Source organism: Suncus etruscus, chromosome 7 (genome assembly GCF_024139225.1).
Source record: "Suncus etruscus isolate mSunEtr1 chromosome 7, mSunEtr1.pri.cur, whole genome shotgun sequence".
In the NCBI taxonomy this organism is placed as follows: Eukaryota; Metazoa; Chordata; class Mammalia; order Eulipotyphla; family Soricidae; genus Suncus; species Suncus etruscus.
In genome coordinates this window covers 93,954,322-94,026,410 of record NC_064854.1, presented here as the reverse complement: position 1 = coordinate 94,026,410, position 72,089 = coordinate 93,954,322, and the positions used below count along the sequence as shown (strand labels likewise).

The window sequence follows — 72,089 nt, the reverse complement described above, 5'->3', positions numbered from 1 at the left end:
ACATGTTTTAGTGAAATCTTCTTTTTTTTTGGGGGGGGGGGCCACACCCGGCGATGCTCAGGGCTTATTCCTGGCTGTCTGCTCAGAAATAGCTCCTGGCAGGCTTGGGGGACCATATGGGACACCGGGATTCGAACCAACCACCTTAGGTCCTGGATCGGCTGCTTGCAAGGCAAACACCGCTGTGCTATCTCTCCGGGCCTGTGAAATCTTAACAGGTTTTTTCCTATGGATAATAATTTTATGTTTTTATTTTTGAGATATGTTATTTAAACATGTTCCTGGCATTACAAAAATATTATTAGAAAAAGTATAGTTCAAACACTTAAAGTTTAGAAAAAGCTAATTTTTTTTACTTAGGGCAAGACTAAAATTTACAAATTATCATTTGTTTTCTAGTATAAAATACTCCTATATTAATGACACCAGAGCAAATATTCTAATGCTGAAACCCAAGAGCAGCCAAGACTTACAAAGTGTATTTCGTCCCATTTAAGAAACACAGAATTACAAGTATCAACACTTTGCTCTCTTTTTATATACCAAGCATCCAATTTTAATATTTTGTGGTTTTAAGAATGGTGGTTGGAATGTCAAGGGCTTTCGTCTACCCAGGCATCATTCCAATTTAGAAATGTTTGTAACTGCCCCCTAAATAGCTGAGTCACCTATAATTTTAGTAATTTCCATTTATGTCTCTAGAGAGTCTTGTCATAAACACCTCACCTGGCACTTTTGGTTCCCGTGTTCATGCTGTAAATAGCTGAGGTGGGGTCTGATTTTAGTTTATAATTTTTGTTTTGAACTGAACACAAGGATGAAATCCTTTCCTTTGTAGACTGACACAAAGCACACATGAGGAGGTAGAGTGCTGCTAGCATTGTTGCTTAGGAATTCCTTTTAAGCCTCCACTTTGCCAATTTGTCCTTTTAAACTGTACCCAGAAGGGGCCGGAGTGGTGGCACAGAGTGGTAAGATGTTTACCTTGCCGGCGCTAGCCTAGGACGGACCGCGGTTCAATCCCCCAGAATCCCATATGGTCCCCCAAGCCAGGAGTGATTTCTGAGCGCATAGGCAGGAGTAACCCCTGAGCACATAGGCAGGAGTAACCCCTGAGCGTCATCGGGTGTGTCCCCAAAAACAACAACAACAACAACAAAAACTGTACCCAGAAGCCTTTGGATGTAATTGACAAGATCTGATTCCTATGTAAAATGCTGATATTTTTCTGTCTCAGTGTTATTTTCCTTTCTCCCTGAAAGGAAAAGGTTAACTTTAAAGTGAAATAACATCTCTGGGCTTAGTTTAAAGTCTCATCATTGATATAGAAGTCCTGCATTCATTATGACATGTTTCTCTAGTCTTCTCTCTCCCACAAATGTTATTCTAAGTTTGAGAAAGTTGCTTTTTATGAAAACCTATTTATTTACTGATAACAAATAAGTATCAGAATGTATCTTTTTACTTGCAACAAATAAATGGTGATTTTCACATTGTACTTCCAGATTACTGATATGTGATATAAGGACACTCTAGACATTTCATAAGTGAAATGAGACCAGGCAAACTTAGGAAAATAGCTAGAACTACATATGAGACCAAGATTCAAACTTTTTAAACAGGGGGCCAGTTCACTGTCCCTCAGACCGTTGAAGGACTGGACTATAGTGAAAATAAAAACTATGAACAAATTCCTATGCACACTGCATATATCTTATTTTGAAGTGAAGAAACAAAACGGGAACAAATACAATATGTGGCCCGCGGGCCATAGTTTGAAGACCCCTGTGTCAAGACCATCACAGTATTATTGCAACACCTTAAAATTAAGGCGCTAATGTGGCAACCAAATTCCCGTTTTCAGAGTAGATCTATATTTCTCAGGAATTTGAAGGAAAATAATCATAACTTGGGGTCGGAGCGGTGGCACAAGCAGTAGGGCATTTGCCTTGCAAGCACTAACCTAGGATGGACCGCAGTTCGATCCCCGGTGTCCCATATGGTCCCCCAAGCCAGAAGTAATTTCTGAGCACATAGCCAAGAGTAACCCCTGAGCGTCACTGGGTGTGGCCCAAAAACAAAAAAAAATCATAACTATAAGTATTAATATCTTCATGAATCTTTCCTCATATCTTCAACATGGGTTGAATTTCTATTACAGGAACAGTATAACACTGTCCATTCCAAGCCTACCCTTGAATTAATATATTTTAATTTAATCACTGTGAGATATACAGTTACAAAACTTCATTTTTGAGTTTCAGTTATACAATATCCCAACACTCATTTCTTCACCGTTTCTTTCTACCAATGTTCTCAGTTTTCCTCCCCCCACTTTTCCATGGCAGACTTTTTTCCTTCTCCTTTTTAGTTACTATGGTTTGCAATTTGTTACTGTAGGGATATCATGCATATCACTTTACCTCCTTTTAGCACTCTCCTCTTATCCAGAGTGATTATTTCCAACTATCACTGTTAGAGTTGTTCCTTCTCTAACTTAATTTCACTTCCTTCTCTTTGTGACAAGCTTCATATCTGACTCTCATCTCTACTATCATTAGGTATTATTACAATAGTATCTTTTTTTTAATCCCACAAATCATTTGGTCTATCTCATTCTAAGTCATTTTCCTTAGCATAATACTCTCACATCCTTATATATATATACATATATATCACATCTTTATATACATTTATATATACAATTTTATGATGTTATTTTTCCTAACAGTTGTATAATAGTTATTATGCAGATATACCTTTAAAATATCTGGAAGTTTATGCTATGATGTTCTTTTTTTCTTTTGATTCTTTTTATTTTTTAAATTTTATAATAATTTATTTAAGCACAGTGGTTACAAAGATGTTCATAGATGGATTTCAGTCAGAGAAATGTACACCACCCTTCCACCAGTGCAAATTTCCTGCCACCAATATCCGCCCCCCTTCTCTCCTCCCCACCCCTAGGCTTGTATTCAGGACAGGCATTGTACTTTTCTTTTTCACTATTATTGTCATGGTAGTTGTCAGTGAGCTATTTCTCTAACTGCACTCACCACTCTTTGTACCAAGCTTCATATCATGGGCTGGATCTTTCAGCCCTCATCTCTATTGTCTCTAGGTATTATTACCATACTGCCTTTTTTATTTTTCTTATATCCCACAGATGAGTGAGACTATTTTGTGTCTGTCTCTGTTACTCTGCTTCATTTCACTCAGCATAATAGTCTAGGTGCTTTGCAATAGATGAGTTGCTAAAGAAACTGTGGTCCATCTACACAATGGAATACTGCGAATCTGTTAGGAAAATGAAGTTATGAAATTTACCTATGCATGATGGACATGGAGACAATTATACTATAATGTTCTTGAAAGCTTAATGGTCTCTAATTATTTTGACTATTCTCTACAGGTCACCATGCTATGATGAAGCCCAAGCAGTGTTATCTGGAGTGACTGTGGAAGAGAGCTGAATCCCTAATCAATTAGGAACAGATGAGTTCTCAGGCTAGGCCAATATCAACTGGCAAGCACATGAGCAAGACCATTTTTAATCTCTTACTTTCTCAGCACCTCAGCTGACATCAAGGAAGCAGCACTCCCTAGTCAAGCCACAAGATCTTAAACAATAATCAATTACCATCTAACCTATAATTTGGAGCTAATTTTTATGTGAAAAAAAAAGGCATCCAAATAAATCATCATTGATTTTCTAAACATCAAAAACTCCAGGAGAGGAAAGGAATCTAATTTTTTGACTGTTTACCATCACATTTGCATCATTATAAAATGATAATTTTATGACATGATGGTTATTGACACTACAAATGTAAAAATGGAGAATAATAGATTAATTTATCTCACAGTGGTTTAACAGCAATCAGGTTATTTGTAATATGATGGATCCAGTGTCTGACCATTAGAATGAAGTTATATCTGAGCTCTTACCCACTATATGTTAAATGGTCTATGAGATATTATCCACAGACAGTGGTTTCTCAGTAGCAGCAGTGTATGAAACTTATTATATCGATGACTTTAGAATTGAGTACAGGGGCACATAAATAATTTTAATAGAATGTTTATATAAAATGAAAGTATGATTGATACTTAGTTTTATAATTTATTGAGTGATAATAATCACTTATTTTTTTTTTTTGGTTTTTGGGCCACACCCAGTGACGCTCAGGGGTTACTCCTGGCTATGCGCTCAGAAGTCGCTCCTGGCTTGGGGGACCATATGGGACGCCGGGGGATCGAACCGCGGTCCGTCTCCTAGGCTAGCGCAGGTAAGGCAGGCACCTTACCTCGAGCGCCACCGCCCGGCCCCAATAATCATTTTTGAGTGTTGATAATTAACTATCTCCAGTTAGTATAATTATAGGTATATGATTTAATTACCATAGATATGCTCTAAAATTACTGATACTTGGAGACCCAATATATAATTGTTTTCAACATGTTCCTGAGCTTGTATTATCTGAATAATAAACTTTATCAACACAATAAATTATTTTTATCATAGTATTGCAAAGCTCTGATTCTAAACTTACTAATTTCATCTTAAAGTAGAAATTTCATTTTGTCATAAAGAAGAAAAAATATTCAGCAATTTTATGGGGGTTGAAATTCAGAAATCAAATAAAATTTCTCACACAATCTCTCCTAGCATCCAGTTGGCAATAAATATTGACACTGATGGAGTGTGGTTTTCCTCCAGGTGTTTGGGCACCATAGTTCTAATAAGCACTTAGTTCTGAGAAGGAAGTTTTTGTGCTTAGTGAACACTCACAACAGTATTTTATGTTACATAACTAAAATAGGCTCATTTTTATGAAACGTATTTATAGTTATGGGTTATAGAAATATATAACTTCCTCTGGAAAAAAAAAGACAATTTAGAACAAGTTTCCTTTCCTTCCTACCATAGATTCTCTTCATTTTATTTTTTGGGTTAGCTTATATTTTTATTTCTTTGATTTTTGTGGCTTTCAGGATCTTCAAGAGTATATTAATAAAATAAATAATAAATGTTCCAGAGTGGCAACATTAAGAAATATAGACAAATCTAATTACTAAATATTGAGTGGTTTCAATAAAAAGCTCAAATCTACAGATATAAACTATTGACAACTTTATTTTAATTCTATTTGACATTCTGGATGTGGAAATACATTCATGGAGGATAGAACTTTGAGTTATTATTTAACAGTTAAAAGGGGGAGGGAGGGATAGAATAATTTGTCTAGCTACATTAAACAGATGGGTATGTTGGTTATTAAATGTGTTCTAAGTGTTTTAGAAAATATTTAGTAAATCTAAAGACTTGGCAAGTTTTTTGTGGGTGATGCCACACTCAGAGGTACTTAATTATTACTCTGTCCTCAGTGATCACTCCTGGTGGGTCTCAGGGAACCTTCGGAAAAGCCAGACATAGAACTTGAACAGACCATATACAAAGTAAGAGCACTACCTGCTATGCCATCTTTCCAGCCCTCTTGGCTAGTCTTGAGTAGCTCTGAACACATTGTTTACCTTTATGATCAAGTGAGATTCCTTTTGTCAGGACTAGTAAAATTCACATTGACTGGAGAAGTTGACATTATAGTTATCAGATCCAAAACTATTTCTACTGGTATCAGAAATTCACCTTTAATAAATCAGTAAGCAACAGTTATAGCTAACAAATCCAAAATCTTGATCTCTCTAATGGTTTGATTTACCTGTGGGACAAAGCTATATCCAAAAAATAGAACTACAGTGTTACCACATTAAACAGCAGTAAAATTTTATTTATTACTTTTATTTATTTATTTAATTGTATTTATTATGAACCAATCATGATAGTTGTTAGTATTGTGCCTCAGATTGCTTTCAGCATTCTACCTCCTGACTCTGTGTAGATAAATGGATTCATTTATTGGTTCTGGCCAGAGTTATATGAATAAGGATGTAAGTCATTTGATAGCCAGTATGAAACTATTTAAAATTCTTTTCCCTTTCACATGATAAATTAGTCTGGGATTTGTTAGATTTTGTTATCTTTGGAATATCAGGAAAAGTCGCTGTTTTAGGAGTCCATGAGGTGAACATTTCAGACCAGGGTGATATTAGCTGATAAGCTGGCTGAGCTCTACTGATGTTCAGCTGATGTTTGAAAAGGAAATGTCACATGAATTAAGTTAGATGTGCTAAATTACACCATATTCTTTGGATCAGAGGAAAGCAAAGTAAAATGTGTAAGGCCACTGAGAGTTTATCATAGAAATATATAAATAAAATGCAAGTTATTAAATAATTGACTTTTCAGAGAAAATTTTAAAGTATGAATGTATATAATATGCTAGAAAATTCTAAATGGAAAATATTCTTTTTTTTTTTTTTTTTTTGGTTTTTGGGCCACACCCGGTGTTGCTCAGGGGTTACTCCTGGCTGTCTGCTCAGAAATAGCTCCTGGCAGGCACGGAGGACCATACGGGAGACACAGGGACTCCAACCAGCCACCTTTGGTCCTGGATCGGCTACTTGCAAGGCAAACGCCGCTGTGCTATCTCTCTGGGCCCCTTTTTTTAAATTTTTATTGTGGCCAAAGTGAATTACAAATCTTACACAGTGATATTTAAGGTACACAGTGACAATAAATGAGGGCCTTTCCACCACCAGTGTTTTCCTCCCTTCATCCCTGTTCCCAAGCATATATCCCTTATCTTCCTCCTGTATTCCCCAGAATGCTAATGTAACTAAAAGCATATATGTTAACACTAATGTGAACCATTTTTTTTGCAGTTCTAGATATTTTTACTAGTGTTTTTTTTTAAAGGTTTAGAGTCAAAGAAGCACTGTAAAAACAATGTTAGAGTGACAGTTATCGTTTGCACGGGCCCACCAAAGTATGGGGGTCATGGAAAGAAAAATCTTTGGCCTAAGTACAAGGAGACCCTACCCCTGAAGTTTCCTGACATAAGACCATTTCTAGGCTTCAGGAAAACTAGTTTGTCCAATCCCTGTCATTGTCTGTAGTGCCCATACAGTTATATTTTTCACAGTCTTTGTTGTTGGTAACATGTTTCTGTAGTGAAGGTCCTGGAATCTGTACATCCTACATTGAAGTCAGGATGGTGCAGAGCGGAGTCTAATTTCAACTCACAATTAAAGGGCAATGCAGAAAGCCCTGTCCAGTACTCAGGTCGTTGTTGTTGTTTAAATTTTCTCTTTTGAATAAATCGATGTCAGAGCAGCAGTAGAGACTTCCCTGGTAGAGGATTGCTTCCAGGTGATGTCATAGACAACTTTGGATGTTTCATAGATGGCTTCCCTGGTTCAGGGGTGACTGGAAAATGCCCAAATCTCTGCGGCCTGTGCCAAGTCATCATGTCAATGTTCAGGGTGTGAGGTTCCATTGCACGACTAGATTTGTGTGTTCCTATCTCTATTAGATAAGAACTTATTTGTATGTAGAGTATTTTCCATTTTAATGTGCCCATGCAAACAAGGAATAATGCCACCTGGCATTACCATTGCTTAAGGAGGCCGCAAGAACAAGTCCAACAATCCCCGTGACCTGGTTCAAACATAAGCATTAAACTGAGGGACTCTTTCACCAAAATTCCTTATTGAACAGTTTACAAAGAGAAAAAAAAGTGGGGAAAATAAACAATCTAACTTAAGACCATGGGCACAATTATCACCGTTTAAGAAAATTTGTGTGTTCCCATCTTTATTAGATAAGAACATGTTTGTATATAATTTTCTGTTTTAATATGCCTATGCAAAGGAAGAACTCACATGGAGAGTTTGGTGCCTATGGGGATGCTAGAATAAGTCCAACAATCCAATTGACTTGGTTCTTATATAAACGTTAAATGGAGGGACACTTCTACAAACTTCCTTATTTAACAAATAACAAAGTGAAGGAAAGATAGAGAGGGACTCTTTCACCAAAATACTTTATTGAACAATGACGAGAAAAGATAAAAAGTGGGGAAAATAAACAATCTAACTTAAGACAGTGGACTCAATTGTCACCGATTATGGGAACTAATCAGAAACCTAGTATGGTAGCAACCACAGTTACACAATGAAAGAAGGAAGAGGCCAAGAGGCTGCTGAGAGTAAACAAGTAGGTAAAGAGTACTGGCCTCTTCTAAATGGGAAAATATTCTTATGAATAAGTACTAAAAGAAAATATAAATATAGAAACTTTGATGATATAAGTATATTAAAATGTAAATATTAATTGCAAAAGTATAAGATCAGAGATACACTTAAATGTACTAAGTGCATGCAGCAGTCCTGAGTTAAACCCGTGGTGTCTCATGGTCCCTAGCACTGTTGAGAATGATCTCAAACCAAAAATGTGCATAAAATTCTAACAGTTATTAGCAAATAAAAGTAGAAGCAAACTACATGTAACTTTATCAGAAAGTACCTTCTGTGGTCAGAAATCCTTCCACAGTCTTACAGTTTGTTAAACATACAGAATATAAGACTACTAAGCTAAAATAAAACTGGAATGTAGCAGTGAAAGTTTCCTTGTGCACTTTTTGGTTAAATTTAGCTTTGTAATTTTTTTCAAAAATTAATTATTTTATTCTGATTAAAATATTGTCTGCCCAATAAAATTCTACCTTTTTCTTCCTGTAGACACCTAAAGCTGATTCTTAAATTACTCTCTGCTTTCTCTTTTTTTCCCCACCCCACTTTGGAGTTGTAAAAACCCACCCAGGCTTGATTAGAGACTCATCTAGATTTAATTAACATAAGTACCCTTAATTATATTAACCCTGTCCCATAGGTGAATTACCTTTGTTCTATTAACTTTAGCTAATAAAAGCAGAAGGGAGGTACAGAGGGAGTAGGTTTGTTCAATTCCACCCAAGAGGCTGCTCAACAAACTGGCCCTATGTTCTTTCTCTGGTGAATCCATCTTTTCCTTGTCCAACACTCTTGCTGCTGACCCATCCATTCCAGGGTCAGAACAAATACAAATTAACTATTTCAGGAAGCCCCACAATTTCCTGTAGTAAATAAAGAAAGCCATTAAATATTGAAAAGGAGTCTAATTTTTTGCAAATAAGTCATTTGAACCATGTGTCCAATTATTATAAAATACTAAAGTTATAGTTGAGGTCTTCTAAGTTCTACATAGGCAATTTACTTGGCACAATTGAAGTGGTTTTAGTTGATATCAACAGTAAAGTAATGCTTTAAAACTTTCATTCATTCTGGGAACCCAAGTGATAGTGCAGCAGGCAGGGTGATCACACTGCCCAGAGCCCCACCAGCAGTGATCCATGAGCACAGAACCTGGAGTAAGCCCTGAAAGCAGTCAGATGTGGCTCCCCTCAAAAAAGAGTATTCATGCACGGTTGCCTCCCACCATAAGCATGTGTCAAGTGGACCCAATTTACTCCATGTGATTGGGCAGTGATCATCCAACCTAAAATCCCAGACCCCAGATGTGGAACCGACACAAGTCCCAGCAATAGCACCAGGAACCAAACTCCTCCTGGGAAAACTTTAAATGCCGTCCCTGCACCAACTTGCAGCAGTTTTAACATAACATCCTGACATGAGGAAACGGCAACAACTTGAGCTAAGAGAGAGCTTGCCCATCTCATCACCTAATGGTATGATGCAACTAAGAGACAGGTCATCCTTTGCCCTAAGCAAAAACCAAAATCACTATCTACAGAAGCCTGACTAACAAACATGGTCTGGACAGAACCTATCAAGGGACCAATGAGGAAGTTCCTAGCCTAGGCCTCGGTCTAGGATTTGTACAAAAACTAAGAACTCTAATTCCAGAGGTCTGACTTTGACAACTGTGATTGAGCAGAACTTCTGAAACTATGCTAAAAGACTGTATGCTCCTAAGATCTGCCCTAGGATCTGAACAAAAACCAAGACCACTAGTTACAGAAGACTGATTACAACAACAGTGATGGTTCAGAAGTCCTAGAACCTTAAAGAAAAACTCTCTCCTAGCCTTCACCCTATGACCTACACAAATAACAAGATCTCCAGCTACAGAGGTGAGATTTCATCACCCACATCTGAGTGGAAAGTTTCCTGGCACCATAAAAAGACCTTGGGGTGTGTAAAAGAGTATGTAGCCTATTGTTGTTCCCATGGCAGTATGTTTCAAGGGCAAAGAAACCCTGTATCTTTTAGGCCAAGGGAATTCCCATTGTAATGTCCCCAATAGTTACTGTGCCTATGGAGGAGGAGGAGGAGGAGGAGGAAGAAGAAGGAGGAGGAGAAGAAGAAGAAGAAGAAGAAGAAGAAGAAGAAGAAGAAGAAGAAGAAGAAGAAGAAGAAGAAGAAGAAGAAGAAGAAGAAGAAGAAGAAGAAGAAGAAGAGGAGGAGGAGGAGGAGGAGGAGGAAGAAGAAGAGGAGGAGGAGGAGGAGAATAAGAAAAAGAAAAGAAGAAGAAGAAGAAGAAGAAGAAGAAGAAGAAGAAGAAGAAGAAGAAGAAGAAGAAGAAGAAGAAGAAGAAGAAGAAGAAGAAAACACAACCCTTTTTTAAAGAAGTTGTTGGTCTGGTTTTGTTTGTGTGTGTGTTTACATAGCTGATGGTTTTGCTTTGTTTATTCTTTTTGTAATTTAGTTGTTACTCCCTTATTTTTGTTTTTGTTTCGTTTTGTTTTTCTATCTTTTTCTTCTTTTTTCCCTTTCTTCTAAATGAATATTTATAACACCTAGACGGACTCCTCCTAGTTTTTCTCCTTTTTGTTTGCATTTCTTTCTTTCTCTCTCCCCCTGATGGTACCAAGACCAGATAGTCAAATATTCATTTGGTGGAAATAAAAACTAATCAGATATAAATATCAAATCCAAAGTCAATGACAACAGAATTAATACCCAATCTACAACAAGCTGTACAAGGGGGAACAGTTGCACTAGCATTACGAGGGTAAAGGAAGGAGATGTGGGATGCATGCTGGGAAGAGGGGTAGAGGGAGGACAACACTGTTGGTGGGAATGCCCCTCATTTATTGTCACTATGTGCCTCAAGTATTACTGTTAAAGGAATTGTAATTCACTTTGACCACAATAAAAATTAAAAAAAAAGATTCATCATTTAATTTCAAGTACTCATATGAATATATTTTATATAATACTTTTTGCTCCCAAAATAATGAAATCTCATATTTTCTAACAATATCTGACAAGATGAACTATACATCCAAGTCAAAGGGCATTTTTTATGAGTCATCACTAGCAGCTCTCAGGGGTTGCTCCTAGTTCTGTGCTCAGAAATCACTCCTGGCAGGCTCAGGGGACCATCTGGGATGCCGAGGATTGAATTAGGATTGGCCACATGCAAGGCAAATGCCCTACCCACTGTGCTATTGCTCCAATCTCAAAAGGGACATTTCTTTAATTTACAATTTGAGAATATTTCCTGTGCTGTTGCAATATTAAATAATGAGAAGATTGGCATTTCAAAGTGACTAAGTTTACATGGGTAACACCCTTCTTTAATCCATACTTAGCTAGTGTTCTATGTTCTCTCATCTTGACACACAATTTCCAATCTTAACCTTCCAATAATAATTGACTAAAATAAACATCACTTCTCCTGCATTATAAATTTCCAACAGGAAAAAATGTTGCCAGCCATTTATTCCTTAAATATGTCACTAATATTCTAAGAGTGAATAAAAGTTGGCATGTTGTTGCTTAATCCAACATCAATCAACACCAAACCCTACTACTACATCTAATAATATTCTTCCCTATAATGAGCTATTAATTATCTGACTCATCCAAGTTATAGTCACTGATTAAATAATCCAAAATTAGTTATCATTCAAAATAGGCTAAATTATACTCTAATAAAAAATGAACCCAAATGTCACACAGAAAAACTCATTATTAAAGAAAATAAGTTGAAACTTTGAACAGTGTCTGCCACACTGAAATTCAGGCTAGTGAAACAGCCATTTCTGGAATTTAGACAAGTTGTCATGGCATCAGGAAAAGAAATAGCAAATTGATCATTGGTTTATTGTTTTTACAACTCTTATTTCTGACTGAAATATACCCAGATAACCATACCTGACTTTAAAAGTAGCAGAGAAATGCAATTTTGTAGTATACATAAAAGGCAAAAAATGAAAAAAAAAAAAGGCAGGACTGTACTAATGAGTTATACATGCATGTTCCATTCCCTCTTGAACATTAATGTGTAAAAAGCTATGAAATTTGTATTCCAAACGTTTGAAAAATACCTGGCTCAACTCTGTTTTGCATAAGAATTTTAATAATTTTTCAATCTTATATTTCTTTTATTAAAATATTTTATTTAAAACTGCAAAGTAAGAGAACTGCTTGTTCTAGAACATAATACTCAATTGATTTATTTTGAAAGGTCACTCTTGGAAAAAATACAAATCTTCATTCTACTATTTGAGAAAATTCTAACAGTTAAGGCATTGCACAATATAAATAAATTTTTGGTCAGTGAAATGCATTTATAAATAAATTCAAATTCCCATTAAGATTTCAACTCTTTTTTATTTTTTTTGGAACTTCTTTTTTTACTTAAACATCTTGATTACATATATGATTGTGATTAGGTTTCAGTCATGTAAAGAACACCCTCTTCACCAGTGCAACATTCCTACCACCAATGTCCCAAATCTCCCTTCATTCCACCCCACCCCCACCTCCACCTTCGTGGAGCCTCTGCAGGCCAGAGAGCTCAGCTTATTGGACAGCGACCCCACAGCCAGAATTTACTCACTGGGCAGCTTCAAAATGCAGTTTTTTTTTGGGTCTGCTCCCTAGGCCTCTGAGGAGACCTTCAGGGATTCAGAAACACAGGCAGAGAGGCTCAGGAGAAGTTTTTAAGATTTCAACTCTTTAATTGAGGTTATATGCTTTCATATCACTTGCTATAGTACAAGCAGATTTAATGCTATATTTAAGCTATGATGAAGTTTCCTTTTGTTTTCATATTTATGCTATTTTTAATTGTAGTGTTTATTTTCATTAGAATAATTTTTTGCTAGTTACAGAGGCCTGATTTTATCATCCATGACTGAGTGGAAAGTTTCCAGACACCCAAAAGGATCAGGGGAGAGTAAAAGAGCATGTACGGAGCCTGGAGTTATTCCCATGACAGTATACTTCAAGGGAAGAGAAACCCTGTATCTCTTAGGCCAAGGGAATTTCTTTTCTAACCTCCCCAATATTTACTGTGCCTAGGCAGAGAGAGAGAGAGAGAGAGAGAGAGAGAGTGAGAGAGAGAGAGAGAGAGAGCACAAATGAAAATTTTTGTTATTGTTGTTGTTTGTTTGCTTTGTTTTTATTTCAGGACTGTGGTTATTGTTTGGTTGTTGTCTTTATTGCTGTGGTAATTTTCATTTTTGTGTTTTTGTTTGATTGAGTTTTTGTATTGTTTTATGTTTTTCTTCATTTTTCCCTTCTTCTCTTCAATTGATATTTATAGCCTCTAGAAGGACACCTCACACTTTTGCTTGCTTGATTTTGCCATTAATTTTTTTTACTTCAAACAGGATCACATAACTTGAACCATCTTATTCTGCCTCATAAATTAAGGGGGAAAAATGGAGGGTACCAAGACCAAACAGCCATATGAGCATTGAGTAGAAATAAAAAATGATCAGACTTAAACATCAAATTCAAAGCCAACGACAACAGAATCGATACCCAAATTACAACAAGCTAGACACAGATGGGACCACTTGTACTAGCAGCCCAGGGGCAAAGGAGGGGGATATAATATGAATGCTGGAAACAGGGGTGGAGGGAGGTCAACATTGGTGGTGGGAATACCCCTGATTCAATGTCACTATGTACTTAAAATATTACTGTGAAAGAGTTGTAATCCACTTTGGTCAAAATAAAAATCATTTTTAAAAAAAGAACACTTTTTTACAATGTACTTTGAGTTATTTTCTTTTAAACTAACATTTTTATTGCTTTATCATGGTTACAAGGCTGTTCATTGTTGGTTTCAGTCATACAACGTACACTATTCTTTACCAGTGCACCCTTCCTGTCAATGGTGTCTCATTTTCCTCCCACCCCCACTTACCACCGCTGCCTTACTCTAGGACAAGAAAATTGCTTCTCTCCCTCCATTCTCTTTCCCTCCCTCTCCTTTTTCTTTCCCTCTCTCTTTTCCTTTCCTTGCACTATTGTTAATGGAAGGGTGCCTTGCCTATTAGTTCTCCACTTTCAGCACAGAGTCCAGAGCAATTAGTTCCAACTATCATTGTCCTAGTAGACCTTTCTCTTACTCTAACTACACTCACTGCTCCTGTGGTGATCTTTTCTAGCCTGACATGGACCTGCTGACCTTTGTCTCTATTGTTTCTGGTTATTATTACCATACTTTCTTTTATTTTTCTTATGTCCCACAGTTGGGTAAGATTATTCTATGTCTATCCCTTTCCCTCTGTCTCATTTAATCTAACATAATAGTCACCATGTTCATCCATGTATAAGCATTACTTCATTTTTCCTAATGGCTACACAGTATTCCATTGTTTATATGTACCACAATTTTTTTTAGCCACTCACCTGTTGTGGGATACCTGAGTTATTTTTTTTCTTTTACAAGTATTGCTTTAGCTATTTGCGTACATTTATTTCTCCATATGAATTTCTAGAGATCTGATCCACTACTTTGAAAAATGCCATGGGAAACTTTATAGGGATTTCATTAAATACGTACAATGCTTTAGGACATACTGACATTTTAATGATGTTAATCCTCCCAATCCACCAGCAGGGTATATTTATTCATTTCCTTGTGTCCTCTTTTATTTCTTGAAGCAGCATTTTGTAGTTTTTCTTAAATATCTCTTTCACCTCTTTAGTTAAATTGACTCTGGGTAATTGATTTTTCTGAGGCACATTTGTGAATTAAATTGTTTTCTAATATTTTTCTTCTTTTTTTTGCATAAAAATCCATGTAATTTTGCATATAAACGTTTGTAGCCTGTCCTTTACTATATAGTCTATTGTTTCTAGATGCTTCTTTGTGGTGTCTTTAGGATTTTCTATATAGAGTATATTGCAGTAATCTGCAAACAATGAGAGCTTCACTTATTTATTTTCTATGTTGATGCTCTTGATGTCTTTTTCTTGCCTAATTGATAAAGCAAATTATTCCAGTAATATATTGAGTACAAGTGGCAAGAAGGGTAAAATTTACCATGTGTCAGATCTTAGTGAAAAGGATTTTAATTTTTCCTCATTGAGTATAATTTTTAATGGGTCTGATAAATAGCTTTAATAATATTGAGGAAATTTACTTCCATTCATATCTTATTGAAAGTTTTTATCATAAATGGGTGCTGGACCTTGGCAAATGCTTTTTCAATATGTATTGACATAATCATATGGTTTTTTAAAAAACTTTTATTTGTATGGTGTATTATATTAATTGACTTGTTTATGTTAAACCATCCTTGCAGCCTGAAATGAATCCTGCTTGATCGTAGTGCATAAACTTCTTGATGAGTTGCTGGATTCTGTTTGTTAGTATTTTTTTGAGGATATTTGCATCTGTGTTCATCAAGGATGTGGGTCTAAGATTATGTTTTTTTTTTTTTGTGGTGTCTTTTTTTTTATCAGGATAATAGTGGATTGATATAAACTATTTGGGAGTGTTTCAATTTATTTAATTTCCTGGAAAAGTTTGAAGAGGATTAGCAGTAGATCCCCTTTAGAAGCTTAAAATGATCCACTTCTTTCCAATCTATCAGCACCTAGGCTTTTGTTTTAGGGAAGCCTTTTGATTACCCTATCAATTTTCTCATAGTGGTAGATCTGTCCATGTATTCCAGATCATCTTGGTTCAACCTAGAGAGTGTAGGAGTCCAAAAATGTATCCATTTCTTCCATGTTTTCTTATTTTGTGGCATACAGATTCTCAGATTACGCCTTGAATTTCTGTAGTATCTATATAGTGACTTTTATCTTTTTATTTCTGATTCTGCTTATTAAGTTTCTCTTTCTCCCTTTCTTTTTGTGTCTTGCAAATAGTTTATCAATCTTGTTTATTTTTCTAAAGAAACAACTCTTGCTTTCATTGATCTTTTTTTTTTTTTAATTTTTATTTTGATCATAGTGGTTTACATAGTGTTGACAATAATATTTTAGGTACATATTTACATAAAATCAGGGGGGATTCCCATCACCAAATTGTCCTCCCTACACCTCCGTTTCTGTCCTACTTCCCATTTCCTCTTCCCTCACCCCAGGTCGGCTAGAATATGTGGTCCCCTCTGTATCTAACCCACAACTTAGTAGTCTTGCACCTGTTTGGTCTTGATGCCTCCCTTAGTTCCCCCTCTAACTGGAGGCAGGACTAGCTAGTTCAAGTTTCGTGGTTTTGTTTGAAAAAGAGAAAAGTAATAAACTGGGGTAAGGGTCTAATACCCCGAAACTGGGTGGAATCCTTCCAGAGGCTCTCATCATCGATTTGAGAGATGGAGAAAAAGAAGGTGAAACACTCCACCAGTACCAAAAGAAGTGTCAAATATCCAGTGAGGGCTTGAGCTATATCGATAAGCACCACAAAAAAAAAAAAAAAAAAACAGGCAAACAAACAAACAACAAAAAGCAAAACAAACAAAAACCAAACAAAAACAAACAAACAAACAAAACACGCCATGGTCTTGAAATGAGAAATATGGCATAGCACATAATGAAAGAAAAGAAAGGAAGAGAAAATATAAGTATGATTGGGGACAATTTCAATAATCACTCCCAAACAGAGAAATCGACCAAAATAGATAGGTGAATAAAAATAATAATAACAATAATAAATGGAGGTAAAAAAAATATATAGATAATAACCAAGGTTTTGTGCTTTTTGTATTTTTATTTTTTCCCTCCTGCCCAGGCACAGTAAATATTGGGGTCATTCGAAAAGGAATTCACTTGGCCTAAGAGATATGGGGTTTCTCCGTCCTTGGAGCATTCTGTCATGGGATCAACACTAGACTTTGCTCAGGAACCTTTACTCTCCCGGTGGTGTTTGTTTTTTTTTTTTTTTTTTTTTTTTTTTTGGTGTGTGGAAGATTTCTGTTCTGTGTTTAGAGGTCTCAGTATCTGCACAGATCATGAGGTGGGACTTATGATGAAGTCAGTCTTTGTGGTTCTAGAGGTTTTGTTACCTCCGTGTCATTTTAATCCATCTTCTGTGGTTGGTGATCTTGGTCTTTGCACTGATCCTAGGGTGGCACCTAGGGGGGGTGTCCAATTCTTAATTTTTGCTCTAAGTTTTATTATTTCCTTCAACCTGCTTACTTTTGGATTATTTTGTTGGTCATTTTTCAATTTCCTTAGCTGTTAATTAAGTTATATATGTAGTTTTTTTCTTTCTTTTTGATGGATGATTTTAAAATTATGAATTTCCCTCTTAATATAGCTTTTGCTGTGTCCTCAGATTCTGATAATTCATGTTTCCTTCTCATTTGTTTCCAGAATTCTTTTGATTTCCTTTTAGATTTTATCTCTGGTCTACTTGTTGTTTAGCAGTGACTGTTTTAGTTTATCCAGGTTTTAAAGTTATTTATCCATTTCTGTTTGTAAGTCACCTCTATTTTCAGTGCTTTACAGCACTGAGAAGATAGTAGAAACAATTTCTATCCTCTTAATTTTATGAAAGTATGCTTCATAGCTCAACATGTGGTCTATCTTGCAGAATGTCCCATGTGCATTGGAGAAGAATGTGTATCCAGTTTAAAGGGGATTAAGAGCTCTCTATATATATCTAAGTCACTCTCTTCTATTTCTTCCTTTAGAGTCAGTATATCTTTGTTAATTTTGACCTAGTTGACCTATCAAGGGATGACAAGACGGTGTTGAAGTTCACTGTTATTGTGTTGCAACTGATAACTTTCTTCAAGTTATCACTAGTTGATTTAAATATTTTGCTGGACCATCATTGGGTGCATATATATTTAGAAGTGTGATTTCTTCTTGGTATATACACCACTTGATTATTATTGAGAAATGCCGTTATCTCTTTTAATCTTTGTTAAGCTTAAATTCTGTGTTGTCTGATATTATTATGGCCACTCCAGCATTTTTAAGGGAATTATTTGCTTTGAATGCTTGTCCTCCAACCTTTGACTTTGAGTCTATGTTTTCTCTATTTAGGTGTGTTTCTTGTAGGCAGAAATCTATTATCTGATATATTTTGCCACCTTTTGTTTCTTTATTGGTGCATTTAGTCCACTGATGTTGAGAGAGAGATGATTTTAATGGGATTAAGTTGACATCTTTCTGTAAGAGTTTGATATGTTTTTGAGTCTGCCTTGCCTAATGTAGAGCTTTTAGTATTTCTTCTAAGATTGTTTTTGAGTCTGTAAAGTTTATGAGCTATTGTTTTTCAGTGAATCTGTGTATCTTTGCTTCAAATTCTATACCACCACTTCTTCCAGACCTTGAGAGTTGCTTGTAACAACTTTGGTGTAAATCTTAAGGATACTCATTTTTATCTAATTTCCTTTTTGATCTTGCCACCTTCTGTATTTTATTCCTATATATATATATATATATATATATATATATATATAATCATTGTGACTAAATGTGTCCTGTGGTGCCTTTCTTTGAATCTCTTTTAGCTGGTACTTTTCACACATACAGGATTTGGTTAAAAGCATTCTTTAGCTCTGAAAGTTTCTATGCAATGATGTCCTTCACTGTTGATTCTTTGTAGCAATTTTTTTCCTGGGTTTTTGGGGATCTCCAGTGATTCTTATTTTTTTTTTTCTGTTGATTTTATCGGTCTTCTAGTTTTTCTATTCATATTCCTTGAGGATTTTCGCATTGTCTGTTTTTTTTTTTTATGTTTTAAGACTCTTTTTCAACCTCTTCTGTTGTATAAAGTTGTTATGTAGTGCATTTTCCAGATAAATGATTTTCTCCTCAGCTGCTGCTACTTAGCTGGGGATGCTTTCCAGTGAGGTTTTAATTTTGTCTACCCAGTTTTTCAGTTCTTTTATGTTAGTTTGAAGTTTTTTCATGTCTGTTTTCATATCTTCTTCAGTCTTGGTTCTGGTTCATTCTATTTGTGCCATACTTTCTTTGAGTTCTTTAAACATCCTTCATATTTCTTGTCTAAAGTCCTTACCTGTGAGATTATATAGGTGATTGGTACTTGTCAAGTACTTGTCAATCAGAGCTACCATCTTCATTTTTAAATGTGGAGGTCTGCACTATTTTCCCACTGTCACTCTTGCAGTGTGGTGTTTTCTATGTGCCATGTTGGTGTTCATTGACCTGAAGGGCCTAGCCATAGAATGGGAAAAAATCCTTGGCCTATCGCCAGTGCTCAGGGCCCTATTGCTGGCCAGGTGAGCTGGTTTTGCTCAGATGGAGAAAATTGGAGGAAATACCTTGGCTGCTCCTTGTCACCCAGGATTCCATCACCAGCCAGGTGAGCTGGTCACATGTAGAGCTAACCTAGCAATTTAATAGAAAAATAGTGACAACAACAAAAAGGTTAGATAAAATAATGATTTGCATAGAAAATAAAACTTGCCTAAATGAACTAGATCTCATCATACAAGAGGATCAGATCTAATGAAAGTTAAATCTAAAATAGATTTCATTTTGAACTAGAGAGGTGACTCGTGTTGTTTGAAGTGAATGCCTTGCACGAGGAAGATTTTTGTTCTATCCCAGTATTCAAACCAATAGGTAAATAAAAAAAGTACATCTTAATTTTTATAATCTTCTACAGGAAATACTACATTGGGTAGATGAATTGTAAAGGTAATTTACCAGCAAATTAAAATTTGAGCATATCTAAGTATTTATATGTGGAGAATTCATGTACCTTAGAGATTCTGTATATGAGAAAACACATATGGGAATTTATATCTATAAATCAACATACCAGTATATGGTACATCTTGACCCTCATCTTCTGGGGATCATCTACCTCCAGAATTGTACCTCCTGTTGCAGAGTTAGATATCAAAATGGAGTCTGCTACATTTACCTTAACTTCTATATTTCTAGTCACTATAATTTTCATTTTAAAGGGGGAAACCTGAAAAACATAAAACTACTCTGGAAAAGAATGTACTTTTCACTTAGGAAGATCAGGCTTGGAAGCTACTATTCTTCCAAATATCTTTCCTGTTTGCAAATTCCCCTCTAATTTTCAATGTTATTCACATTGCTTGGTGTAGGGAGTTATCTGGGCTGAATTACTTTCCCTTAAACTTTTCCCTAGACCTAACTACTATACTTTAGTATATGACCATATTTAGAGAATGAATTCAAAAAGGTTAATTTAGTTAATCTAAAACAATGATGGTGAACTTTAATCCAATATTACTAGCATCCTTATAAAAGGGGGAGATTAAAAATAAATATAGATGAAGGAAAGACTACTGAATTTACAAAGAGAAGATGGTTGACTATAATTCAAGTAGAGAGATCTCAGGGGGAAAAAGGATGAGTGGGTCTTATATTTTCAGTCTCCAGGGCTATGATAAAATATATTTTTGTTGTTCAAGACACTCAACTTTGTTATGGAAGCCTTGGCAAATAACATAGGATGTATGGAAATTGACTTAATTTATAAAAGGGTATTTAAAGCAGGCTTCTCTAAAGCTTTTGAAACAATAACAGAAACATCTCACAAACTAATAAGTTAGCTAGCTTTTAATAAGTGACTTGCTTTCTAAGACTTTAATGACCCATCCAGAGATAGATATCTTTGGAGACTCTCCATGCCACAAACATTCAGGAGAGGTGGGAGGTCAAAGCAGAGTCACTTCCATTTGTCATGCTGTTCAGAATCTCTGTACTCACATGTACTATTAGCAGGGTAAGGTATCAGACCATCAGTCTGTGCAGCTGAAGTGGCCTAGAGATAAACAATGAATGTAGGGTTACAATCCTTAGGCTAGTTCAAAATCCTCTGAAGATCCTGGAAATCTAGATATATAAAGGTAATTGGTTGAGTGTTATTAAACTAATGATGTATTAGCCAGAATTTAGATTTAAAAAGTGTTTCCACATACCAGATGCCTGCCTGAGAGCCTAGCAGAGCAAAGCAGCTGCCATCCCTGCACAAACAGATCAGAGATGGTGCTTGTCCATGACTTCACAGAAATCTTATTGGAACATTCTCTGGCAATGATAAACCTGTTCAGAGTGCTCCAGGAAAAGTTTGAATACCAGAATTACCAGGTCTGGATAAACATAGTTCAGTCCCTCAGATAATTTGAACATGACTGAATACTCATACCATTGAAATGCTCATCACTGGTCTCCAAATAGTTCACATAAAATTCTGATTCTGTTCTGGGCAGCCGCTCATCCAGAGAGCTCAAGTAACCCAACACTGAAGTATTTACTCTTTGTGTTTGAAGTGAGCCAGTGAAACATTAAAGTTTAAGTCTAAAAGAACGGTAGAGCATTGGGACTATGATAGGAATACAAAGTAATAATTTCCAAACTGACAGAATTGGGAAGTTCTCTATAATCCAAAACTAATTTTCTTCTTGCTTAAAAGGTTATAATAATAATAATAATAATTAATTATAATAAAAATAACATTTTTATGTGTGGATTCTAAGTTTTTAATCAACTTGAAAATCAAAAGTGTCTAAAGATGGCACAAAGAAAGCTCACTGTCTGTACATAGTAAACATTAAGAAAGCATTTTAGGGGAAAGAGGATAAATTATCATAGCTTGATGATCCTTCAAAGCTTACCACTACATTAGGAATTTTTTTTTCGGTTTTTGAATCACAACTGGCAGCTCTAAGGGGTTACTCCTGGCTCCATGCTCAGAAATCACTCCTGGCAGGCTCAGGGGACCATATGGGATGCCGGAATTCAAACCATGGTCCTTCTGCATGCAAGGCAAACGTCTTACCTCCATGATGTATCTCTGGCCCCAATTAGAAATTCTTAAATTAGCTAGCTTTCTGATTTATCATATTAAATTTTAATTATTCTTTTTAAAAGGTAAGCACTTCAATTTAGAAATGAAAGGGGAGATTACTATAGATACTACAGAAATTCAAAGGATAATTGGAGATTACTTCAAGAAACTCTATGCCACAAAACAAGAGAACATGGAAGAAATGAGTAAATTTTTGGACTCCTATAACCTCTTGAGGTTGAACCAAGAGGACCTGTCATATCTGATCAGACCTATCACTATTGAGAAAATCAAAAAGGTAAACAAAAATCTTCCCCCAAACAAAAGCCCAGACCCAGATGAATTCACTAACAAATTATTTCAAAACTTTCAGGAGGACCTACTGCCAATCCTTTTTAGGCTCTTTCAGGAAACTGAAGAAACAGAAACATTCCCAAATAGTTTTTATGAAGCTAACACCACCCTGATACCAAAAGAATACATACAGAGATGTAACAAAAACAGAGAACTTAAGACCAAAATCTTTGATGAATACAGACCAAAGATTCTTCACAAAATCTTAGCAAATAGGATCCAACCTCTCATCAAGAAGGTACATACCATAAACAAATTGGTTCATTCCAGAGATGAAATATTGGTTTTACATTAATCTAATCACCAAGTCAATCAACATAAGTCACCATGTCAACAAAGGAAAATTTAAAACCACATAATCATATCAATAAATTCATAAAAATATTTGATAATGTCCAACACCCATACATGATCAAAACTCTCAACAAGATGGAAATGGAAGAAATTTTTCTCAATATAGTTAAGGCCATTTACCACAAGCCCTGGCAAATATTATGCTCAGTGAGGAAGAACTGCAGACCTTTCCTCTAAAATCTGGCACAAGACAAGGCTGCCACCTCTTGCCACTCCTATTCAACAAAGTACTGGAAATAGTTGCCATAGCTATTTGGAAAAAAAAAAAAGACATAAAGGGCATTCAGATAGGATTGTAAAAAGTCAAGCTCTCACTGATTGCAGATAACATGATATTATATGTGTGTGTGTGTGTGTGTATATATATATATATATATATATATATATATATATATAATCCTAGATAATGTAACAAAATCTCATAGAAACAATAGATTTGTACAGCAAGTGGCAGACTACAAAATTATAACACAAAAATTAATGGCCTTGGGGCCGAAGCGGTGGCACAAGTGGTAGGGTGTCTGCCTTACACATGCTAGCCTAGGACTGACCATGGTTTGATCCCCCAGCGTCCCATATGGTCACCTAAGCCAGGAGCGATTTCTGAGCACATAGCCAAGAGTAAACCTGAGCGTCACCAAGTGTGCCCCCTCCAAAAAACAAAACAAAACAAAACAGAAATTAATGGCCTGCTTACACATAATAGTGATACCTTAAATACCTTAAATATCAAATCTGGCTTTAAGGATCAAATTATGTTTTATTGCACATATTTCTTCAACAATTTAAAAAATATTTTTAGGTTTATAATCCTGTGGAAAGTTGGTACTTATCTTAATATTTTCTAATTCCTTTGACATTTTATAATCTTATTTACATCCATGGCATAAAAGTTGTACTGTATTAGTATATGATGAGTTAATTAAAGCACAATGAGAAAATCATAAATTTATACTGACTTATAAATTCCCACATGTTGACCTTTTTTATAATAATTTTTATTTTGACCAAAGCGGATTGCAAATATTTCACAGTAATATTTTAGGTACATAGTGACATTGATTCAGGAGTATTCCCACCACCAATGTCGTCCTCCCTCCACCCCTGTTCCCAGCATGCATCCCATTTCCCTCTCCTTTACCCCCTGGGCTGCTAGTATAAGGTTGACCTCTTTTTTAAATATGCACTATAATTTGGCTTCAAGAAGCATTGTTTTGATCTTTTCACAGTGAATATATTTAACTTTAAGAACATAAAATATCCAAAATAATGGTTTATGTAGTTATTATGGCCATTATGTCAACTGGAAATTATGACTGCTTTTAAAGGTGCCAGGGAGATATCTTTAATAGTAGAGCATATACCAAGCATGTGTGAAACCCTAAATTTAATACCCTGAAGCAATATTGGGTTATTGGGTATGTTTATGGAGCTTTTTAACACTATTGGATCAAACCATTGCCCTGCTGCGCTTGGGCACCAAATCATCATGCCATATATACCAGTCTAAGCTATGTTATTTTCTTTTTCTAAAGGAAATTCACGAATATATTGTGTCCTAATAATCATAACATTCCTTAAATGTGTACACACAAATATATTATTTTTTGAATTCCAGTATTTTAAATGATTTAATAAATAAGAATTATTAACAATAGAATAATTTATTTAAATAATTTATAATTTACTTATTTAAACACCAAGATTACAAACATGATTGCAGTTGGGTTTCAGTTATAAAATGAACACCTCCCCTCACCAGTGCAACATTTCCACCACCAATGCACTCTATCTCCCTCCTTTTCATGAGTATGCAGCTTTTGTAGCTAAAAAGTCTTCCATATTAGAAGAAACCTTATGCTTGGTTTCAGGCCCTGTAGTTATCATCTTGAAATTGTGAGTAATTTGGATACAGGAAATTCTGCATTTTTTATTTTGTATTCGGCCTTATAATTTAGTACTGATTAAAGCATATTTTTCAACAGAAATAAAGAAAGAGGAGAAAGAGCTTTAAAATTCAGAAAGAGCTCAGCTTTTTCCCTCTAATCTCCTTGCCATGTGCCACTTCTCTCTGCTGACCTGCACAGGAAGCAAAAATACCACTGCCCATATCTAGAACCCAGAACTGCATGGAAGCAAGTATCTGTGTGAAAAATTCATTCCTCGACCCAATAATTCTAACATTTTTTGATTTTGATATCTTGACTCAAATCCCTCCATAACTGCCCTTTTGCTAAATGGGTCCATGAGTTACTATCCTGTCTGAACATTGAAAGAGGATGTTAGGGCTTAGATACGCCTAGATTAATAGTTTATAGAGAGTATCATTGTGCTCTCAGTTTAAACCTCAAACAATTGATGATATGAATCTCAAATCATAGCACCCACAAGTCTCTAAAAACAATGAAGAAATAAAGGAAATCACATGCTTTGATAGCTGCCAAATCATTGAGTTCAAACAAAACCTTTACCTTGTCAATGAGGAACTTAAAGCAAAGCTTCATGCTATGGTTAGGAAAATAAGGCAATCATTGGGAGAACAATCCAACCAATTGAAAGAGGAATTGATTACTGGTGTCAAAATATATAAATTAAAAATGGAATTAAAGGGGCTGGAGCTGTGGTTCAGTGGTAGGGCGTTTGCCTTGCACATACTAACCTAGAATGGACCATGCTTTGATCCCCCAGTGTCCCGTATGGTCCCCCAAGCCAGGGGCAATTTCTGAGCACATACCCAGGAGTAACTCCTGAGCACCACCAGGTGTGGCCTCCAAAAACAAAATAAATAAAATAAAAATAAAAAAGAAATTAAAATACAAATTGAGTTAAAAATACAATACTCAACCATGGCAACAGAATTCAACATGTGGAAGATTGTATTGTGATATTGAAGACAAAATGCAGGTCAACTGATCATCACCAGGAATTAAAAGAAACGTAAACAAATGAAAGATAAGATAAGAGAGTTAAACAAATAGAAGATAAGGTAAAATTTGTCATAGATAATAATAAGAGGAGTAATTTTCAAATCAGAGCAATACCAGAGGAGAGGAAAAAGGAAAAGGACATGAGCAGTTGAAAGATGTGATCATTGAGAACTGTCCTAATCTCTGAAGAGAGATTCCTGCACATATTCAAAAGGCCCAAGAAACCAAATAAAATAAAATCAAACAAAACAATACCAATTACACAATTACTAAGTAATCAAGATGGTAAAAACAAACAAAACAAAACAAAAAAACACCAGACTACTTAAAGCAGCAAGAGAGAAAAGAAAATAATATAAGAATCACAACAGAATTTCCATATTATATCTTTAAAAAATAAGGAAAGAGTAGAATAGCATATGCAAAGTATTGAATGAAAAAATATTCTAACCTCGTGCCTATAATCCTATGAAACTATACTTGAGGGAATTATAAGAACCTTTTCAGATAAATAAGAACTGGCAACATTTATGACAACTTAACGAATCCTCCAAGAATTACTGAAAGGCCACCTATAAAAAACAAGACACTTGCAAAAGAACTAGATTCTACTTATGCATACACAAGAATGGCAACATAGCCTTCCATATCATTGATCTCTCTCAATGACAATGGACTGAACCCTCTATAAAAAGGCACAGAGTAGCTGGATAGGTCAGAAAAAAAAAATCATCTCTGTTGCTTACAGGAAAAAACACACAAACCTAAAGAATAAACAGAGTTGCAGTGTGAAAGGATGGAAAAAATCATACAAGCCAAGAGGAGAAAAAAATCTTAAGACAGCCAAGCTTATATCAGCATTCAATACAAAGAATGTAATTAGAGATAGTGAGGGACACAACATATGGGTTAGGGTACAGTAGATTAAGAAATACTATCACCAACATCTGTACATTGAATGAAAGCTCAAGTTCATAAAGCTTCACTGGAGATGGGTCCCAATAAAGGGGGTTGTCACTTTAAGAGCAGAGTCCTCTCAATTAGAAACTCCTGTGTCAAAAGCAGTTGCTCTGGGTGCTTAAGAACCCTTGCTAGAATACTGTTGGGGTGGAGAGTTATTGGTTGGAGTGATATGGCTGTTGTATTAAGGGCTGGTTGAATTTTCTGAATGACATTACTGTAAGACCCTGGCCTCCCTTTATACCTCTTTTGTCCTATTAAACCATTTACAGAAAACAAAAACAAAAACAAAAAACATCTGTTTGACTAGAGTCTTTCCTGAGTGACAACAGGAAGAAGGCATGTTTGTTACAAGCTTCTATTAACAAACTTAAAGAAACACATAGGTAGAAAGAAAAAAAAGGTAGTGAGAGACTTCAATACTTTCACCACTAGATAGATTAACCAGATGGCCTATCAATAAAGAGACAAGAGCCATAAATGTGGAGATAAAGAACTGGGGTTATTGGGCATACACAGGGCTCTGCATCCACCAAAACTAGAATTCTAATTCTTCTCATACACATGGAACATTCTTCAAAATAGATCACATATTAGGGCATAACTCAAACATATATAGACTTTCAAATAAAAAAACTGTACAAAGTAGCTTCTCTGACCATAATGCCTTGAAACTAGAAATTAACCGCAAAAAGAAGATGGAGAAAACTACCAACAAATGGAAGCTGACAAAACACTTCTAACCACAATGGGATTGAAGAGAAAATCAAGAAAGAAATTTAAACAAATCCCTTGAAACTAATGATAATGAAGATACAAGCTTTCAGAATATGGAATACAGCAAAAGTTGTACCATTGGGGAAATTTATAACATTGCCAGCCTACATTAAGAAAGAAGAAAAATTACAAATCAACAACCTAAACATACACCTCAAAATATGAAAAAATAAGCTTTAAATGGGCTTGTTACACTGGCAGACTGGGGAGCAAAGGGTGGTGGTTGGAATATAATCTGGGAACTTGGTGGAGGGAGGTCAACACTGGTGGTGGGAATGGCCCTGATTCATGGTATGTCTAAAATCCAGCTATGAAGGACTTTGTAAGTCACAATGGTTTCAATAAAATAAAATTAAAATTAAAAAGTGCAAAAATAAGGATGAATATCTGGAAAAAAAATTTCAAAAGGTAGTAGAAGGTGGGAAAAACTGAAAGCAAGGGCAGAAATCAACATAGAAAACAAGAAAATGATTTAAAGAATCAATGAAATCAAAATCTGGTTCTTTGAAAGAATAAGTCAGATATATAAACCTTAGCTAGGCTTAGAAGTATAAAAAAGATGGGGCTGAAGAGATAGCACAGCTGTAGGGCATTTGCCTTGCATGTAGCCAATGGACAGGGTGGTTCGAATCGAATTGGGTGGTTTGAATCCCAGCATCCCATGTGCTTCCCTTTGCCTGTTAGGAGTGACTTCTGAGAGCAGAGCCAGGAGTAAACCCTGAGCGCTGCTGAGTTTGACCCCCCCCCCCCACAGAAAAAGAAGTATAAAAAAGGAGAGAAAACAGTCACATAAATTGAATCAGAGATGAAAGGAGAGAGATTAAATGGATCCTTTAGTAATTTAAAATATGAGAGACTATTATGAACAATTTCATGATGGTAAGCTAGAAAACCTCTTTAACTTCATGTTATCTCCCAAAGCTGAACAAGGAGAAAGTAAAAGCCTAAATAGGCCAATCACAAGTAAGGAAGTCTAAACAGTAATTAAGAAACTACCCAAGAACGAAAGTCTGGTCCAGATGGTTTTATGAGTAAATTCTATCAAACCATTAGAGAAAAGATTTACTATCTTTACTCATTAAGTTTTTCCGGGCCTGGAGAGATAGCACAGCGGCTTTGCCTTGAAAGCAGCCGATCCAGGATCAAAGGTGGTTGGTTCAAATCCCGGTGTCCTATATGGTCCTCCGTGCCTGCCAGGAACTATTTCTGAGCAGACATCCAGGAGTAACCCCTGAGCACTGCTGGGTGTGGCCCAAAAACCAAAAAAAAAAAAAAAAAATTTTTTTCCAAAACATTGAAGACACAGAAATTCTTCCCAACACCTTCTATGAAACTAATATTACATTAGTACCACAGAAGACAGAGACTTCCAGAAAAGAAAATTTCAGTTCGATCTTAGTAAACATTGATGCCAAAAATACTTCACAAAGTTATAATTAGCATATTTATTATTACTATATAATAAATTATTTAATGAATCCCCATGAAACACAGTTACAAAGTTGTTCCTGATTTAGTTTCAGTCATTCAATGTACAACAACATCCTTCACCAGTGTACATTTCCCACCTTAACCAAATCTTAGCTAACTGAATCCAAAAACATATAAAAAAAATTATGCATCCTGGTCAAGTGAGATTTACCACAGGAATACAAGGATGGTTCCACAGAACAAATCAATTAACAAAATATACCACATTAATAACATAAAAGATAAGCACATATGATCATATCAATTGATTCAGAGAAAGCTTTATGACAAAATATATCATCATTCATAACTATAAAAACAACAACAACCAGCAATACTTTCAGCAGTGTTCAAGGCAAAACTGCCACTCAGATAAATGTTGCTATCAAGATTGTGACTCACACGTGGTTGTAAAGTGATGTTTCCTACTAGAGTTGTTTTGACTAGCCAAAGAAGTGCTGAATGTTGAGCATTCATATTTTTGTTTTTCATTACCCTTATCTTTCCAAATTAGAAATTTATCCCTTAAAAAAGGTATTGTATTATTTTATTTTTTCCCTAAATGTCTTGCATTGGAGACTGAAGAAAGGCCATTTGGTTCATTAGTCAAAGAAAAATTTTAGTAGTTAGGCTCATGCCACAGATGAGAGTTGGCCAGAGGCTCTGTGAATCACAGGGAAGGCCTTTGTCCTCTTTAGAGCAATTTGATTTAGATTATAGCCCACACCTGGTACTAGTACCAGCTCATAAATTGTTATAGGACTCTACGGATAAGTGCAGAGTGACACTAGAATTTATATGTACTTAAGCAAATTTATGTAATGTGATAGCCCAATTCAATATCAAGTGACTCATTTCCTTCAGTCTAACATACTTGTCAAGTAAGATCATGTGATAAATTAGACTAAAGATTGTGATGTGAAAGAAAAAATATCATGGTTCTTTAGTACATTTTTTTTGTTTTTGTTTTTGTTTTTGAGCCACACCTGGCGTTGCTCAGGGGTTCCTCCTGGCTGTCTGCTCAGAAATAGCTCCTGGCAGGCACGGGGGATCATATGGGACACCGGGATTTGAACCAACCACCTTTGGTCCTGGATCTGCTGCTTTCAAGGCAAACGCCCTGTGCTATCTCTCCGAGCCCTAGTACATTTTTTTTTTATATAATTATATTGCTCCCAGGATTCCATAGAAGTCTTTAAAGAACCAGAGATTTGTCCACAGAAATAGGACATTCAGTTGCCTTGAGAGTCTCTTACGAGTTAAAGGAATTCCCAAGATACCTTTGGACTTTCAGATAATTACGTTTGAAAATCACTTTTTAAGACCTCAGAACACCAATTTTCTTCTGCAGAGCATGCTGCCACTACCCTTGCATGGGTCCTCTTATCCTACATTATTACCTCAACAGAAGTCCAGGCCCCACCATAAAAGGCTCTGCCCCTTTAAGAAAGACCTTAGATGTTTTGTAGATGTCTTCTCTAGATCAGGGGTGAATGGAGAATCCCCATTCTTCTGAGGCCTGTGCCAGGTCTTTATGTCAATGTTCAGGGTGTAAGGTCCCATTGCACTACAAGATTTGTGTGTTCCCATCTCTATTAGATAAGAACTTATTGGTATGTATAGTATTTTCCCATTTTAGTGTGCCTAAGCAAACAAGAAATAAAGCCACGTGATGTTATCTGAGTATATGGGGGCTTAAGAACACGTCCAACAATACCCATGACTGGGTTCAAACATAAGCATTAAACTGAGGGATTCTTTCACAGCAAATTCCATATTGAGCTGTTCACAAAGAGAAGATTAAAAAGGGAGGATCGTCACTGTATAAAAAATATTCAGCAAAAGTTATAGCCGTCAAAGAAAACACCCATAAAATGTTGAAAAGACATATGTGTCCTTTTTATGCCCTTTGGAATAGTTGGGTGGGTGTTAACTCCAGGGCACCACTTAGGCCTGTGACTTAGGACTCTACAGTACTTAAGTTAGAAAGGGTAAATGAGGAGTAATGATGATAGGGGTTAAGGAAGTTAAAGAGAAAAATGATCTTTTGTAGGGGTTGTGAGAAAGAGCAGAGTACAAACTGGATATTCTGCATACATAAAAACATTGTCTATAACATCACCTGGAGGCAATCCTCTACCAGGGAAGACCCTACAGCTGCTCTGACATCGATCTACTCAAAAGAAACTTCCCTTAACACTGAGAAGACTTAACAAGAACAATGACCTGCTTACTGGACAGGGCTTGCTGTATTGCCCCTTAATTGTGAGGTGAAACTAGAGGATACTTCACACCAGCCTGACTTCAGTGTAGAATGTGCAGATTCCAGGATCTTTAATACAGAAACCTGATGCCAACAATAGAACTGCATGAAAAATAAGACTGTATTGACACTACAGACAATGACTTGGATTGAATAAACTAGTTTGCCTGGAGCTTAGAGTTGGTCTTATGCCAGGAAACTTCAGGGGTAGTGGTCTCCTTGTATTTAGACCAAGGTTATTCCTTTCTATGACCCCCATATTTTGGTGGGCCTATGCAAACAATATTTGCCACTCTAACACCATTTTTACTGTGCCCTTTTGACTAACCCTTAAAAAAAAAAAACCTCTTAAACTTTTGATGTTAACTTAAACTAATATGTATGTGCATAATATATAAAAATACTATGCCTTCAAAGTTAAGGAGTCACATAAATCTCATGGCTTTAGGTTGCTTTATGTACTGCTAAGAAATGTTATAATGTACTACAATCTGGGGACTTGTAGACAAAGTAATTGTACATGGGTTCTGCCTTATCTTTCTTAATATTTTTTTGACTCTAAGTTCAATATTTAGGCATCAGCAAGGGGATTTCTTCTGAGAACTCTGCCTATGGGCGATTGTTCTTTCACTGCAACTTTACCTTGTCCTCTTTGCATCATTGTTCTCATAATTAAAAATAAAAAAATTAAAAAAAAAAGAAAGACCTTAATTATTATTGGCTGCCTGGTGATATAAAAGCTTCCTCCACCATCCCCAACTGCTTAGTGGCTGAAAGTGGAGAGTCAGTGTGGAGAGTGTGTGGCAATTGGAAGAGGCAGTTAGAACTGCAGTCTGACACCTGGCTACAGCTTTTCTCCCTGATTTTGTCAGACCTTCAGCTGTATCCTTTTGAACTATTTATTCTTTACCTTATATACCATTCCTTTTACCTGGCCCTCAATCTGACTATACCTTGGTTCCAAACCTAGTTCTCTCTCCCTAGTTCTCCCTCTCCAGGCCTAGAGGTTTGTAGTAGGCCCCTGGACTTCTCTATTAAAAAAGGCTTACAGTATTTTGCCAGAGTCTTGTATACAAGGCCCCTCGGCGGGCCCATCACTGGCAGCTTGGTTCTCTGGCAGGGTCCTATCTCTAAATATGATGCATTGGGTATTTAAGGATTTTTTGATATGACTTCTAACATTTGCTGTGTAACAACTCCCTTTTAACTCAGGGAATTATATTGTAGTTATGACTGATTCACAATTTTCATCCTTGTGTCTAAAGCCATAGCTGGGGAGACTGGAATGACCAGAGTAGTCTTCACATGACATCTCTCAATATCTATTGAGCTTCCCTGGCCTTGTTAGATAATGAAGTACCAAATACAGCAGTAAGATGACAAGCCCCAGGCACATATGTGCTCCATGGACCCACTTAGCCACCATTATCACCTCTTCTGAGATAAGCACTTTCCTTCTTTCATGCTGGGTTGTATACTCCGGCTCTATGTCTTTGGAGAAGCCCACGTTCTCTCCTGATCATGTTATTCTCCTTCTTTTTCATTCTTCTTTTTTATCCATTTTATCCTCCTTCCTTCAGTAACTCCAAATAAAACATGATTTTTGTTTCCTTGTTTTTTGGCGGGAGCAACAACCAGAGGCACTCAGTGGTTACTCTTGGCTCTGCACTCAGAAATTGCCCCTGGCAGGCTCTGGGGACCATATGGGATGCTGGGAATAGAATCTGGGTCAGCTGCGTGCAAGGCAAATGACCTACCACTGTGCTATCACCCTGGCCCCATAAAATATGTTTTGGCTAAAAGTAAAGTGGGGGGGGGGGGCAAATACTAGCATGGTTTATAGGTTCCTCACTCTTGCTGGAAACAAATGTCCTATTTGGTGTATAATGGTCTCATTTTCCTGAACCAAGCATGTCAAAACCAGTCCTTCTTTCTTGGCATTGCCAGGCTTGGTTTTCTTTCATTCATTACCTTTCCTATCCATTGCTATGTGGAAAAATCCCTTACCTTCCCCACCTCAATCAACGTACTACTTCTACTTAGAGCAAAAATATAAATAAATAAAGGTCATTTGGGAGAGTCTTATGAATGTATCTAAGTTTTTAATACCAAATATATATCATTTGGGATCCTCTCTTGCTTCACTGTTTCTGGTTCTTTTCTCTACTAGCTTATGAGATGTCAGTGGAATACCATTTTTTATTTCTCCAGATTTTATCCAGCATCAATAAAATCTGGCTTTCCTAAGCAACAGTGTGTTAGCAAACAAAGAATTCTTTGTACTTCCTATAGTTTCAATAGCACAACATATTCTGTTTCTTTTACTTTTACACAGACATTCGAAGAAATAAATGTACAAGTTAGACATACATTTATAAATTTAAAAGGATAAATTTAAAGAATGGTCCTGTTTCAACTTGAGTTTATATGTTTTTGTATGTTTTCTGTGTTTTTCATAGGGAACATCTTCTAAGAAATAGAAGATAAAATAATGTAAAATTACTAGTTAAGGAGGAATTTACCCACAAAAGTCTAGCTGGATCTTTAAACATTACTTTTCCTCCTTCTCTCTTCTGGTTCCTGCCCTTTCCACCTTCCCTCCATCCTTCTCTCCTCCTCCCCTTCCCTCCCTTTCTCCTTCCCTCTCTCCTTCCCTTCCTCAGTTATCCTTCTTCCCTCCTTCCCTCTCTCCTTCCCTCCTTCCTTTCCATCCTTCCTCCCTCCTTTCCTTCCTTCCTCCATCCTTTCCTTCCTTCTTTCCTCCCTCCCTCCTTTCCTACCTCCTTTTCTTCCTTCTTCCCTTCCTCTCTTCCTCCATCCCTGCCTTTTTTCCTCCCTCCTTTCCTTTCTTCTTTTCTCCCACCCTCCCTCCCTCCTTTCCTTCCTTCCTTCCTTCCTTCCTTCCTTCCTTCCTTCCTTCCTTCCTTCCTTCCTTCCTTCCTTCCTTCCTTCCTTCCTTCTTCCCTTTTTCCTTTTCTCCCTCCTTCCCTCTCTCTTTTCTTTCTTCCTTCCTTCCTTTCTTCTTCCCTTTTTCCTTTTCTCCCTCCTTTCCCTCTCTCTTTTCTTCCTTCCTTCCTTCCTTCCTTCCTTCCTTCCTTCCTTCCTTCCTTCCTTCCTTCCTTCCTTCCTTCCTTCCTTCCTTCCTTCCTTCTCTCCCTCTTTCTTTTCTTCTTTCCTTCCCTCCCTCTTTCCTTCCTTCCTTCCTTCCTTCCTTCCTTCCTTCCTTCCTTCCTTCCTTCCTTCCTTCCTTCCTTCCTTCCTTCCTTCCTTCCTTCCTTCCTTCCTTCCTTCCTTCCTTCCTTCTTCCTTTCTTCCTTCCTTCCTCCTTCCTTCCCTCCCTTTTGTTTGCTCTTTTAATAATAAATTCCATTCACCAGAGGTCAAAAGATTCCAAATGAATATAGATGCAGCAGGAACCTAACTTTTGCAGATGTTTTCAGAGTAGTCCTGTGTATTTGTCTTGCCAGGAATATCCATACTGGCTGCTTTGCTGCAGTGAAACTTTGTTTGCAGTGAAACAGTAAAGGCTTCATTTGTAGTGAAAATTCTTCCCAGATATTGATCAAGTGTCTGGTAAGACAAAAGCTCCAAGGACAACTTCATTGGTTGGATGGAGACTTGCCTCACCTTTTTCTCTGGGCAGTCTGTATAATGGAAAAAACACAAGATTTAGAAATCAGAGGACTCATTTTAAGTTCCATCCCAGACATTTCCTCACTAGTTCTTGAAAGGAACATTGTCAGTTCTCCAAGCCTCAGTTTCTTTACATAATCATGGTCATAATGTCTTCTCTTTAAAGAAGATACCAGATTAAAGTAGTGTTTTAGTGGCAATGATAAAGAAAGGGCTGCCTCTTGCTTCTAAAGGCTACTTCAATTCCATACTCTGTATACAGATTCTGCCATGGAATCCAACTGTCAGCTCTGTGCAGTTTCAGTGTGGGAGTGAATACAGAAGCTTCACTGGCAGAATACTAGTAAAAAGAGTTCATAGAACTGGCAAAATTGGTATAGCTCATTAGACATTTTCTTGCAATTTTAATGTAACAATAAATATGAATATATAAATGAAAATAACATTTATGTATATTTGATTGAATAAAGGAAAGTATCTAGTCTGTGGAACGCCATGACAAAGTTGTGCTATAAATTCTTGACATAGTTAGGGTCAAGGCAGTTTGTTTAAGAGCAGATGATGGAGTGTATAAACTCTTCAACATGAATATTTAATGTCAATCCAACTTCAATTATTGCTTTAGTTTCCCCTTCTATAGATGACGATTACAGTGATGACACTTTCACAAAGTTCTTGCAAAAATTAAAGCCTTTGATCACTACAAAATATTCATAATGATGTCTAGCACATGATTAGCACCAAGTAAATGTTGCTCCTGTTAACATTAATATTTTTTTCCCTTTTAGATTTTGGGCCACACCTGGCAGGGCAAACTTCTAACACTGTTTAGGGATCATTCCTGAAAGTATTCAGGAGACTTTCTGGGGGTGTTCAGGATCATACTTGGGTCAGCCATATGCAAAGCAGGTGCTCTCCCCCATGTACTTTCTCTCCAGTTCCATATTGTCAATATTTTTTTAGCAATGACTTGTGATTGAGGACCTGAGTTTGCATGAAGCAGCAGAAAAGCTTGTGTTGGAATCAGTCAGTCTGATATACTTTACTTTAACTACATGTCCCTAAGCTTACCTTATTCTTTTTTTCTATCTATAAAATGATGATATAAAAAGTGATTTTCTGAATATTCAATTCATAATCATGGCAATGCCCAATAGATGTTCTCCATAACTCTAAGGACACACTTTCCAACATGAATACCTGTGGAAGGCATCTTATTTAGCTGAGAAGAGATGTAAAATGTGGAATGTGGAGAGAAAAGACCAGGATAGTATGTTTTTTCTTTAACCTGGGAAGGCTGAAAGACTGATCTATAAAGGGTGAAAATAAATATAGAGAGACAGGCTTTATAGAGCAAGTAGGCTTCATCAGTGCCCCAGTGAGAAGTTTAAACTTTAAAGGTGTATAGCAAAACTAACTGGTTCTCAAGACTTGGTTGCAGGGGATTTTTTTCAGGAATGGCTTTGAAGAGACATAAGGAGAGCCTTTCTCAAACATGGAACCTATGGAAGAGTAGAAGGCCTAAAGAATAAGATCTATGAACTTCCCCCAACTTCTCTGATCTTATTCTTCTAAGTAGAGATAATCTCAGATGTTTTCTGGTTTCTGGCCTCTGCTATGCAACCTTCAGAGTCTGAGCATGATAGATATCAAGGAAGGCACTGAGGTATTATATGTCTGATATATTAAAAAAACTAGGCTCACAGCACCTCTACTCCATGCCAGGGAAGTACTGTAGGATCTCCTTCTCTCTTTCTCTCTTTCCCTCCCTCTCTCTCTCTCATATTGCATTGCCACTGTCCCTTTGTCTCTCTCTCACAGTCATTTTGTATGGCCAGACTGAACCAGGAATGGGATAGCCCTTATAGCCAGTACTGGGCAGCAAATGTACTGGACAATAGAAGTCAGCAGGAAGTAAACCAGGAGCCATCTGATGCCATTTGACATGGATAACCTTAAAAACTACCTATGCCTGAGCACTACTCCGGATCATTGTGTCATTTTCTCAGGGCACTGTCTCATCTTGGCCTGCTGTCAGAGAAATAGGGTGATTTATATTTTTTCCTGGAAAAATCAAAATGACATCAACAAAAGAAGAAAGACTAAATTGTTTTATTGGGATTAGAAAGATACTTTATGGGAATAAAACAGAGACAGGAACTTTGCAATACCTGTTACATTCTAGAACGGGGCCCCAGTGAAAGTTTCTGGCAGAAAGTCCTATCTATGGGGACCTGTGACACAAATGTAATGGAATTGCCAGAGTTTAAAACTACAGCAAGCTTGAACATCATGCTGGAGCTTGAGAGGTAGCATAGCGAGTAGAGCATTTGCCCTGCATGCAGCCAACTAAGGTTGGGAATAGGGTCCCCCAAGCCTGCCAGGAGTGATTTCTGAGTGCAAATCTACAAGTGCCTTCAGTGCCTCCAGGTGAAGTAAAAAAAAAAAAAAAACCCAGGGCTGGGCGGTGGCGCTAAAGGTAAGGTGCCTGCCTTGCCTGCACTAGCCTTGGACGGACCGTGGTTCGATCCCCCGGTGTCCCATATGGTCCCCCAAGCCAGGAGCAACTTCTGAGTGCATAGCCAGGAGTAATCCCTGAGCGTTACTGGGTGTGGCCCAAAAAACCAAAAAAAAAAAAAAAAAAAAAAAAACCAACAAAACAAAACAACAAAACAACCCCCCCCAAAAAAACAAAAAAGAAATCATGCTTTCTACTTTTTCATAACTTTAATTTTTCTCCAGCCTGCCATGTTTGGATATTCCTAACACAAGATTTTTGCCTGACCTGAGTAAATGTTAACATTTAGTGATAACTTAATTAAGGGCACTTGAAAAATCTGAAAGAGCCCAGTTCTTAGTACTTTGTTCTAAAATCTGTTCTGTAGAGAAGTCAAGACAGATGGGACATATTACAGAGACCCTTTCTAGTAACGAAATAGAGCAAAGTCAATTTGGTTTGGTGACTTTTAAATAGGTTTATCTATAGGGGTGATTCTGTGAGTGATGACTTTGCAGTGTTTGAATGCCTTAAATTGATTCTCTTGGGACTAGGCATGTGACTCTGCAGTAGAGTACTGGCCTTACTGTATGAGTCCATTGGTTTGATTCCACCAGAAGTGTAAAAAAATGTTGCTGATTACAAATAAATTATAACTATATACAAAAATTACTATGCATTCGAGCCTTTAGCACAGTATATTTTATTGTTGTAGGATTCAATGGGAGAAAAGGTATTGTGCACCAGAGAAATGAATCCTCCGGCTAGGACTGGTGATGCACATTGGCATCAGGCATTCAAAGATTTGAGAAGGCCCAAAGATCCTTTTCCTGTTGATTCTAGATTGTCTGTGCCTGCAGGCCTTCTTGGATTTACTGTGTTCTGGAAAATGCACAAAGCTGAGTACTATCTCTTTAAATAATAGAGGCTGAGGAGCTCTCAGGCCACCATGACATATCAGAGCATTGGACCAGCCCCTGAATAAACTGGGAAGAAGCCTGGTCTGATTTCAGTTGCCCAGAGCACCAGCAGGGAACATCTTGAGGAGCCTAATTGGAAGCAGCAGAGCTTTGAGACTGCTAGACACTGGGCTCTCTGTTGCTCTGTGGAAAGAGCTTTGCCTTGGCATCTATTGAATTTGACTGCAGAGAACACTGCTTGGAGGAAAGGGTTACTCTGTTTGGCCTGGTGAGTTTAATGGGGCACTGAGCCTCTGGGTGCTATGTTCTTATGCCTTAAGAGAACTGTCCAATTCCCTGCTTCCTGCAAATGACAAACTTTTGTATTGGAAATGACTGGAGAATCAGGGATTTATTAAAATCCTCTTTAAAAGCTAGATGCTGGTTTCCTGCTGAGGAAGTGAGAGAGATCCTTTGAGAGCATGTAGAAATTCCAATATATCCACCAGAAAAGAAAAAGTGTCTAGATGCTCTGTGCCTTGTGCGGTAAAATTAGATTGATAAACTGGTTAGGTGAATTTTCCACCTGTAGAGGAGCCCAAGCAGGCCTTGGGTGTGGCCAGTCTTTTGTTTTTCACCACTGGGTGTCAGTAAGATGTAGATAGCTGAGCAGTCAGAGATGGAGGGTTCACATCTTCTAAGTGTGACCTGCTAATTGATTGAAATTCCAAATACCAGACTTAAGACAGGATAAAAAAGCTGGGCAATTTACTGTGCTCCCTAGCTCTCCTCCCCTCTCTCATTCTCTCTCTCCTGCATTTCTCTCTCTTTCTTATGTGCAATTCTTTCCCCCTCCCTCTTTTTTAAAAGTATACTGGGGGGGGGCAGAGAGATAGCACAGCGGTAAGGCGTTTGCCTTGCATGGAGAAGGACGGTGGTTCGAATCCTGGCATCCCATATGGTCCCCGGAACCTGCCGGGGGCGATTTCTGAGCGTGGAGCCAGGAGTAACCCCTGAGCTCTGCTGGGTGTGACCCCCCCCCCAAAAAAAAAGTATACTCCGGTAACTTTTGCTGTTAAATATACTGATACTTGTAAAGTGCTTAGACTCCCAGATCCATAGTGACCACCTAATGAGGTACAGGCCTTACTCCTGGCTCTGCACCCAAAGATCACTCCTATGCAGTCCCAAGGGGACAATATAGGATGCCTGGTATCAAAACTCCGGGTGCAAGTGGCCCAGCCTAGGTTTACCTCCAGCATCCCAAATGATTCTTAGAGTCCTCAGGTGATTCCTGAGCACAGAGCCAGGACTACACCCTGAGTATCTTTGGGTGTGGCCCCCAAACCAAACCAAATTTAAACAAAACGAACCTCTGTTGGCCTCATTCAAGGCTATCTCTTCAGTTGCATTTTGTCTCTTTGAATAATTGCAACAACCATTTAAATCTAAGCTTTCCTTGTTTTTCTTCAGATAGGAAACAATTTTGCAGATAAGATCATGAGTTTTAAGAGACTATTGTTGGAAGAAACCTTGAAATATTTAATTAAATATATTAATATACTAAAATATTACCTATAGTATAGTATAGTAGTGTAGTAATAGGGGTTTCTAGTAGAGTAGCAAGACAGATGGTGTATGTATGTAAATATGAACACATCCTACGTTTGTAGGCAGTCATTTAATAGCACATTCTGGCTAGCTGTTCTTGAATCAGAGCGGCTTCTAAGTGTACGTTCCTGCACCAGGCTCCGAAAGATTACCCTATCTCAGTAGTACTAGACAGACCATGATCAGGCAGCTAAGTATCAGCTGATTTCCGGGCTGTGATTCCTTCGCCACAAGTTGCCAACACCCCTTTAGTAGGCCAGGGATGCCAGCCTAGATTGGGAGCCAAGCCAGAGGAATGCCTGGTGCTTCCCTGGATATGATCTGGTTTTGCTCTGGCTAGAACCAGCCTCTCTCAAGGCACTTTGCATCATTCTCCTTCAGGCCCCTTACTATCCCAAGCAGGGAGGGCCTTCCAGAGCAGCCTGTTTTGTCCAGGAATCAATGCAAGACCTAAGTGCAGACTATGTGCTCCTGGGGGAGTAGGGACAGCGAGAGAGACTTTGGGATCTGGTACTTTGGGGTGTGGTGCAAGAATGCTTGGGTAAACTGTCTGAGCTGACTGGGTAATCCTTGACCAGAGGAGAGAGGAGGGACCTCTCCTGTCGCCAGCTCCCTCCTTCTAGGCTAAAAGGGGCTCCAGGCCAGGTCCTGCGTGGGCTCAGTAGGCGCACTTGTACCCCCAAGACTGGAGCTGGGCGCCAGCGGGGGCGATCTCCGACAGGCTTTTCCCACATGGGCCATGGAGGTGGTGCGACCGGGGGGGACCCGTCAACTCTTGTTCTCCTGGAACCCAGCGAGTTGGGGAAGAGCGGGCTAGGATCCAGTAAGCCGGGCAGCGGTTTAGCAGGCATCACCCCTCCCCCATTCGTGCACAGCAGGCTGAGAGATTATCTCGGGGCACCCCCCCACCCCACCCCGGGAGTCCCGCCCTCGGGCACAAGCTGACCCAGGGACACACCCTACTGCAGCGACGCAGACGGGGCGTTGTTCCCGTTAAAGGGGAACGCCACAGCCTCTCGCTGCCCCTTGCTCTGCGCGCTGCCTGGAAACTCAGCACTTTGGGCACTTCTGCAGCTGAGTGCACGAACCAGAGTTTTGTGCCTGTGGCTATTCGGAGGATTTCCGGACCGTTATCCCTGTGGACTGTAAGTGCTTTGGAAGGGAAAGTGGAGATGGAGAGCCGTGGGCATCTTCCACGGATGGTGCCAGAAAGCACCGAGCAAGGCGCGGGTTTTGGCCAGCTGGGGTCCTGACTCTTGTGCCCCCAGCACTAGCGGACAGTCTGGCTAGTGCCACTTCCAGCAGGCACGAAGTGGCCGGGATGAAGTGCTTAGCTTACTTAATGGGCTGCAGACCCTAAGGAAGGTGGGCGGTGGGGCCAGAGTAGGGCTGGGCTGAGCCTTTTTTTCCTCTTTTTTTTGCTTCCTTTAAAGAGGTGCTTAACAGGGTCATTCAGGCAAGCAGACCCCTTCGGTGGAAATTCCGGGACAGTAGATACCGGTGGTTTCACAATTCTTAGACAGGTATCCGAACCAACATAACATTTTCTTTTTGCCACTCCCTGGCACTGAGTCAATTGATTTAAGTTAAACATTCTGGGAGACTTATGAAAACATTGCCTTGGTGTCCCTGAGCAATTCTTGGGGGTGGTTTATGGAGATAACAGGGAGTGGACACTTGGGAAAACAAAACAAAAGAAAAACGGAGCTATTCAAACTTTGGCTCTAAGACACTTGAACATGGTCCTCTTTCCTGGCGTGGCACACACATCCTTTAACCAAACCACCCGGACCTGGGACCTGCAGTTCCTTCCCCAAGAGGGGAAATTGAGGGACACAGCCTGGACAGAAGGCATCCTGCTTGCACTGACAGACTGCAGTTCATCCTGTGTGCATTCTCCCACTTTCTCCCTCCCATTGTGACCCTTGGTCCAGTCTTCTGACTCTGTTGTGGACCTAGAGATGGGATCAGGGCCTGTCAGGACTTTGCTTATTAATGGGCACACCGGTATTCCAAGCGATTTTGTTGGTGTCTAGTTTGGGCCTAAGGCATCCTGGGCGGCCTGGGCGGAAAGGGTCGGGCTAGGCAAGTCTTTCGTTCCTTCTGAGACCCACTGCAGCTCAGGCTCTGTGCTGTCTTTTGGGGGAAAGGGGTGCCCCTGCCAAACAGATCCATCTCTCTGCTTTGATGGAACTGTTTGGAAACTTGGAAAGTAACGGGACGACAGAGCACTGGGTTCTTCTAGCAGACCAGTCGTAGCCGCGCGTCCCGCAGGCCGCCCCTAGAAATCTGGGCTAAAATCTCCACGCCTCTCCCCTTCATTCCGCCATCTGGACCTAGGTAGGTCCTGGCGAACGTGGTTCCCTGCGCAACTAGAGGCACCCGGGAGAGGTTGTGGCGTTTGCCACTCCGGGGAAAAATAAAAACAAACAAACACTCCAGGGGCGACTTTAGAAATCCTAAGGCATCTGTCGCAGGCCTGCGGGACCGGCCCTCGGACGAGACGGACGAAGGGTTGCTGCCCTCTCCCGGCAGCCGCTGGGTGGCGTGGACGCGCCCCGATCCGGAGGGGCGGGCGAACCCCTGGGCGCAGAGCCCGGCCCCGCATTCCGCTAGCGGGACCCTCCCTCCCTCCCTCCCTCCCGCGCTCCCTCCCTCTCGCGCTCGCTCCCGCCCCAAGTTCGGCCTCACGTCCAGCTTCGGACTTGTCTCCTGCCAGGCAGAAACTCCACGAAGCCCAACTTGCCGCCAGCATGCTGCTCCTGTTGCTGAGTATCATTATCCTACACGTCGCGGTCTTGGTGCTGCTCTTCGTCTCCACCATCGTCAGCGTGAGTCGCGGTGGGCAGGGCAGGAGGCGCACCAGCGTCCATCCAGGACTTGGGCCTCTCCAAGGGCAGCTTGGGGCAATCCAGATGGGCTTCTGCTAGACCTGGTTGTTAGTTGTAGACGTCGAAGTCTCAAGTCTCTGGGCATTTGGAGTTTCCAGCTAGCTGCCCCCTCTTGAGTTGTTTGGAGAAAAAGCAGATTTGGCTAGGAAGGAAGCAAGGCTGGAGTAGGCCTCTCTTAAGCAAGGCCAGAGGAACCAAATCATTTCAGGGCCCGACCACCATTTGATGAGTGCTTAGCATTTTTCCTTACTGTAGGTTCTTGAAGGAAGGAAATGGAGTATTTATGAAAGTTTGTTTTTTCCTCAAGTGTCATAGGTCAGATGGGCACTTGGTTCATAAAATACTTTAGGACTTGAAACCGGAAGGTTCAAATGGACTTTTCCGGAAAAGAGAAAAGGGTTTATAATGCCAGATCTACTTTATGGGCTCGACACAACACCTTCTTTGTTAACCATTATCTAAATGAAAAACCCATATTTTTTTTAATTATAAAACGATCACACCTTTAAAATGAAAAGTTTAATTTTCAAGTAAACTTTGTTGATTGTGAGGTGACTTTACCTTCTTTTATAAGACAAGTCCTAGGCACGATGTTCTTATGTGTTTCAAAGATTGAGAAAGAATCCATTTTCTGGGAGTTTTGTGAATTGGCTTAGTATTTAAAAGCATCACAACATTTTAATTGTGCTTAGGAAAATTTTTTATAAGAATGCTAGAGATTAAAGATTAGAAAATGGGCTCAGATAAATGGTGCCATAGGTTGTGACCAAAGATTAGAGGAGGACAGATTTGTGTGTCTTGGGGGTTCTTGGTCTTATCTACTATCATAAATACCTCTGCTTTTGTGTGTATGGATACTTTTTATTGAAAAGCACATTCCGTTGAAAACATCACTCGCCACATCTAGATTATATGATCCCCCATTTTCTTCTCTCTGTGCTTGACTGTAGCCTTTGACTGTGAAACTTTGGGCAAGAAGCAGACCAACTAGACATGTGGAACAAACCACCTCAGCCTTCCCTAGACGTTTTCCATCAGGACTCCTTCACTCATTACCTCCTATGGTTAAATATGTTTTCTTCTTTCTAGCAATGGATGGTGGGACCGGACCATGCCACTGACCTCTGGCAGAACTGCAGTAGCTTGTCCTCAAAAACTATCTACCACTGTTTCTCAACATCAACAAATGGTGAGACTGATATTTTGCCCACAATCTCGTTCTTATTTGTGTGTGTTAGTTATGGTTATGTTCACTTGTTCTTGCAAGAACTAGACAGTTGTTTCTGTGGTGTGACAGGGGTTCCTGAGTTTAAGATGAAAGGAGGGAGTTTTTGTTTCACTAGTTAAACTCAGATTTTGTATGTCTTCTGTCCATTTAAAGATTTTTATCTTTACATTGGTGACAGTAGAAGCTATTCTACTCATGTAAGATTTTGAAGATTTATAGGCTAATAATATCCATATTCTTGGTGCTGGGCAGGAGCACTGATATCCAGTCACTCATACCATGATAAACATAAATCACTCCTACCAGCTTTTTTCATGCTATTTCTCATCCAGCATTTAATTTTAGTTCCAATAACTCAAGTATTCGCCCAGCCTACTGTACATTTAGTTGTGTGTTAATACAATCATTTTGCTTTTCACTTTCACTACATTATTCTGTAAATTCCGGAAGATATTCTTTTATTTATTTATTCTGGAACTGTATTAGATAATTTTTTGAATCATAGGCTACTGTAAGTTTCTGAGAGTGTTTAAAGTGGTCTAAGCTAAGTTGTGATTTTGTCATATATATTATATACTTTTAAAATTTAAGATATTTTGAACTTATAAAGGTATATATCAAGACAACTATTGTCATTTGTTGAAGAAGTTGCAATGCCTTTTAATACAGAAATGCCTTGGAATGCCATCTTTGTTATTTATTATTATACTTTGTCAATAAAGAAATATTGGCACACACAAGCAATAAAGGTGGCATGATGGCTGAAACTTCAGATACATACCAGAATTTTGATTTGATGGTTGTATCTCTTTCCATAAATGTCTTCCTTTGCAGGAAGGACTGGTAGATATGACAGGACTTTCTTGACATCCCGGGTCAAGAAGGCCAAAAAAACCAGCTTTTAATATTTCTGTAACTACTCACAAATCAAATTTTCTAACAAGAGAAACAAATGTAGATCCAACATACTTAAACAGAAAGCGGAGTGACCTCAATTCTTGCTAAATAAACCAGTTTCCTCACACTATTTTCTTTTGAAGGTGCCCCTCACTGATAGTATACAAAAATAAAAAAACAAAAACCAAAGATAACTATAATCTTTAAAAAATGCTAAAATAACTATGTATAAACTAATGTAGGGAGAAAGTCAATAGAAAATCTATCTTCATGACTCCACTTACACCAGTAAATAATAATAAAGACCCTAGCTCCTAATCTTTTCCCTGAGTGTGTAAAGGACAATTAATGAGAAATATCCTAGAGGTTGCATTACACAGCGGCAGCAAGCAAATTAAGTATTACTGACTGCCTGCAAATGTGTCTGGAACATTGCAAAAGCCCAAACCAGACAGCATCCTAAATCTGACCAAAATCCCCTGGTTTCTTATTAGCTACTGACACCTTGTGGTCATATTTGGTAACTGCCCATAAATTCTATGGGGTGCCCCCAAGCTTGTTCCTGACCTTTTTGATTCATCCGTTTTCCCTGTCCTTCTGTGGTTGTGAACAGTTGTTATACCATACTCACAGCAGAACTTAAAGAGATGTGAATGTTATTTTAACAAAGAAACTTCTCATTTACCAACTGACTGTGTGGTTATACTCATTATTTTGGATTCATTTACAATGACTTTTGGGATCTTTAGCTTGAGTTCCAAATCTACATGCTTATTTTCCATGAGGATATCATAGTATGTATTCTACTAATACTACCTTTTTAAATCAGTAAAAATGGAATTCTGAGGACCCTCCCTCCCTTCCCCCTCCCCTGACCTCCTTCCCTCCCTCCCTCCCTCCCTCCCTCCCTCCCTCCCTCCCTCCCTCCCTCCTTCCCTCCTTCCCTCCTTCCCTCCTTCCTTCCTTCCTTCCCTCCTTCCCTCCTTCCTTCCTTCCTTCCTTCCTTCCTTCCTTCCTTCCTTCCTTCCTTCCTTCCTTCCTTCCTTCCTTCCTTCCTTCCTTCCTTCCTTCCTTCCTTCCTTCCTTCCTTCCTTCCTTCCTCCCTTCCTCCCTCCCTCCCTCCCTTTCAACTTTACTTCTTGTTTTTCATATCCAGTAATGCCTAGGACTTATTTTGGCTCTTTGCTCAGGGATCACTCCTGATAGGAATTTGGGACCATGTGTTTTGCTGGAGATCAAACAGGTCTGCCATATACAAGGCAAACTATGTTCACTGTATTATCTTTACAACAACATCCTTTACTTTTGTTAGGTTTAATGATTTTTGTAGAAAATATAAAATTAAAATATGTATATACATATATACTATAAGTTTTAAATAATTTTGTGGCAACTAATATTTATAATTAAAATTATATTACCTTAACTCAAATTTGTTGCATACTACCTTTGTCTGGTCTATATTTGCTTTTAAAATATACTTGAAATATATTTAAAAATTATTTTTATTTAGGCAGCCAAAAGTTACCATTTTTTTTATCAATTTGTGAAGACAAATTTTGAAGTGTGTCATACTTGGTTTATATAACCTGAAATTTTTTCTTAAGATGTACGTTTTTCTTTGTTTTGGGGCTAACTTGGTACTCTGGGCTTATTCCTGAGTTTGCTTTCAGGGATCACTTTTTGTGGGCTTGGAGGACCATATATGGTGATATGGTGCCAGGGATTGCACCTGAGTCAGACATGTGCAAGGTATATGCCCTACTATCTCTCTGACTTATGAAGGTGGACATTTTTATTTATGCAGGGCTATGAAAGTTCATGGCTCCAGATGTTGCCTTCTTGTTGTTTTCTACTTATGTTTTCCCTTGCTACCTCAACCACAGAGTGGTCATATACCTATAATTTATTTTGTATCAGTTAACTATTGATATTGTAAGTAGTTTAAGGTTGTTTGGAAACTCTTCTCAGCTCTGTTTTCCTAAATAATTAAGTTTATTTACGTACTATCTACCACCATTTTGATCCTTGCTACAGGTGGTGATGAAAAAGGCTTATGGGTCTATTCTTCATGACCTGATATGAAATGTCTCTACAGCCTAGAATTAGAACTTTGAATCTCAGGAGATAAGTGTGTAGAGATGACTCACTTTGAAGGCAGCTTAGGTCAAATGATCAAGGAGTGGGGCAGGTAGCCAGCATCAGAGTTCAGGGGAGGAAGTGTAGGGGGAATTCTCATGTGGGAGGTGGAATTTGATCCATCTTTTAACGGATGATCAGGATTGAAATAAATACAGGGAAAGAGAATATTCCCTTTCAAGACAATGATGTGACATATGTCAAGGAGACAATGATGTAGAAGATTTTATGTTCCAATTTTGATTAGGATTGACTACTATAAAATCAGTCGATGGCACATTATTTCTTTTAAAACAAGTTTGTAAGTAGGTAGCCCAAGATTATCTCTTTGGCCAAAAATTTATCAAAGATGACGATTTCTTTGTCATCTCTTCAGTTTGGTCCTTGTCATCAAAAGGCTGCTTCAAGCTATAGGGTGAAGAAGGATGAGAAGTATGTTATGTCCTCCTGTCTTTTAGTGAAATAATTCCAGATACACCACAAATGTTTCTTGTTCTGGAACTGTCATAGCTACATCTAGTTACAAGGGAAGGTAAAAATATAATCACTTACACTTTTTTTTTGAAGCATGACTTCTCACCTCATAGACAGACTTCTAAAAGACTTCTCTCCAAGGCTTTGACTGCCTTTTTCATACCCAATTATGTCCTTTTACAATAACAGTTTCAGAGAAGACCTGATTTATTTTTTAGGATTCTTCAAATGTTCTATCACTGCAGTATCCTGGGTTCCCTCAGTGCTATCACTATTCTTACATTGACTCATATAAAAACTGTAGAATCCTTAGCTTTCTCTCTCTCTCTTATACCATCTACTATTTCTTCAGCAATTAAATTCATGTGATATCTGTTGGATCTGTTTTCTTCTTGCCTTGACTTCTCTCTTGAACATCATATCCAGTTATCTATCAAATAATTCAAGAAACATTTTAGAGTTTTTCCAAAGTAATTAGCCTTTACTTCTTAGACCAAATCTACTCTGCTGACAGTTTATAGTATTTTAGTGAATCTTTTTCTACGAGCCAAAGTTGTTAAGCAACCAAAGTCTGCCTTAATCTATTATGCCTTTTTTTTTCCTTAGATCCACCTCATTGTGGATCTGTCATCACAACTAAGCCTTGTGTCAGTAATTGTAGATCCAATCTTCTGTCTCCTAACTTGTCTTAGTCCCTGTGACTCCAAGCCAATCTTTAAAAAAATGCAAATCAAATTATACAATTCTTGATTTAGGATCGATCTTTCAGAGATATTTGCTAGCTAGTTTTAATCTTCAGATAAAGATATCTCTTAGGACCAGAAATAAAAGTTCAATAAATTGCTCAATGAATAACTCATGGTTTGCAAACAGGACCACATAGACCTCCGAGCACCACTAGGACTAACCTTAAGTTGAGAATGTTACTGAGAGTCCTGAGAGCTAGGGTTCTAGGGTATGAGCCCTAGGACAAGCAAACTAAATATTTCATATGGCCAGAGAAATATTTCCCAGTGAGCTGTACTTTTTCCCTTCAAAATATCACCACCCATCTCTTTGCCCTTTCAATTTAGAATTTTGATTCTCTTAATTTCTTTAACCTTCTACCAACTTCCCTTTTCTCCCTTCCTCTGTCATTTTCTTTTTCATATATTCATTGAACACCTTACAGATACCAGAGGATTTAAAAATAATTAGAAATATATTTTAAAAATTAGGAACATACAATTTCCTTGATAAAAGTCAATAAACACATAATTTGGGGGCAGTAAGAGAAGGTTGTGTGTTAAAGGAGGATTGAGATAAAACAAGAGGCCTTCAGGAGTAATTACCTCTAGAAGCTGAACTTTCCTGTGAACTTCATACAGTACCAGAGGCTGTGTGGGCAACCTCTTGCAATTTTTTTTGGCTACATAGGAAGGGCCTAACTGAGCCAAGAAGCAAAGCAGACTGGAGTGGTGGTTTTAGGGAGAGAGGAGAGAATGAGGGGGTAGACAATCAGGCCATGTCATATTTCTTTTAGAAAGTCTGTGACATAACTATATGTGGAAATGTTTCTAATTGTTATGATTTCATAAGAGCTGATCTGTTATATCTCTAGTCAGTTTTATTAAGAGTTGGAATATTAGTCCAGAGTAATTATAAGTAGAAAATATAAAAAATATTAAACATAATTTATTGATTTGTCTTGTCTTTTCATTTTATGACATTACATTTTAACAAGGGCCATTTTCTCATCTGTGGCACAGCTTTTCATCAGCTTATATATTTTTTGTTTTGGGGACACAGCCATCGGTGCTCAGGAGTTACTCTTGGCTCTATACTCAGAAATTGCTCCTGGCAGGATCAGGAGACCATATGGGATGCTGGGAATCGAACCCGGCTTCATCCCAGTTGGTTGCATGCAAGGTATTTAAATGCCTTATCGCTGTGCTCTATCTCTGGCCCCCAGCTTTTAGGAAATACTGGCAATCCTCTGTTTTATATGCTCATATTTTGGAATTTTAAATTAAAGTTCCCTGGGTCAGCCTACAGTCTCTAGCCACATGATGATTCTTGATTTTGTAGGACCTGTGGAATGCTCTGGCAACAAAGGAGGCACATGCAATGGAGTATAGTGTAAAAAGTGATGTTTCAACTCTCAAAGTTTCTCATCATATGCTAGTATCAGGAAGTTAATTTTGAATGCTTATTTGAACTTGTATCTGCCTCCATGTCTCTCAAAATTCACACTATTTTAATTTAAAATATTTAAATTATACACATAAGATTTTATAAGTGAAGAAAGTACTCTTTGCTTTTTAGGTATAGGGATTGGTTTTTTCAGGTTAGCTTGAGTTTGTGGATACTGGTTTTTGATGCTCGAGGCAGCTATCTAGCATGAATCTTTCTAAAAATATACATAGACCCCAATGTTGACAGGAACACTGAAGTTCATCTCTATCCTAATAATATGCACTGTTCCAGGAACTGGGTTTTTTGAATCGAACAAGAAAAACCAGATCCTTACTCTTGAGCTTTCACTTGAGGAGGAACAAAGAGTATGTGATAACTAATGTGTTAGTGGAAAGTGTTCTGCAGGAGACAGAGTGATGAAACAGAAAGTTGCCTCTGGGGAGGAAAGAACTGGTCATGAGACCTCCTCCTTCCTTAGTCACATAGAATGAGACTTAAAAGATGGCAGGAACCTGTCATGTGAAGAAACTAACAAAATATTACAGGAAGGAATGGTTAAGGATCTGGCATAGGAAACAATTTGGTGTGTCCACTCTTCATAGGGGTTGGTAATGCTGAATGTGCTTATTAGAAGGGTGAGTCTGAAATAGAATGAAGAGAGAGTTGGGGGCTAGATTTCTATAACTGCCAAGGTTGTAGTAAAGAAAGGGACAAAGGATATTATTCTTGACAGGAAAATGGTAAAGGATTGGTGGTAAAGGGTTAGAGAAAGAATTATCAGAGAAGACTTCTCAGTTTGGGACTTGAATAACTATTTGTGTACTGGGGGGGGGGGTCTTGAACTAAAATAGCAGAGATGAAAAATAAATAGCAGCAGAAAATTTTGGGGGGATAGAGATTACTATTCATGTTTTGCCCTCCGGGATGTCAGTACTGTATGTAGATTTAGAAATGTAGAACTCAAGGGAGAAATCTAGGCTACAAATTCAAGTTTAGGCATCGTGATAGGAGGGTACCTAATGCCGTGGTGCCAAATGGAATTTCTTATGGAGGAGAATGAAACAGGTCTATAGCTTGATCTCACACACTCAAGTGGTTAATGAGGTAACAAGAAGGGATTTGGCAGAAGAGACAGGGAAGGGATGATGTTGTCCAGTGATGTAGGGGGAGTGACATGAGATATTGTCATTAAGAAAAATTAAAGCAAAACTTAGCCCCTGGTTTGTCAGTTAGTTATGTTTGTATTCATTTATTCTTTTTTTTTTTTTTTTTTTTTTGGTTTTTGGGCCACACCCGGCAGTGCTCAGGGGTTACTCCTGGCTGTCTGCTCAGAAATAGCTCCTGGCAGGCACGGGGGACCATATGGGACACCGGGATTCGAACCAACCACCTTTGGTCCTGGATCAGCTGCTTGCAAGGCAAACGCCGCTGTGCTATCTCTCCGGGCCCTGTATTCATTTATTCTTGATGTGGTAAACATCTGATAGCTTTTTATCAGATTATAGGATTGTCCTCAAGGAATATAACTTCTAGGGTGTTACTATATAGCTCAAGTGCAATATAGTCTCCCTCAAATGCTATCATCTATTCTTCTGGAATAGATGATAGCAGAATAGTGACACAGAAGAGAGGAAGCTCTTCTCTTTTTCATTCCATTTCTCTCCTTCCATTCCTTCTTTTTGTGGATTAACTCCATGGAGCAGGACCCATGCTGGGCCTTGCACATGCTCCAACTGGTGGGTGAAACGTAAGTGCAAAGGCTACATTGTTTAGGGTGGAGGCCTTTTGGAGAGTCAACTATTTCTGGAATGACATTCATACTGAGATGTTATGAAAATGGCAATTTGTGTGATGGCAGTAGGTTGGGAGATTTGTGGATGGGGATCTATGCCTTTTAGGTCATGTGCTTTTGAAAATAGTCCAGCTTGATGAAAATGTGGGATGCTAGTTTTGTATCATCCCTTCTGATGACCATGTTTCTCCTGGCTTTTTCACTCTTGAGCCTGCATGCTTTTAAAGCTATCTTTCCTTTCACTTTCCAAAAATTCTGTTCTTTAAATGAGAATTATTTTGTGAATTGCAGAGTGGGGCTTAAGAGGTAGTGACTTCATTTTGGTAATGACATAGATGAACTGACCCATTTAAAAATACTTTATCATTTCTGAACTCTTAACTCCTAACACTGGCTCTGGGCTAAGAATATAGCTGAGGGGGCAGATGTATTTCCTTCTTTGCTTAGCTGCAGCCGGAATCTTACTTTGGAGCCAACTTTGATCATGTGCAACTCAAGTTTCTCCTTGTCAGATGGGGAGCTGCTACCATCTGATCACAATGCTGCCAACAGTCCTTTTCATGATGCTCATTAAAATGGTATATCAGCAAAGAGCTTCAGGCCTTTATATTCTTGTGCTCAGCAACCAGAGTTGGAGATCAGCTAAAAGTACAACTGCTGGGAATTCACAAATGTTTACTAGACCTCACCTTTGGGCCAAGCGCAGAGCAAGGCCTGAAGAATGATAGTGGGTTATGCACATAGTTTTGCTAATGTTATAAAATTGCAGTTTGGGAGAATAGAACCTCCTTGTACTGGGGCTTAGACTTATGTTCATAATTTCCACCTGGAATGCTGGCCTCCCTCTAGATTCAGCTTGCATGAAATTGTTTTTAATTGGCAGCTTTTCTTTTTCATCACACTTCTTTTCTTTTTCTTTTTCTTTTTTTTTTTTTTTTTTGGTTTTTGGGTTACACCTGGCAGTGCTGCTCAGGGGTTATGCTATGTTATTTCTATGCTCAGAAATGCTCCTGGCAGGCTCAGGGGACCATATGGGATGCCGGGATTCGAACCACCGTCCTTCTGCATGCAAGGCAAATGCTTTACCTCCATGCTATCTCTGCGGCCCCTTTTCATTCACATTTCTATGGAAAAATTACATTCTGTGTCTGATTTATTTGACTATAGTGTAGGTTGGAAAATAGAGCTTTGAGCCCAGACCTGGCCCATAACCTGATTGTTAAAGAGGATTTAATTGGAATGATGGACTGACCACATACCTCATTTATACATTGACTCAGATTTGACTTTGTGCTAGAATGGCACAGTTGCAGAACTGAGATCATATGACTTACAAACCCCAAAATATTTACAGCCTGACTACACAAATAATTTTATGACCTCTACTTTGACGATTAGATATGAATTGATAAGAAATTAATGTCTTAAAAACACCCCTGTGGTTTGTTTACCCTAGTCAACTAGTAACAGTCGGGTTACCCGGATGGCATAGCAATATAACATGGTGTTCCCTTTATATCTTTGACTGGTGTGAGTCAGATGGGCATGTTCAGGTAATCATACCCTCATATTTTTTACTTTGACCTTTAAGGTTGGACTTTTAAATGGTGCTGCTTATATCATCTTTAAATACTGCTTTTATTTTATTTTAAATATTTTTTAAATTAAGACACTGTGATTTAAAAAATTATACACTGTGATTTAAAAAATATTACACATAGTTGAGTTTATGGCATACAGTATTCAAGCACCAGTTTCATATCACTATTAATTTCCCTCCACCAGTGTCTCCAGGTCCCTCCCCAAACCCAGCTTGGCTGCTTTGCAGACATGTTTTGTGGTTTGGTTGTTGTAACTTGGTGGCTTTTTGTATTTTGTTGTAGTTTAAGTGTTGTTGGCTTGGTGCTTTAGATATAATACACCTCTACACTACTGATGTATCCAAGGTACCTGGTCCCTGTACCTGTTTTTTCCTGTCTACCTATTCTTACTTACCTCCTCAATTCATTTCCTTCTCTCTCTATTTTTTTACTATACTCTACAGACAAGATTGATCTAGGTACCCTTTCTTTAATACCTTTCATTCCCTTGTCTGTATATTATTATTCTGTTATTCTGTATATCACAGATAAGTGAAATTATCCTATGCCTGTCCTTCTGACTTACTTCACTTCACATGATATACTTCTAAGATATCCACGTTACATCTACTTGCATGATTTCATTGTTCTTGAAACTCCATAGCATTCAATTATATTTATATATATATATATATATGTATATACCACACCTTCATAACCACTCATCTTTCATTGTACACTTAGATAGATTCCATAGCCTAGCTATTGGGCTAATTTAGCTACAATGAATAATGGTGTGCATATATCCTTTTGAATGTTTTGTATCCAAGAAGTAGATGCCTAGAAGTGGAATTACTAGGTTGCATGGCTGATCAGTTCTTACTTTTCTAAAATATCTCTATACCTTTGACAGTGCTATTATTACAGCTCTTTTGTTTGATCTTTGCAACTAGCCAATGAGGCATGTTAATAACTTGTAGGAGAAGAATTCAAGGCTACACTCAATATTATGTGGCATGTCAAGCAGGTGGGTATCAGAACTAGATGATAGTCCCTGGGATGTTCTCTCATTGAAAGTGTTCTTGACTACTTCAGGGATATAATGATAAAACATCTGGCCATTCTTAGAGCTGGTGGTATCTGTTCTCCATTACCACCTGTCATTGTTATATTTCAGTTAGGATGGATGAATGATCCTTGCTTTAGAGTAAAGGCATATTAACTTCAAAATCTCTTCAGGGAATTTGTGTGCTTCCTTTTGAATACCAACAGGCTTTACAATCTATAGCCAGTCTTCACTATGCGTTGCACAGATAGAATTTAGGTTAGCTATGTGCAGGGCAAGTGCCTTAACTCATTATGCCCATCAGTTTGACACATTTTTTGTTTGTATTTTGGGTCACACCCGGCAGTGCTCAGGGGTTACTCCTGGCTCTACACTCAGAAATAGTTCTTAGCAGGCTTGGGGGACCATATGGGATGCCAGGGTTTGAACCACCGTCCTTTTGCATGCAAGGCAAACACCCTACCTTCATGCTATTTCTCCGGCCCCCCAGTTTGACACATTTTATGACACATTTCTAGTCTATCAGTTGACACATTTTTTTCTCTTTTTTTCAATAAAAAATGCACATACATATACATGTTTCTATGTATATATCCACATATAGAGTTGGATTCTTTTGATTTATTAACATAGACACTATAGCAGTATATGTTTCTTACTCTGTTCATTATCTTGAAGGTCACTCCTTTTCTTTTTCATTATCGACCACACTTTTTTTGGTTTCTTTTTTTTGTTTGTTTGTTTTTGGATCACACCGGTGGAGCTCAGGTGCTACTCCTGGCTCTGTGCTCAGAAATCACTCTTGGCAGGCACAGGGACCATATGGGATGCCAGGATTCAAACCACTGTCCGTCCTTGGTTGGCCACATGCAAGGCAAACACTCTACCACTGTGCTATCTCTCTGGCTCCCTACTGACCACAAGGATATCTCTAATTTATATACATTCACAGAATTTTTTTTCACACCTGCTGCAATGAGCAACATGAATTGTTTCTCTTAGAGTTATATTCTAACTTTCACCTAGTATATAATGATCTAACTATTGAATTGTGTTTGAAACTTCACCTGCATTCTGTCAAATTGCTTATCGCAAACAAATGGGGTACTTTCTTTGGAGATGTTAATCCTACTTGGATGATCAGACCCACCCACACCTGGGATGTGACAAGTTTTAAATAAAGAATAAAATGTCTGGCTAGGGGAGGTGAGAGAAGTAGAAAGAGACTGAGAGAGGGATGGGGAAAGCAGCAAAAAACTTAGCAGAGAAGCACGTGCGAAGAAGAGCAATGGGCAGAGACTCATGGCAGAGAAAAGCCTGAGAAAAGGAAGTGAGCTGACTCCAGTGAAATTTTAACTGACTGCTTGTAAATTATTTCTCCTTCATTATTTTGCATCTTCAGACCTGCCAGCCAAAGGGGTTAGAAGCACAGTGCCTGCGGCAGCCTTACCATCAAGTGAACATTATGCTTTATATTATTTATATTTTATTCAACAGCTAGTATACCACGTGTAAAGTTATGTTCCAAGTTGACAGACATCACCTTAGCCTTTAGTGTTAGATTTCCTTAAGAAACTTTCAAGTCCTGGGGACAGTGCTATAGTACAGTAGTAGAGCTTTTTCCTTGCACGTGGCCCATCTAGGACAGAGCTTGGTTCCCGAGTGTCTCATATGGTACCCGAGCCAGGAGCGATTTCTGAGGGCATAGCCAGGAGTAACCCTTGAGCATCACAGAGTGTGTCCCTGCCCCCCCAAAAAAAACCTTTTGAGTCCTCAGTGAGTTTACAGCAATAGATTCACTTACAGCAAGTGTTTGATTAATTCAGGAGTTTGAATGCTAGATGACAATGATGGAACTGATTTTTATCCAGGAGAGAGAAAACCAACTATGAATTCCATTAAGCTTTACAGCAATTGAAGTGCTTAAGATAACTTTCTAAAGTCCCTTATTAGTCATTAATTGTTTGGATGCCAATACAATTTTTCAGGTTTTTATGAGGAACTGGACTGAATTTTAGTTGGGGTTAATTCTCTATCTGGGTGAGGCAAAATAGTATTTCCCATTACCTGCTTCACCTGCCCTAAATTAATAACACAGTTATTTTGGGATTAATTAGTGAAGCACTGATTATGCCATTTACTTTGGAGAAAAATAGCATCTTTACATCACTGAGTGCATTGATCTAGGAAAATCTGTATTTTTAGTTTCTTAACAAAGTCTCTTATAGGATTAGTCAAATTTGTCTCATTTATTTTCCTAAAAAGAGTATATTCATTTTAGACTTAATGTTTTTCTAGCTTTTTGAGTTAAATTTTAGTTTATTCTTCTTTAGTTTTTTTCATTCTTAGTAAATTGTGTAAGTATATACATTTTGGGGGTTATATACAGTTTTATGATTTCTATTTGAGTCAGGTTTGACATGTGATACTGTCATCAGTTTTTGTTGAAGTTCTGACATCTCATCTTGATTTCTTTTCATTTTTATTTATTTGTTTGTTTGTTTATTTATTTATTTTTGAATTTTGGACCACACCCAGTGACACTCAGGGATTACTCCTGGCTTTGCGCTCAGAAATTGCCCCTGGCTGGAGGGACCAAATGGATCGCCAGGAATTGAACCATGGTCCGTCTTAGGCTAGCGTCTGCAAGGCAGATGCCTTACCACCCCATGCCACCGCTCTTTCCCAATTTAATAGTTCTATTTAAAATAGTGTTTTTTAAATTTCCACATTTATTTTGGCCAGATTATTTTGAGTTTCTACTTTGCATTTGCTTTAGTTGTCTTTAGTTGACTGTCTTTGAGACTTATTGATATATTCTTGTTGACTAATAGTATCATTTGTAGGTCTTCTACCTAATTTGAAAATAATGATTGTTATGTTGACCAAAATTTTATAATTTATATTAATTGAGCATTAATCCTATTACAGAACTAATTTAAACCTTAATTAACTTTGTTTTTTATTTTGGTGTTTGGGTCACATCTGGTAGCACTAAGGGGTTACTCCTGGCTCTATGCTCAGAAATCGCTCCTGGCAGGCTCAGGGGACCATATGGGATTGCGGGATTTGAACCACTGACCTTCTGTATGCAAGGCAAATGCCTTACCTCCATGCTATCTCTCCTACCCCTTAACTTATTTTTTAATTTATTTATTAATTCTGAGAAATATGCTTAAGTTTTTCACTATTATCAGTTTTATTAACATTTTCTATGTCAGTTATTTTTGCTTTATTCTTCCATAGTCAATGTTATCAGATGTATAAAAATTTGCTATTTCTTTTCTTCAGTATGACACTTTTCTATTTTGACATTTAGCTTTTCAGTTAGATTCTCTTTTATTTTAAACTGATGTTATTATAACTATATTGACTTAATTGTTCTATTTGTCTGATTACTCAAAACATTATTTTGATTTCAGCTATTGTTTGTCTTAGCTATCTTTTGAATTCAACTATAGATGAGTACTAAGTCAATCTGTTACTCACATTTTTATAGTGAGTGGTTTGAATTCATTATCACCCTGTGATTGATGATACAGCTTTATTTATTCTCTTTAGGTATATGCGTTAGTTATTGTGCTGTGGCTCAAACCCTCCAACCAAAGGCTTATTTCAAAAGGAAGAAAGGGAAAATCTGGTCTCCATACAGGAAAACTTACAGTAGCCATCTAAAAGATTGTTTGACCTTGTTCATTTAGTGCCAAAGAATTACTGGGTTAGAAATTGCTTCTGTCTGCACAGTAACTGCTTAGTGACAGGCTTAGAGGACCATATGGATTGTTGGGAATTGAACCCTGGTGGGCTGCATGTAAGACAAATAACATGAGCTATTATACTGAAGCTAATAACCAAGACTGGAAAAGATAAAGGTTGGCAAAGAAATGGTTTTTCATAGTTTTACAAAGATTTCTATTTAACATCAACCTTTCTCTCCTTTTTTTCTACAATATCATCTTAGTTATAAGACAATTTTCTCCTTTCAGCCATCCCCATAATTTATCTTAATGGAATGGAATTCAGATACTGAAAAGAATGATTTTAATCTTGTCATCTCAGAGTGTCATGTTTCCAGTAAGACATTTAGAAATCCAAGAGCAAAAAGAAAACAGTAAAACATACTGTGTGAATAGAAGATTTTTTTTGGGAAAAAAAAAAGACCAAGATGAAAGGGAGAAAAGCTTGTATTTAAGTCTTAGTAAATTATTTCTTAAAATGTTTTCTTAAGGGGCCGGGCGGTGGCGCTAGCGGTAAGGTGCCTGCCTTGCCTGCGCTATCCTAGGACGGACCTCGGTTCGATCCCCGGCGTCCCATATGGTCCCCCAAGCCAGGAGCGACTTCTGAGCGCATAGCCAGGAGTAACCCCTGAGCATCACCGGGTGTGGCCCAAAAAAAAAAAAATGTTTTCTTAAGACCTATTCTTAAAATTTCCACAATTAAGTATGTATTAAACATATACATATATATGCATTTTTATCCAAAAATAAACCATGGAGGGCCGGAGAGATAGCATGGAGGTGGGACATTTGCATCACATGCAGGAGGGCTGTGGTTCGAATCCCAGCATCCCATATGGTCCCTTGAACCTGCCAGGAGTGATTTCTGAGCGTAGAGCCAGGAGTAACCCCTGAGCGCTGCTGGGTGTGACCCCAAAACAAATAAACAAAAACAACAATCATGGAATAGTATAATACATACACACATCTCCAAAATTAACATAGAATAATGTTAAAAGGATGGAAGACTGTGAAAATAACTTCTATACTCTGAAATTTACTCACCCTGTGCTTTCTCTACCCAGAATGGCTACAGTCTGTCCAGGCCACTATGATCCTGTCTATCATCTTCAGCGTACTCTCTCTGTTCCTGTTTTTCTGCCAGCTCTTCACCCTTACCAAGGGGGGACGTTTTTACATCACTGGAGTCTTCCAAGTCCTTGCAGGTAAGTTGGTGACAATAACTTAGAAGGGTATTTTATTTTTGTCAGTGATCAATTAATAGGAGGATATGTCCCCAGTTTTTTAGGTTCTATGGATAGTTTTTATTAAATAGAGGAAGTATAGCTTGGTGTGTGTGTGTGTGTGTGTGTGTGTGTGTGTGTGTGTGTGTGTGTGTGTGTGTGTGTGTGTAGGGGAATCTGAGAAATTGGGAATTCTTCATTTCCTCATGGAATAAAGTTTTTGAGAATTAGGCTTAGAGTCTCTGGAAGTCCCTATCATATAAAATGCGGACATTTTTAACAGGCACGAGAAATGAAAAATAAGAAATGAGAAATTATGTAGCTTATTAACAAAGAACAAGTGAGAAACATTAGAATAATCAATAAAAAACCAACAAGCAGAAAGAAAGGGAGAAAGATAAAGAGAGGAAAGTAAAGAAAGTGGCCTAAATCATTGTATGAAAAAACTAAGTGTGTTTACATATAGGGAAAATGCATCTTCAAAGCCCTGGATCACCATAGACATTTTCCAGATATCTGTTGCACACTGAATTATATCTCCATAACTTTACTTCGTATCACACAGATGTGATGTAGATCATAAATGTACATAAAAGACATTCTGAGGCACATGGAGGTGTGTGGGTTTCCTGGGCTGACTACAGGTTTTGCTGTGTCTGCCTTACCCTAGATTAAAGCTGTCTGCGGTTAGAATTCTGCTTGGTTTGCTGTATCATCCCTTATCCTTTTCTTGATGAGTGTTAGGTCTCACATTTAAGCATTATCTTTCCTTGATTGCATACTTAAATTGGAAGCTTCCTGAAGAGAATCAAGAGGAACTTTCTAGTTCAGTGCTTTTCAATGTTAGCTCCACATCAAAATCAACTTTATAAAGAGACAGTTCTTTTGGGGAAAAAAGAAAACACAAAAGCAGGGTATTACCCAAAGGTGTCCAGTGTTTACTCCTGGCTCTGCACTTAGGAGTCACTCCTGGCAGTGCTTGGGGGTACTGTATGCGGTGCCATGGGTCAAACATAGGTGGGCTACATGCAAAGAAGGTGCTCTACCCATTGTACTAATTCTCTAACCCCTCTTGCTATTTCATTTTTAGACTTGCTAAAACCTTGCAAGTATGCAAATTAACTCATGCACTTTCTGGTCCTGTCTTGTTTCCACCTCTAAATCAATTTCCTCTACTCATGCTTGAATGATCTTTACAAATACATCTAATTATATACTTTGCTGCTAAATATATGCTTCCCATCACAGATACTTCAACTTTCCTTGTCAGTCACTCTCTCCTCACCCTTGATGAGCTCTCCAGCTTTATCTGACACTGCTCTCCCATGGACACTGCCCTCTCATGCCTTAGTGATTTCCACGAAGCTCTCAGTTTTCCTTGTTTCACTTATTATCTTTTTTTTACAAAGAATTCCTTTCTAACTTTTATTCTTCTGGTTGCCTCTCATACAACCTTTTGACCCAGTCCAAGTACATCAGACTTCTTTAGGTACCCAGTTCGAACCTAGTATTCCTCCCTGTTCTTTGTGCATTTAGTAACTTTCTCTCCCTCTATTAATATCAGATCAGTTTTTCCAAAGTGTCTGTTTCTCGGTATCCATCATGCTTTGAAGACAAAGGTCCTAAGTCATTTGTCTCAGTTCAGTCTCCAGAATAGAGCCTGTATACACCAGTAATACATGCAAATATACATATATAAACATACACATAGTGTATGTGTACACTAGAATGTATATATAGAAACTGGTGTGTATAAGCCTGTATACTCTTATTTGATCATTCCGTGATCAAATACAGTTGAGGTAAAGTAATTGAGATACTTTCATTTTGTCTTTTGATACTTACCCTTAGTTGTTTCCTTTCAGAGCTTCTTAACTCTAAGTCTTTACTTGTTGTACCTAACACTATGAAAGGAGGTGTGAATCCATCCCTCTTCAAGAGACCTCAGGGAGAATTTTCTAGTAGTTTTTGCAGATCATCATCCTGACAGAAACTATTGTGTACTCTTGAGCGGTCAGTACGGTTTCATTATCTGGACAGGATCAGCATCCTTACACTCAAAGTACCTCCCGTACTTAGGCATGCCAGGGGTCCCCTGTTTTGCTGACATGTAGGTCCCCTGGAGATAGGACACCCATCAGTCTCATTTGTAACCCATGTGTTACAAATAGTGAATTTTCATAGATGTATCTCTTGACTCCTGCTGCTGAGAATTCAAGTCACATATGTTTGACTTTGGGGGACAGTAATATAACATTAATTGTTGTTATGCCCTGGGTAGTGATAGTATGTTGCAAGGTAGAGGGGTCATTCGTTTGTTGTTATTGTTGATTTTGGCCTATACCCCCTGATTCTTAAGGCTTATTCCTGGTTTTGAAACACCTGGCCATGTTTAGGCAACCATATGAATTGCCAGAGATTGAATCCAGGATAAACTGCATGCAAGGCAAATACTCTGCCCACAATGTTATTGCTCTAGCCCCAACATTTATTTTTTTTTTAGATATTCTAAGACATAGCCATTGCTTTACAGTCAGCCTTTTAATAAATTTGTTTCATAAAACATCACTCTCCTGACAATTCTAATTATAGAGTTTGTTTCTTCTCTTTGCTTTTGTAGTAATCTAAACTATTTGCTTATTGAATGAAACTTGAATTCATTTACTTCTGAGCTTCCACTATAGTATCTTAAAAATTGTCATGTATGTAATGTCTGAACTTGTGCATCAACTTTATTTGTTGTAAATGTCATGTTTTCTCTGTGCCAGTGAAATCTGGGCATAGTCCCATATAGTTCCATGATACTTGCTACACCGAGATTGTATAGAGACCCTCTTCCTGCCAGCAGTATCAATATTATCTTCCCCTTTAATCACTGTTTATACTAATTTTCTCTCTGCTAGTCCATTAGGTGGTTGTATTAGATAAAGCTTAAGATAATTTTAATATTTTTAAAAGGAAAGTATTAGCATTGTGTAGATTTGAGCCATGGATCTTTAAGGGAAAACAATTGAAGATTACAGACTTTAAGGCAGAGGTTGAATTTGTTAATAGCAAATGAAAATTGCAGTTTTCCTCAAATAGAATCATCAGCCAATCATTTGGAGCAGTTTTGCTGTCTCCTGAACTTTCAGGAGGCTCTCGATCCAATCAGCCTTATAGTTATGAAACCTTTGTGTGATTTTTTTCTCCATGGTGTGTATGTGAGTTTGTGTGTGTGTGTGTGTGTGTGTGTGTGTGTGTGTGTGTGTGTGTGTGTGTGTGTGTGTGGGTGACTGGGTGGGATTAGAGGTTACTGGTGTAGGAGTCTTATCCTCTGACTTGCAGAAACAATCCTATCAGGGTGGTGAATGTGACATATTTTTACTTCTTCATTTTGTTCAAACAAAGTTGCAGTGTCCAGCAGAATAGTCATCCAAATAGCAGTGAGGTTAGATGTAGGTGGTCCAGAGCATTGGGAGCTTTGGAACTGTTGGAATCCCACACAGCATACCGAATTTATAATAGAGTCACTCAGAGTCTTTCAAAGACTGTTTTCAGGAGGAAACAGAGCAGGCTTTGTGCAAGGCAGGCTGGGGTGCTGACATAACTCCTTGTAGGGAAGCTGACTGTCATTGTCGGCTTGAATCATCATGCTTGAATTTGCCTGCTTTATGAGGTCCAAGGTGAGTTTTCTTCTTCTCATATTTTAAGGCTGCTTTGGTGGTAAGAAAGGAGTAACTTGGTTTCTGTGCTTCTGGAGCTCTAGTGGTCCAGTTAGTGTGCACATAGTTCTTATATCAGGCGGATCTCTTTGTGCTTCTGATAAATTTCACATCCTTCTGGGCTTCCTTTCAGATCTAATCTTAAGTATACTCAGAAGTATTGAAAAGAAACAGTTGAAATGGAATTTGCTCCTAAAATTTCCCTCCCTTTGTACTTTACTTCTTACTTATTTTCTGACCTTTTTCCTTCCTGGTTTCCTTCTCATCTATTTTATTCCTTTGTCTCCCTAGTAATACTCACAGACTTTTGCATCTTGAACATGGAATTCTGCCTCTTACTCTTTCCATATAGCCTAACATTTTACTAGATCATGACTTAGGTCATAGTAGGGTGGTTTCCAGGTTCCGAGGGACTCCCATACCCAACAGTTCTTGAGTGGCAGAATTCCAATCTGAATTCTCACTAGGTCCTTCGTGTCAACTAAACATTGGTGACAGCTAGAGAGAAATGGGTCATCAAAGATGATAAGGGGCCAGGAGAAGATAATGGTCTGTACTTCCTAAGTGAAATGCAGAAAGAAGATTGCTTCTTGTGTGCCTGGGCTGACTTTGAGGTGGCTTTTAGTTCTGGATATGTTCCTTCCATAGCTAGATATGTTCTTATTTTAGTGTTGTATATAACCCCTGCAGCCCACTTCTTTGTCCACACACAAAAAATGGCATCCTACATGTGTGTATGTAAAGCCAGCAGTAGTGTGTACTAAGGCTAGGGTCCTGTACTGGGTGGAGGCTGTGATGCTAGAAGTGGTACAGAAACTCCTCATCTCTGCTATGACATCTTTCTCACCAAGCATGTTGCTTTCCTTCTCCAGGTCTCTGTGTGATGAGCGCAGCAGTGATCTACACAGTGAAGCACTCAGAATGGCATTTCAACACTGAAAATTCGTATGGTTTTGCCTACATGCTAGCCTGGGTTGCCTTCCCACTGGCTCTTCTCAGTGGCATTGTCTATGTAATCTTGCGGAAGCGTGAATGAGGTGCCCAAATAGTGTCTGTGGCTCTGAGCTTATACAGGGAAGGAAGGAAGGACCAGAAAAAAAAATAAGAAAGACAAAAATGGAACTAGTCGCAGATCCCACACTCAAAACAAACCAAATGGAAAGTAGTCAAGAGATGATTAGCATTGAAGATGTATATAATATCTATGGTTTATGAAACCTATTTATAACACTTTTTACATATATGTACATAGTATTGTTTGCTTTTATGTTGACTATCAGCCTTGTGTTGAACTTTAAAGAAGTAGCTAAGGAAATTTACACTCTAACTGTATAAGCAAGCTCACTTTGTTCTTTGTTTGTTTTATTTTCTGTTGTTTTACTCAGAAATAAAATAACCCCATCTTATTCCTCCCCTTTCATCTGAAAAAAAAAATACCTCCCTCCCATTCAACCTCATTTAGAAAACCAAAGTGTGATCAAAACACTGAATGGCCAGAAACACTTTCATCATGGGTAACCCTGTGCATCACACAGAGACAGGCACTGCTCACACCTTTGCATGAAGCCTAATGCATGTACAGATGAGGCCCCAAACTGGACCCTTAGCTAAAACATATCTTGTGTCCTAGAGCCTTTCAGGATATGAATCCTGGTCATGTGTCTGGACGAAAAATAAATGACAAATGACCTATAAAATGGTGCTATGTATTTACCATTCCTTATTATCATTAATCATCTAAACTACTCACTGGAAACACAATTAACACTTTTACAAGGTAAATTAGAAAAGAGACCCAAATAATTCTCTGTAATATAAATGATTTATAACCTCTTTTATATCTAGCTAGGCTGCTCTTATTATGATGATAAATAAATAATAGATAGCCTTTATCACTTCCACAATTTTCTTATAGTCAGAGCATCAGGATAAACCTAGACCCCATGGAACTGAATTCCCAGGGTTTATCTGAGTCTAGGCTGCTCTCTGCCTCTAAGGACTGTCTGGGAATGACTTGTATTGGCCACCAACTTTAGATGTATATATGGTGCCCTTCTGATGCTAAGACTCCAGGCTTTTTATGATTATATTTTTGCTTTGCTTTTTCTGAGTATATACCAACTGTGGACTAAGATGCATTAAAATAAACATCATAGTAACTCACTGATCTCTCTTGAATTTTTGTGGGAACCTGGTGTGCGTGTAGGTGGGTAACGAGTCAGAAGGAAGAGTTTAAGTGGAAACCCAGATTGAGCCAATGATCTGGTTGTAATTTGGTATGATGGATCAAAACAATAGCCTTTAAATATGTTATCCAGATAATGTGATACCTTTTGGAAGCCCATGAAAATTGTAGAGGATCAGGAATTATAGCTGAAATTGACTGAAGTACAAGTGTTCATTTAGCTCAAATCTCTTTCTCATACACTCAGTTGTCTTCAGTGCATATTGATTACTGAATTGACATGGGCATCAAAGATGAAGAAAGGATGACAAGTATCTGAACCTCATATGTCATTTTCATTAGAGCCACACACAAACAAATGACTGTGTTAAAATGAGGACCACCTAAGTTATGCAGTCTTACTTTATTCTCTTTACCACTGCAATGATGTTGAACATGTTACTTAAATTCTAAGATTTAGTTTTCTTCTCTGTAAAATAGAAATACATGATCACATTTATGAGATTGCAGTGATAATTGCTGTGACTAAGAAGGATGGCCTGTATAACATGATTAGCTTAGTGACTAGCAGATTGAAAGCTCTCTATAAATAGTGCTTTTACAAATGATATGATAGAGGTGTTTTTAGAATGAGAGGTTGATTGTTCTGCATAGTCATTAAAATCAGAATGCCTAGTAGAATATCCTATGCAGGGACTCACCCTGCATAGGACAAATTTTTAGAATTTCCATCTATAGTGAACAACCAGGAGTGAATATCTTTAAGCTTGTACAGTGGTTAGCTAGCAGACTTTAAAGTGTTTTAAAAATAACTTAGAAATATAATAAATCTAATAAATTTACTTGATTTCACACTTTTTTTTTGGCCACACCATTTGACGCCCAAGGATTACGCCTGGCTATGCGCTCAGAAATCGACCCTGGCTTGGGGGGACCATATGGGTCGCCAAGGGATCTAACCACAGTCCGTCCTAGGCTAGCGCTTGCAAGGCAGACACCTTACCTCTAGCACCACCTCTCCTGCCCTGATTTCACACTTTTTTTTTAAATTTTGTCATTTTTAATTAAAAAAATTAATTAAAGATGTTTCTATATTAACAAATGCTCCATTCTTGTTAATGTGCTTTCTTTCATTCTTTACAAATTCTGTATAGTGTGCCGGTGAGATAGAACAAGAATTGAGCATTTGCCTTACATGTAATCAACCTTGATCAGTCCTTATGACTATTCAGTAGGATATATGCCACTTGAGGGGACTGGGGGCAGGAAAAGAAGGAACAATACTTGGCGGAGGGAAGCATTCAGCTTGGAGGAGGATGTGGATATGAATGGTGGTAAAGTGTTACACAGAAACCTTATCAGCAACAGTTCTGTAAACCTCAGTGCAAAATTTTATTATATATATTAAATTATTATTATATATAATAATTATTATTATATATGTAACAAACATGTAAAGTGCCTTTTATAGAAGCAGATTATGGAAGGCAAATGGATGCAGGGCCCATTGGTGGAGAAGTAGCCATTGGTGAAGGATTTAATGTTGAAACATTGTATGTCTAAAACTCAAAATGAATAACTTTGTAATTTTACAGTGAACAAAATAGATTTTAAGTAAAGAATAAAATTGAGTCCCAAAATAAAATCAAAACAAAATGACGAACACAGGCTCTCTCACCTCTTGCCTTCTACTAGAAAATCTTCGTGTTTTTCTCAGAGAGGTGTATAAAATTAGAGTTTCTCATCATGCACTAGCTACAGGTTGCTAAGACTTAATCCCAGAAAAGTGTGATTATGAGTTGTAAGGTCTCTTTGGTCTAGCAGAGATTCTACACAGGGTCCTAATAATTATGGGGCCATGATCATCTCTCCTCTTGATAACAAGATGGAGTTCCATACCAAGAGAAACAAGACTACCTTAGGCTACTGCCATACCTCTATCCCTGTCAGGACTCAGTTGCTAAAGCAGTGATGCCACTTAGAAGCTAGCCATTTTCATAAATCAAAGCACTATAGTACTGGCTTATATAAACTTTTCTTGGATGAAGAAACAGGCTGCAGAACAAATATTTTCCCAATTTCAACCAGGGAATGTACTTCATTTGCAACACAGAATAAACAAGGTTTAGCCTATTTTCTCATTTTTTTTTCTCAAGGAATGTATTTCATTTGCAGCACAGAATAAACAAAGTTTAACCTAAAAGTAGCTGTTAGAGTAGTAAAATTTGGGGCAGATGAGCTAGTACAATGAGTTGAAAGCTTTCATTGATTTGAGATTCAATTCTAGGCACCTCATATGGCTTCCTGAACCCTTCTAGGACAGACCACAAAGCCAGAAATAAGTCCTGAGCACAAAAAAGTGTGGACCCCTCTCCAGTTTAAAAAATAATAGTGAAGTTTGTGGAGAAAGTCAATTGGGAAAAGACTTACATACAGGATTAACTATAGGTTGACTAGTTTATTGGAGAGAACCAGGAATAATGTAACTAAAAATAGCCTTCCTGGATTAGAACAAAAATAAAAGACTGATTTCAAAAACTCTTCCTTCAAAAGATTCAAAATTTGCTTAGTCCTATGTTCTTCCAACATGGGGAGTTTCTTCACCTCTCTATGTTACTTTTAAATAAAAAATAGGGGGCTAAAGTGATACCACAGCATAGGGCATTTGCCTTGCACACAGCTGACTCGGGTTCCATTATCAGCATCCCTGAGCACTGCCAGGAATAACCTTTGAGCATCACCAGGTTTGGCACAACAATCAAAGCAAACAAATAAAAATATTCATAATTTGACTGAAATAAGTTGTAAATTAATTTATGACCTGGGTATTATTGAAAGCAATTGAAAAATAATTAGGATATAAGTGGAGTTTAATGTGGTTAGAGAAAGAAAAAGAAAAAATTTAATTTGGACTAATGTGGGCAAGAAAAGAAAGAATTTCCTACTAGTTCCCTATTATCCCAGCACATCTATAGGCTAATCCAGAGCCAGGTATCTTTAACAAGAAAAGCAGAGTGACCACTAAAACAATCTAGTCAATTTCTAACTACATATCTATCAATAATCTGATTATGGAAAAACATAGTCCAGAGTTGTTGCAGTATGTAATCTAAAATGTTCAGTTTTCAATAACAAAAAAAAATGAGACTAAGAAGCAGGAAAGTATGACCTGCACACCAGTCAAAGCAGACAGCTAAAATTTTTTATGAGAAAAACAGAATGCATGATTAAACAGAAAGGCTTTAAAGCAATACTATAAATGCTCAATGTAATGAAGACATTACAAATTTAAAACAAAGGAATAATGATGATGGTGCATTAAATAAACATCAATAAAAGAATAGAAATGATACAAAAAGCAAAATGAAAATGTGTTCAATAATAGAAAATGTACTATAGGTATTTATCAGTATATTTAATCTAAAAAGAGAAAGGTGCATTTAGGCAAATGTACTAGAAAATATCGAGTAGAAGCTTAAAATTGACTAACAAAAAATGGATGAATGAAAAAAAAAGAATCTCAGATAAATATGGGATGCCATTAGGTGCCAACATGCATGCAGTAGAAGCATCAGAAGAAAAGAGATAGAAAGCAACAGAAACAATGTATTGGTCGGTGAAGGTATTGCAAAGGAGAAGAAGGCATACATAATAAGCAATAATCTTGAGTTCAGTCCCTGACTCTGCACGATCCTCTGAGTAACCCCCAAGTATTGTCCATTAACAACAAAATCTACTAGGATTAACACCCCACTATCACCACCACTCCAATGGCCCAAAATCACTGACATCTAACTACAAAAACTTTCAGGTATGTTGGTTTGGTGAATGAAAACTCCGGAATTATTTTGGAGTCAGGGAAATAAGCATCCACTTGCACTTCTAGAAGTGCCAGCAGCCACATAACCTTCAGCCTCTACCATGTCTGCTCATCAGCCCGGCTCTACAGATCTTGTAATTCCTGGAGTTTGTGGCCACATATGCAACCATGCAACACCTCCATATTTTTTCAATACTGACATACTAGTAGGAATGTACCAAATCATATGTGAAATGATCACAGTAACCACCTAAGTTCAACAAACAAAACCAAAAGAGAATGTTCAACTAGCAACAAACATCAAGCCTTCAGATGACTTAATGACCCATTGTGAGCTTTGGCAATTTTTCACAGTTTTATTTTAATGAATTCTCATTTTCTTGATAATTAAATTACCATTTAGTATTAATAAGCAACATTAAGAAAATTATTCAGATCTGCCATGGGGACAGGCTTGGGGAAGGGAGAGAAACTGGAGAAAACAGTGAAAGGAATGTTAGATTAGTGTTGGGATTAGTGTTGGAACATTGAATGATTGGAGTAACTGTATTGTGAGCAACTTTGTAAATTAAAGTATTAAATAAAGAAATAAAAAAAATAAATTTAGGAACCTAAGATATAATTCAAAAGGATGGAGGCTGTTTTGTATGCAGGAAACCTGCGATCAAATCCTAGAAAAGTATAGTCTGCTGAGCACTTCAGGGAGTGACATCCAACATGGAGCCAAATTTAGCCTCTGAGTTTCTGGCTGTCACCCAAAGCAGTTTTTGATATTATATTATAAATTTTTACATTTTCTAATTTACTTATTTGTCTTTTCTAGTTTTTATTTAAATGAATTATTTTGGTCAAATTTTATAGTAAATTATTAATAATAATTTAATAATAACAATTTATTGGCCTAATTTAATTAATAGTTTGATATTTTACATTTTTACATAAATAATTGTTTTAGTTAAATATATGTTTGAATAATAACTTTTCTTATAATTCCCAGTGTAGATGATGAGATATGGGAAGAGAATTACACTAGAAATATTCAAGGGATAATGGTAGTCTTAGGTATAACTGAGTAGCTCTTTCTGTAATTTTGCTTAAAGAAGGTAGATTTCCAGGGGATTTTTTTAGAAGGTTTCTTTGTTTTGTTTTGTTTTGTTTTTATTTTTTTCTGGAGATGATAAATCAAATAAGTACAGGAATTTCTGCTTTAACATGGCTGGGTTTTTTTCCATTTAAAGATTACTGACCACAGTGCCATATGAAGGCACTTAATAAATATTACATGAAGAAATGAATAGGAAAATATATCTAATACAGTTGTCAATGATTTTAATAATACTGTTTTTAAAATGATTTCCAAGTGATCCTTTCTTTTATGATAATATAATATATATATATGCTAAAAGTTAACCCTACATGATTATATTTTTATATTTATTTTATTTGGAATGTACATTGAAACAAAGAATTTGCCAAATTGGCACTGGGCCAGATCCTTAGACTTATTCTTTTATTGAACTTGATGTAAATTAGGCATTGAAAAAATATGGATACAACAACCATATATCTCAAAGCTTGAGATTTTTTTTAGTAATTGTTTTTGTTTTATTTTTTGGGCCACACCTGGTGATACTCAGGGTTACTCCTGGCTATGCTTTCAGAAATCGCTCCTGGCTTGGAGGACCTTGTGGGATGTTGGGGGGGGGGTTTGAAAACATTCTTTTCTAGGCTAGCCCAAGGAAGGCAGATGATCACTTGTGCCACCACTCCGGCCCTGTGGCCCCATTTTTTAAAATAATTTTTATTGTGACTAAAGTGAATTACAACTCATTCACAGTAATGTGTAAGGTACATAGTGATAATGACTAGGGCCATTCCCACCACCACCTGTTCCCAGCATGTATCCCATATCTTCCTCATTTGCCCCCAAGACTTCTAGTGTAACTGGCCCCCTCTGTGTATAGCTTGTTATTGTGTATTAATTTTGTTATCATTGACTTTGGGTTTAGTGTTTGAGTCTGATCATTTTTTATCTCCACTCAATGTTCATAAGACTGTTTGGTCCTGATACCACCATTTTTCCCCTAATTTTATGAGGCAGAACAAAATGATTCAAATTATGTGGTTCTGTTGAAAAAACAGCTGAGAGGAGTTCATCTAGAGGCTATATATACATATCAATTTAAAAGAAGAAAGAAATTAAAGAATGAAAACAACAAAAGAACAAACAAAAAACAAAACCAGGAACTACAAAAAAATAGCATAACAGCAACAACAACAAAAAAAAACCCAACAAGATAACAATCACAAGAAAAAGCAATAAGATAACAATCACAAGAACAAATAAAAATAAAATAAAAATAAAAAGAAGAAATATAAAAGAAGGGAAGAAGGGCTGGTGTGGCAAGATTTTGTGCTTTTTATTTATTTTTGCATAGGCACAGTAAGTTTCGGGGAAATTAGAACGGGAATTCTCTTGGCCTAAGAAGTACAGGGTTTCGAAAAATCTACACTGGCCCAGTGGGTCCTGACTGTGAGAAACTGTGAGTGCTGCCTGTGTGTGTTTGTCTCCTCTCCTGTCTCCTAAACCTCTTGGGAGTGGGCCAAAAAAGGCCCAGAAAACTCGCTCTTCCAGAGGCTCATTCAAGGGGTTGGAACGCCAAGGGACTGCTTCGTAAAGTGAAAACTGGTTATAAGCAGTACTTCACAGAAGGCAAGTCCCCTGTTTGTGACGTCAGGCTAGGAGAATCTACACCAGCCCAGTGGGGTCCAACTGTGAGAAACTGTGAGTGCTGCCTGTGTGTGTTTGTCTCCTGTCCTGTCTCCTAAACCTCTTGGGAGTGGGCCGAAAAGGGCTAAAAAAATTTGCTCTCCCAGAGACTCCAGAAGAGCACTTTGCTCCGCTTTGCTATGCGGCTGTGCATTCTTTCTAGGAAAGAACACCACTGCAACAAGAAGAAAAAAAATCACACTAAGAACTGAGCTGGATCACTGAAGCCCAGCATCTCTCCCCGGACTGTCTTCTCTGCTGCATGCTGCGCCTAAGATTTGATCCTGTGTGAGGCTTCATCCACGAAGGGTTCCCCTTCCTTGGAGGCAAGTCAACCCACCAAGAAAGGGCAGAGCCAGAGGAGAGTAGCCATTCACATCATTTAGCCAATGAATACCACCACAACATGTAGAAAAACCCACAATACAAGTGTGACAATGGGGAAACAATGCAGGCCAGCATCAGACATAGAGAATAAGGATAACTATTCTGATGACCAGAAAATGGCCATCCAACTAATCAATCTCTCAGATAAGGAGTTTAGACAAGAAATATGGAAGATGCTCAAAGAACTCTAAGAAACAATGGATCGAGTTGAACAGAACACTAATAAGAACCAAGAAAATATGAGGACAGAAATCACAAAACAGCAAACTGAAATAACAGGTCAAATAACAGGCCTGAAAAACTCAGTAAACGAATTGAATGGCAAAATAGATATGCTCTCCAACAGGCTAACAGAAGCTGAAAATAGAATTG

General features: G+C 37.9%; 1 protein-coding gene across 3 annotated transcripts; it reads left to right on the top strand.

The window, feature by feature from the left end:
• Window positions 1-38,177: 38,177 nt before the first annotated feature.
• Window positions 38,178-64,718, top strand: PMP22 (peripheral myelin protein 22). 3 transcript variants are annotated; one of them, XM_049776983.1, is made up of 5 exons: window positions 38,178-38,327; window positions 42,373-42,480; window positions 43,630-43,729; window positions 58,693-58,833; window positions 63,428-64,718. In XM_049776983.1, the coding sequence occupies exons 2-5, from the start codon at window positions 42,403-42,405 to the stop codon at window positions 63,589-63,591; spliced, it is 483 nt and encodes a 160-aa protein (XP_049632940.1). In that variant the 5' UTR covers window positions 38,178-38,327; window positions 42,373-42,402; the 3' UTR covers window positions 63,592-64,718. The 3 variants fall into 3 exon arrangements, with proteins under 3 accessions (XP_049632940.1, XP_049632942.1, XP_049632941.1); XM_049776985.1 differs by having other exon boundaries at window positions 42,369-42,480; XM_049776984.1 differs by lacking the exon at window positions 38,178-38,327 and adding an exon at window positions 40,696-40,794 and having other exon boundaries at window positions 42,369-42,480.
• The last annotated feature ends 7,371 nt before the right edge of the window (window positions 64,719-72,089 follow it).

Excerpts from the sequence above, each read along its gene's own strand:
- PMP22 (XM_049776983.1), top strand. The coding sequence starts at position 42,403 with ATGCTGCTCCTGTTGCTGAGTATCATTATCCTACACGTCGCGGTCTTG. Across the intron at positions 43,730-58,692 it reads TTTCTCAACATCAACAAATG|AATGGCTACAGTCTGTCCAG; the intron begins GTGAGACTGATA and ends TTCTCTACCCAG. Across the intron at positions 58,834-63,427 it reads AGTCTTCCAAGTCCTTGCAG|GTCTCTGTGTGATGAGCGCA; the intron begins GTAAGTTGGTGA and ends TTCCTTCTCCAG.